The sequence below is a fragment of the Centroberyx gerrardi genome, chromosome 15, assembly GCF_048128805.1.
Source record: "Centroberyx gerrardi isolate f3 chromosome 15, fCenGer3.hap1.cur.20231027, whole genome shotgun sequence".
NCBI lineage: Eukaryota > Metazoa > Chordata > Actinopteri > Beryciformes > Berycidae > Centroberyx > Centroberyx gerrardi.
The window spans coordinates 13799045-13868244 of record NC_136011.1 but is presented as its reverse complement, the minus strand read 5'-3'; the positions used below and the strand labels follow the sequence as shown (position 1 = coordinate 13868244).

The 69200-nt window shown below is 41.7% G+C and overlaps 7 protein-coding genes across 9 annotated transcripts; 4 read left to right on the top strand and 3 right to left on the bottom strand.

Annotated features, from left to right (window-relative positions):
* Positions 1 to 8533: 8533 nt before the first annotated feature.
* On the top strand, positions 8534 to 11621 carry msx3 (muscle segment homeobox 3). The gene is made up of 2 exons (XM_071913534.2): positions 8534 to 8976; positions 9542 to 11621. The coding sequence occupies exons 1-2, from the start codon at positions 8592 to 8594 to the stop codon at positions 9949 to 9951; spliced, it is 795 nt and encodes a 264-aa protein (XP_071769635.1). The 5' UTR covers positions 8534 to 8591; the 3' UTR covers positions 9952 to 11621.
* A 660-nt stretch (positions 11622 to 12281) lies between these two features.
* On the bottom strand, positions 12282 to 15137 carry znf511 (zinc finger protein 511). Its single transcript, XM_071913661.2, has 6 exons — positions 14915 to 15137; positions 14628 to 14701; positions 14016 to 14217; positions 13671 to 13795; positions 12862 to 13131; positions 12282 to 12471 (listed from the first exon to the last, which is right to left on the bottom strand). The coding sequence occupies exons 1-6, from the start codon at positions 15101 to 15103 to the stop codon at positions 12402 to 12404; spliced, it is 930 nt and encodes a 309-aa protein (XP_071769762.2). The 5' UTR covers positions 15104 to 15137; the 3' UTR covers positions 12282 to 12401.
* A 1015-nt stretch (positions 15138 to 16152) lies between these two features.
* adam8a (ADAM metallopeptidase domain 8a) lies at positions 16153 to 27021 on the top strand. The gene is made up of 25 exons (XM_071913326.2): positions 16153 to 16210; positions 16399 to 16505; positions 16620 to 16693; positions 17221 to 17299; positions 18420 to 18496; positions 19151 to 19382; positions 19634 to 19711; positions 19881 to 19949; positions 20443 to 20612; positions 20713 to 20794; positions 20931 to 21073; positions 21202 to 21379; positions 21541 to 21630; positions 22102 to 22297; positions 22420 to 22501; positions 22606 to 22786; positions 22877 to 22963; positions 23050 to 23134; positions 23532 to 23643; positions 23795 to 23993; positions 24404 to 24451; positions 24569 to 24631; positions 24843 to 24893; positions 25090 to 25164; positions 26063 to 27021. Exons 1-25 carry the CDS (start codon positions 16165 to 16167, stop codon positions 26105 to 26107), a joined length of 2649 nt encoding a protein of 882 aa, XP_071769427.2. The 5' UTR covers positions 16153 to 16164; the 3' UTR covers positions 26108 to 27021.
* Positions 27022 to 27237: 216 nt separating this feature from the next.
* On the top strand, positions 27238 to 31010 carry spef1 (sperm flagellar 1). The gene is made up of 7 exons (XM_078288886.1): positions 27238 to 27355; positions 27606 to 27717; positions 28416 to 28563; positions 28764 to 28814; positions 30075 to 30139; positions 30218 to 30323; positions 30897 to 31010. Exons 1-7 carry the CDS (start codon positions 27247 to 27249, stop codon positions 31008 to 31010), a joined length of 705 nt encoding a protein of 234 aa, XP_078145012.1. The 5' UTR covers positions 27238 to 27246.
* A 5596-nt stretch (positions 31011 to 36606) lies between these two features.
* Positions 36607 to 43402, bottom strand: erlin1 (ER lipid raft associated 1). 3 transcript variants are annotated; one of them, XM_071913114.2, is made up of 12 exons: positions 43309 to 43402; positions 42387 to 42515; positions 41788 to 41869; positions 40900 to 40946; positions 40735 to 40796; positions 40449 to 40574; positions 40224 to 40297; positions 39827 to 39885; positions 39593 to 39684; positions 39339 to 39428; positions 39106 to 39185; positions 36607 to 39008 (listed from the first exon to the last, which is right to left on the bottom strand). In XM_071913114.2, the coding sequence occupies exons 2-12, from the start codon at positions 42497 to 42499 to the stop codon at positions 38823 to 38825; spliced, it is 1011 nt and encodes a 336-aa protein (XP_071769215.1). In that variant the 5' UTR covers positions 42500 to 42515; positions 43309 to 43402; the 3' UTR covers positions 36607 to 38822. The 3 variants fall into 3 exon arrangements, with proteins under 3 accessions (XP_071769215.1, XP_071769209.1, XP_071769221.1); XM_071913108.2 differs by having other exon boundaries at positions 43316 to 43398; XM_071913120.2 differs by lacking the exon at positions 43309 to 43402 and adding an exon at positions 43158 to 43257.
* A 1012-nt stretch (positions 43403 to 44414) lies between these two features.
* LOC139922267 (inhibitor of nuclear factor kappa-B kinase subunit alpha-like) lies at positions 44415 to 54277 on the bottom strand. Its single transcript, XM_071912740.2, has 22 exons — positions 54042 to 54277; positions 53057 to 53203; positions 52864 to 52958; positions 52616 to 52733; positions 52413 to 52482; positions 52209 to 52297; positions 52006 to 52095; positions 51773 to 51897; positions 51067 to 51174; positions 50834 to 50969; positions 50498 to 50698; positions 49115 to 49217; positions 48469 to 48592; positions 48227 to 48378; positions 48069 to 48130; positions 47833 to 47942; positions 47692 to 47741; positions 47475 to 47583; positions 47205 to 47352; positions 47007 to 47056; positions 46218 to 46317; positions 44415 to 45780 (listed from the first exon to the last, which is right to left on the bottom strand). Exons 2-22 carry the CDS (start codon positions 53159 to 53161, stop codon positions 45721 to 45723), a joined length of 2205 nt encoding a protein of 734 aa, XP_071768841.1. The 5' UTR covers positions 53162 to 53203; positions 54042 to 54277; the 3' UTR covers positions 44415 to 45720.
* A 5434-nt stretch (positions 54278 to 59711) lies between these two features.
* LOC139922914 (urokinase-type plasminogen activator-like) lies at positions 59712 to 63992 on the top strand. The gene is made up of 11 exons (XM_071913560.2): positions 59712 to 59894; positions 60615 to 60721; positions 60847 to 60892; positions 60977 to 61133; positions 61243 to 61325; positions 61448 to 61495; positions 61595 to 61775; positions 62054 to 62205; positions 62339 to 62479; positions 62605 to 62753; positions 63356 to 63992. The coding sequence occupies exons 2-11, from the start codon at positions 60674 to 60676 to the stop codon at positions 63548 to 63550; spliced, it is 1200 nt and encodes a 399-aa protein (XP_071769661.2). The 5' UTR covers positions 59712 to 59894; positions 60615 to 60673; the 3' UTR covers positions 63551 to 63992.
* Positions 63993 to 69200: the final 5208 nt, after the last annotated feature.

Genomic DNA, 69200 nt, shown 5'->3' with positions numbered 1-69200 from the left:
GATGCCCAGTGCCCACTGTGTCCTGTCAAAATAAGACAACACAAGATAAATCTCACTAAAGGGGGTTACTGTTACATTATTGGTTTACATAGTCCTCTGAACTTATCCCTGAGGAGAGACGTTTGCCAGAATGGGATTTTAATAATGTCACTAAATCACTCCCAGCTGCCCCGACTGCAGGAAATGCTTCCTTCTTCTCAAAACCTCAGAGCAAATAATACACGGAGCATGGTGTATTCATGAGCATGTCTGTCCTCAGAACTCTTGTTCGTTTGTCTGTTCAGGATTTCATAGCAGTTATTGTCCTGCAGTGTTGTGGTCGGAGCCGGTCTCATCAGTCTGCTCCGCTCTCTCTGCTGCTGCTGCCATGAGAGCTTCTATTCACCACTTAACCTTTCAAAACTGGTTGACTAGCTTTAAAGGGAAAACCTGATTCCTGGCTTAAGAAAGTGTAAGGAGTGCCAGATCAGCTAGCAATGATTCTTTAATGCTTGCAACAACTTCCAAAAGGTCAGCCCCCAGTCAGGCACACAGGGACTGTGGCTCTGAGTGGGTATTTAGAGGCTCTAATAGTCATTTGAGTCTTTGGTCTCATGCTTGTGAAAGCAGTTTAGCAAAGAGGTAAACACCCTGGGGCCAGCAATAACAGAGTGGAACTGATTAGAGAGGGAGAGGGAAAGAGAGAGAGAGAGAGAAACAGAGAGGAAAAATAAGACAGGGACTGATAGCATCTTCTTACCCAACTTAATTAGATCAGACAGCTAAAGGCTCCATAATCTGTGTGTGTGTGTGTGTGTGTGTGTGTGTGCACCTTAAACTGTTATGTGAAATGTGAACATAACAAAGAAAACCAATATGCTATAATAATACTCCTGTAATTTTGAGTCAGGGATAAATCAGAGATTGTCAAATTGTTTCTTGCTGCCCTTTCAGATTAGGGGAAAGAGTGAAATGATTCAATATCTGTTGTTTTGGCTTCTATTTTTGCCCGACGGGGATATGCTGGAATTATCGGCGAAGATATAGAGGATAACCCACATTCCCTTTTCCGTATCACTAGTCACTATCCCCTCTCTGCACACTTCCAAACCCTCTCTCTCTCCATCTCTCATCCCCTCCCTCACCCCATCTTTCCGTCGCCAACTCTTGATATGTCAGTGAAAGCTGTTGCTAATAAAAGTTAAAAAGCAAAGTATGAAAAGGAGGTGAGAGGGAGCAGAGGGAGGTGCATTCTTCCCTCCCTGCATGGGAAGGGTTCTGCCGGGGTGAGAGGGAGTTCCAGCGGTCTGGGGGGGGGGGGGGGGGGGGGGGGGGGGGGTGGAAAGAGGGGAGGTGCGGATAGGGAGCCGAGTGTCACCCCCGTCGCCCCAGGACATGGAAAAAACATTTGGTTTTGTCAGGTTTCAAAAGGCACAGCAATTACATCGGAGACGCAGGGTGACAGGACATCCCTGCATGGCAACGGCAAAAACTAAAAACGCTACGGGGAAAAGAGCCACGCCTTCAAAACTTAACAGGAGGAACTCATCCTCTCCTCTCCTCTCTTCTCTCATCACCTCTCCTCGACATGGCTATAAGCAACACTAAAGCAGCACCCCAATAGCTCATCTCCATCTTCTCTATGTCCAGAGAAGGCGGCCATTGTGTGCCCGTTCCTCTCTCCCCAAGTCAGTTTCCTATTGAGGCTCTGAAAGGGCCATTGAGGGGCCCTGTTTTGGCTGTGCAGCTCACCTGCAGAGGGGAAACTATGGGCCTATTCTAAAGCCCAGCAGCTGCCAGGGCAGAGAGGCTGGCACCCAGTGGGAGAGAGAATAGCAGCCGCGGAGCCTTTCAATATGAAGCCACTTAGTAACAGAAGGCATGTGCCAAGCCTGCAAAGCCAGAATGAAGAGTCACCCTTTGGTGTTCACTAAATATCAGGGAAGAGTTAGACTCGTCTCCTCTTCCCTGCCTTTCTCCCTCATCCCCTCGCTCCTAATTCTGCTCTCTCTCTCTCTCTCTCTCTCTTTGTCTGTCTCTGTCTCTCTGTTCTTTCTCTGGCATCCCAGTTTATAGAGCAATAACCCAGAGGTAGAATAGGGCACGGAGAAAGAATGGGTCCGAAAGTGTGGAGAGGTCTAGTGCAGCGGGATGGAGGTAACAGTGAAAGCTAAGATTAGAAAAGTAAGGTACAGTTCATTGGAAGACTTTGCTTCTCAGGTGGGATGGAAGAGATCTCGAGGAAGAGTAGTGAAGGAAGATGACAAAAGGGTCAGAGGGGTATCAGACTTAAACTTAAACCCTGTCAAACTTTTCCTCCACATTACAGAATGAGTGCTGAACTCCTTTACGTCGGACAGATCTGGCTCTGACGCTGTCTGTTCTCATCACTGGGCGGCTGTAAGGCTCTCTGTGGACCGCAGGCCTGTGAAGAAGCCTTCCCACACAAAGCCCCTTTCTGTCAGCGGGCTAGCTCCCACACTGACGCTAATTTACGATGCCCTCACAGCAATTTCCACAGTCAGAGAAGTTCAATTGTGTTTTCCAGCTCATTAAGCATCAGCACAACAAAGCTTTCATCTTCTCCTCCGTCCTCTTCATCCCCCTCTTCTCTCCGTCCACCCATCTTCCTTCCTTTATCCTTCTGTCGGCTACTCCGCATCCCTTCGAGCATCCAATCTAAAGAGATTAAGTGTTAAATGTAAATGTGCCTCCTTATTCTGACAAATATCTTTCCTTCTCCCTATATATAATTCTGTTTCTGTCTGGCTCTGTGGTTCGGTTTGTTTCAAACATGGCCGAAAAATCTGAAGGGTCCCCTCAGACAGGCATAGGGAGAATTTAATGGTTGTTTATTCAGGGGCCTCTGCTCTCCCCTCCCATCTCTTTCAGAGCTTCATGAGAGGACGTGGAATATTGTAATCTCAGAATAATCAACTCAGCATATTTGTTCAGGCTGTCACTGTGTTGAGATCACAGGCGCGCGCACACACACACACACACACACACACGCGCACACACACACACACACACACACACACACACACACACACACACACACAGGTTAGTGTCCCAAATATTTTTTTTAATTAAACAATATTTGTATGCAGCATTTGTTTTCACATTTGAGATGCGTAAGACAGTTTAAGGACAGCGTTTGCCTGGAGGTTAGAAAAGTGGGCGTGTGACCAGAACGTCACATTGGCTCAAATCCACAGACGGGCCGGGTGGGGGAAGTGGAGGCGAAGGGCTCTTCCCACCATCAAGAGCTACCGCCAAAATGCCCCTGAGCAAGGCATGTAACCCCAAATTGTTCCAGTTTCAGCTTCTCAATTGCCAACATTGTAAGAGCCTGCGGGAGACGATGATACCATAATTGATTTACATAATGGATATACTTAACAGAAAACATCTTTTAAGGTCAATTTGAGTCACAAGCTCTGAGGAAATTTGCATCAGAGATGTGGCCATGTCCTTCTGAGACCCAGACCAACACTACTAGTGCTAGCTCCAAGCAAGTCATCTTCTCGTTATGGAATCATTTGCTGAAAAATAAAATTTGTGCACTGTAGGGACACAGAGAAACACAAGAAAAGCAGCCGCAACCTAGTTGTGGACTAGTGTGTGAGGGGGAAAATGGATATAAATTAAATCACAAGAGTGTTTATACACTAAATATGATTTAAAACACACAGCAGTTCCTCTGAAATGTCAAACTGAATGTTGCTCTTGGTACACATTTTTGCTGTTGTGGTTCAGTGGATAAACAAACCGCTATTAAATATCTTGAATGCTGATTTTTTGTGTTGCAACAGAAGAGGTTGGCTAATCCATTTCTGGCTTTTTTCGGTTCACCTCAAAGAAAGGTCATTAAGGCTGCAGCACATATGTTGAGATTTTAAAAAAGACAGTATCAAACACTAAAAGAAGGTGCATTTAGCTGTCCTCCATAAAATCAAATTAATCTCTGTATCTTAAATTAGACTTATTTTGGACACATGAAAGAGGCATGACTTGTAGTAAGAAAGGGGCACAATGAAGTGGCTGTTTTATCTGGTTATTTTCTCACCAACAGGTGCTTTCAGTCCCTCTGTGAGGTTTGTCACAGCTCACTTTGTCGCAGCTCAGTTGCCATCGCTTTGGGGGTTTCAGAATATTGTTGGGAAACGTTTCACCTAATTTCCAAATACTTGATGGAGAACAACTGTTTGACATAAATCAGTGCGTCATTTACAGCTGCCATTGTTCAAGTGGTTTGTGTTATGTTGCCCAGTACACTCACAAAAAGTTAATATCACCATAGTCCTTGGCTGTAGTGTGAATGTACACCAAACTGTGCTCACTACTGTCACATAATGTGCTGATTTTGTGGTCTGACCTCATTCTGCATCAAGTTAAGACACCGAGGGGGAAATTGACGTTGTGGCAGAAACTTTTGTGAAAACTAATTCACTGTAAATCTAGCCTCTGGGGAAAGAGAGGGGGAGCGAAGCAGATAAGAAACAGAACGAGAGTGCAAGAGCATATTTTATAGTGTGGTAACATTCTCCAGTCATTCACTTGACCACAAAATGGCTACACTCTAGTCATTACTGTTAAGCCATGTCAGTCCTCTCTGTCCCACTGTGAGCCACTGGAATGCTGCTCTCATTACACTCTCAGGAAATTTCTCGATAGTTTAAAGTTGAACCTCTCCATATTGCAGACTCCTTATAGCCAAAGACTGCATGGTGAGAGCTGTCCGTTTCTGTATGTGTGCGTTTATGTGTGTGTGTGTGTGTGTGTGTGTGTGTGTGTGTCAGGTTTCCCTAGCTGCATTAGTCCTGTGATGTCCCCTGCTCTTCTGCTGTCAACACCCTCATACCAAACGTTGCCTACATCTGCTATCAGGGCCAGACAATAAAAGAGCCTATGATAATTTTACATCGCTACCCTCTGTTAGCGGGGCGCTCTCTAACATTATCATCATCATCATTATCCTCACAGAGTGCAGGTCACCATCTGAGTTCCCCTCTGCTGTCAGCGCTGTCACTGAGCTCACCCTAACCCCTGGCTCGCTCCGGGTCCAGAGAGGGTGTCCGGTTCCCTTTGTCCCCCTCCGTCCCTCCCGAACCGCAACAATACGCCAACAATATCTCTGTGTTCACCTGTTAGCACCTGCCGCTGCGGGCAAGACTCACCGCCGAGTCTCCGTCAGCCAAACACTGCGCTCGTCTCTGTTAGACGCCATGTGGAACGCGCCTCCCTGTCACCAAACCCAATATCCTACATCCAAACACACAGAGGCATAATAACCCGCTCGCTGCTTGCCTGTCAACACTTTCCCCTGGCCGCCGACTCATGCTAACATATAGAGGATAAATGAAAGCACTTAACCAATCAGCAACCCATCAGGTAATTACAAAGCTTTCAAACATCATCTGCCCTGTCCCCAGTATGTCCCCCTCAAAAAGAAATGGAGATATCATCCTCACAGGGCATGATTATAACAGATAACCACTTAACTCCATGTTAATTATGCTCAGCTTAGTATGCAAATGAGTGTTCGAGTTAAAGGGTAATTCAGGCTGTAGCGCGTGCATTTTGATTTTCACTTTTCCCCAATTTGCTTGAAGCTGCGTCCTGCGGTCCCCCTGGTGGCTGGAGGGAGTAACTGCTCCTCTAAATGAAACCTAGAGGGCTGCAGGGCCTGCTGTCAGCTTCAGCAACGCCTCCTGTCATGTTTTAACCTGTGACACGCTGGGACAGAAATGTTCTCTGGAGTCACATGGGATATAGCTTAAGCTTTGCACCACAAGAGGCAGGTTAATGAAAAGAGAGAAAGAGAATGGCTTATTTCACGCCTAGGTATGTAATACGGGGCGGCGGGTCAGATCAGTGAGCTTCTTCATAGCTGGAGGTCAACAGGTTAGACTTGGGGCCGGCTGATTCTGAGCATGCTCGGAGAGAACAACAGCTCATATGACACGATGTGCGCTGCAGTGCTGATGGTGAGACAGATGAAACGACTGACATAATCAGGGCTGACGTGCTGTTGCAATTCCCTGCAAGCTCCATCAGATAAAGGGGAACGTCAGTGGTAAGACCTCAGGCCCTCTGCATCGCTGCAGTGGGCCAAGCGCGCTTCTCACAATTCATCCACTGACAGGGCACTGTATGTTTGACTCAGTAATTATTTCCGTAATTAATCTAACACCCGTATGCCAAAATAACAATCAGGCTATTTTACAGTGTCTGTTGCATACATGGGGCCATGCACGAGCATTGTTTAAAGTGGATAATTGAGGCATTGTTAATTAAATAAATCGAATAGCCTCTGAAAATCAGTTACTCCAACATAACTATTGGATGCTGTTAAGGTGGAATTGGCTTTAGTTCTGCTCTATATTAGAGTCCTCACTCCTCACACTGTCCCCCCCTGATTCTGCCATGTTCTTCAACAGCAGAGTAACGATAAACAAACCAGGTCAGGTTATGGTTGTAAATTGGACTGCATTGTAAATGTGATACTGTGTTAGTGTTGTATACCATTCAACACTTCATTCTGGCTATAAAGATGAAGAGAATTCGTATAGAGTGTGATGCACTGTAAATGGCAGGATGGAAAGGTTTGCGCTCTTACTTCCATTGACATTTTGACATACCCAGTGTTGGCAGGTCCACTCAGACACAGGATTATGTTCTGTTATGCTTCACCAAGCAGGCCTCCCTTCCTTTTAAAGATGATACACTTTTACCACAGAGTTCCCCGCTGTGCGTTTCATAAATGTTTATCCCACACGACTCCGGCCCCCTCCCCAAAGTTTGCTTAGGATAGCTGTAAGCGCTGCCAACTCTCATGAAAGAGAAAGATAAAAAATGAAATATATAAAGCCTGCTTCGACATGTTTGGTTCGAAAGGAAAACTTTTTTTGAAAACCACAATTACCTCCTTAAACAATCCTCCGCTGTGGCAAGCCAGCAGGGTTCAGAGAAGTGTGGGGGCAAATGGACGTGCACACACACACACACACACACACACACAGATTTGAGGATGGGGGAGGAATGAGTGGGGGAGCAGACAGACAGACAAACAGACGTATAGATTGAAAGAGAGTGAAAGAGATGGAACACAAACAATGAAAAGATACTGGATCAAATTCAGCTCCCTACTTTCTCAAACCAAAATACTCATTGTTGACTTTTCTGGCAAGTATATACTCAAAGAGAAGCAGGAAATATCAATTATTCATTCATTACAAAACAATGGAACAGAAACAAAACAATGGAAGCATTCCTATATCCCTTCAGATATCCTTTAGAGAGTGGTAATATTCATAAGTAGAGGAGAATTGCAATGTTGTAGGGAACTAAATTACAGTCATTTGAAGCTTGTATGGTTGCCCAGCTATCTATCACTGTCACAGGAGAGAGAGAGAGAGAGAGAGAGAGAGAGAGAGAGAGAGAGAGAGAGAGAGAGAGGAGAGAGAGAGAGAGAGAGAGAGAGAGAGAGAGAGAGAGAGAGAGAGAGAGAGAGAGAGAGAGAGCAGACAGGCGCCAGTCGCGGCAGGATCAAAGCAGAAAGTACCTCGGGGAAAGAAACAGTTAACTCCACTTAACCAATTGTCCTTATAGTCAGTATGCTGCTGCAGGGCCAACAACTGTTCCCACATCTTGGGTTTCGTTGAAAATGATTTTGACTTGATTTGACTTGATTTGAGGCGCTCCATATCAAGATAGGCCTACATTTGGATAGGCCGCTTCCACTATTTGTTTGGGGTTTTACTGTCTCTCAAAGGACCTGAACACAATAGGATGCAATATGGCCAAAACACAGCCGCAGTTCAAACACAGTTTAATTAACCACGAGATGGTGGTTCACAGTGACTTTGTGTAAAACCCTTTTAACTGCTCTAAAATCATTGTAAATCACGGCGTGGAGTGGCTTATTGCTGTAATAAGACACGGTAACACACCATTGCATTTAAAGAGAGAACACAAATGTTCCAGAAATCTTGTATTTTTTTTATCAATAACAATTAAATGTTATTACTCCGCCAGGTAATATAGTTCTTGAACAGTAATTAAACAATGTGATGAATAAGCGACACATAATTAGCCTACCGGTATGTGTGGTGATTTTCGGTTAGTGCATTAACATATGCAATTAGCTGTCACAGGTGTGCGTTTATCAGGTATGCTATTTTACCACTGTAACGTGACTCAGCCAATCAGAAGTGAGGATTAAACGTATCCGTGTTATAACGGTGTAACGTGGAGAATAGATAAAGTAGCATACAGCGTGCACTAACCATCCATCCTGCACGGAGGTTTACATCTGTCAAGGCTGGACATCTACAGGCGCATAAACCGGACCGCTTGTCTCTCGGGAAAAGCCTGACCTATCAAAAACTGTTTGGGTTGAGTCACGTGGACAAGTCGACAGGCTGATAGGCAGGCGGCAAGATGAGAGAGAAACTTGTGGCACTTCACTGAGGGAGAGGCACGTCCGTGCGTAAAACTGAATTTACCACGTAGCTGCAGAGCATCGCCAGGAGCCTCGACAGAAGACATTTCCTAGAGTGAAGCACGAAACAAACAGCGAGGGAGTGATCGGCCGGCAAATTAGTTGTATGGCACCTCAGTCGTGCGTAATGAATCCTGCACAGGGATCCCCACCCGCGGCCGCTGCGGGGGAGACCTTACCAGAGGAGCGGACCAGTAGTGTGGGAACTGATGAGCTTCAGAAGCTCGACCAGTCGCCTGTCAGAAGATGTAAAACCAAAAGTTTAGATCTGCCTTTCAGTGTGGAATCCCTAATATCGGACCGGACGCCGGCCAGAAGCCTCCACTCAGCCTCCCCAGAGTCTGGTGTAGGCTGCGTCCGGCCGGAGGAGGCCGAGTGTCAGTCACCGAGGGGACTTTACGCGCTGTCCGACCGCTCCAAACCAGAGGTGGTGGAGCTCAGCGACAAGGAGCCGAGCCCCTGGTTCCAGCCTCCATACACCTCCCCTCCAAGTGAGTTCACTCTCTTTCTCTCTCATTTTTTTTAGAGAAACATTGACAGATAGGACAACTGTCTAAAACTGTTTTGGAACTCGTGGAAAGCCTCTTAGGCCCTTGCGTGTGGTGTCCGATAACAATATTACACTGAATGTACAAAATATTAGGAACACTCTTCATGAAGTACACTGATGAAATTAGTCCAGGTTATGATTATCCCTTATTGATTTCCCTTGTTAAATCTATACCAATAACAGATGACGAGATGTAGAAAAAGAGAAGCAGACGAGTTAGAGAAGAAGTTTTAAGCTTTGAGACTGTCTCAAAGCTTAAAACTTCTTCTCTAACTCTGCTTCTCTCTTCTGAGATGTGGATTGTGCAACTCAGTATCAGGAGGATGTCCCTAATGTGTTGTACATCCAGTGTAGGCCTACATGACATTTCCCTGCGCAGGCATTACCTTTATCGCTGCATAATGTCAAAATCAAACTTGTGAAGTTGCTTGAAGCTATATGAAGTCACACCCAATTCATTTGTTATTGTATATTCCAATGATTTGACTCTCCAAATGAACTTGCAGGACTCCCCAGCCCAACAGCGTGCACTCTGAGGAAACACAAGAACAACAGAAAGCCCAGAACTCCCTTCACAACCTCCCAGCTGCTGTCTCTGGAGAGGAAGTTCCGTCAGAAACAATACCTCTCCATCGCGGAGAGAGCGGAGTTCTCCAGCTCCCTCAGCCTCACAGAGACCCAGGTCAAGATTTGGTTTCAGAACCGCAGGGCCAAGGCCAAGAGATTACAGGAGGCCGAGCTGGAGAAACTCAAGCTGGCCGCAAAGCCGCTCCTCCCGGCCTTCGCCTTTCCCTTCCCTGCCCTGGGCGCACCCATGGGCGCACCGTCCCTCTACGGTGCCCTAAACGGACCGCGGCCTGCCTTACCCGTACCAGGACTATACAGTGGACCATATGGGATGTACTACTTGTCTTAACGCTCACTAACTCACTTGAACTGCATTTTTTTGGGAAAGCTGCCTTGAAAAAATATGCCTTTAACAGCTGCAGAAAGTCTCCGTCTTAGCAAGTCGTTCAGTCTAATATTGAATCAAAAATCTTATTTTTCTTAAACAACTGAAAACAATATGTCAATGGGGTGAGAATTTTTTCCAATGTATATCAACTGTCTTTTTAAAGTGTCACTAAGTGATTCAGTCATTTTTTCCAAGAAACGGGTGAAACTGCACTGGAAAAAAAGTTAAATATTTTCACTCCATTGGCATTTTTCAAATGTTTTAAGGAAAACAACATTTTAAGTCTCAATACACTAAATGACTTTTTAAAATGGGCTTTTTTTTTGCAGCGTATTCAGACAATATATCATTTCCTTGGTTTCCTTAAGGACTCTTATTGCGCTCATTTTGCGTATGAAAAATCATTTCATGTGTATAGTGAGCTTTATATCTCGATAGAGGTATTTAGTCCAAACGAATTGATGTCACAGAGAAGACGACATGAATATCATTATCTGAAGGCACACAGCCTCTCACTGCAGCTCAGAGCGGTTTGATGCTAAAGTGACCGGATGAATGTTGTATTTCCAGGCTTAAAACTGTTATAGCTTATTCCTGAGGCCTTTGAAAAATTCGGACTTTATAATGGACATGCTTTTCAAATTGTGGGGAAAAGAATAACACTAAAGTATCGACATTTATTCATCCACATTTCATTTATAACTGGGTAGTCTAGGTCTACCTTAGTTTGTTGGCTACTGGTAAAAAAGTAGCCTACCAAGCATAATTTATTTGGCGGATCATATGAACTTGCTTACTATTATTAAACATATTAGTGACTTTGGCGATATGTAGCCCACAGTAAAACGTTTCTCTATAGGTCTATAGAGCAAAAAAAGTTATCAAAGAAGTTTCTATAGGACTAAAATGTTCCCTGAACTTCTGAAGAACCACTTGGACCGCAACATAACCAACCTGATGCTTTTGAATCAAAATCCATTCAACAAAAACAAACACACTTTAATTAAGACAAAGCATTATACAGATATTCATAATTATAGTGCATGTGTCTACACTTACATATTAGCTCATAATACCCCATATGAATAACAACTAAATAAGAGCCATGATGGAATAGATTTTAATTTGCTTCATTGATGGATACAGTATATGTCCATTATAAGAGCTTCACACTTTTTTTTAACACATTATAGCCAAATCAGTTATTGATATGCCATCAAGTGTTACCAGAAAGTTTGTTTTTCCAATTGCCGTCTTCACAAATATGTTTAACTTAGACATTTTACCACTGGGCTATTAAATATAGTCTCAAATGACTTGATGCTACCTAAGGTTACTATGAGCCATAAATAAACCATTACACTAATAACTGTACTAAACCAGTTGTGTGTTTCTAACTTGTTTTGACTTCCCCAGATTAAATATAAGAATCTATTGCAAAATAAATCTGCATCTTTACTATTGTCATTTAAAAGTTTTAAATTGTATATTTTACCTCAAAGGGAAACTTCAAAAATTGCACAAATGATATTCAAAGCTCTTATAAGACCACAGTAGGCATTGTCAGTTTCATTATTGCTAGACATGTAAATAAAAGTCTTCAACTATTTTTGCAAATGCTCAAAATGATAAACATGACTGATATATTGACAGTATCAGTCATCAGTGTACAGTGTATTCTTATTTGATGGGTGGAAAAGTGTTTTGTACAACTATTAAAATATATGATGTAAATTCCGCAGTTCATTTTCATTTTCTCATCAACGGACTTAAAATGTACTTGTAAAGCTGGTCTACAATTTACATATTTATTAAAACTGTTCAGGCTGTGCTTGGAAGTTGCCTCAAGCTACACATTGCATTATTCTTTTAAAGTGCAATGCATGCATTAAACATTTTATTTTGTCAAACTGTCAACAATACAAGAACTCCCAACTATGTACAGCAGCTCGCATAAAGACACAGAAACATGTTGGAGCCAGATGAGGCCACTTCACCAGCACACAGATAAAAGACTGTATTCACCAACGGATAATCTCCATCGGAAAACACTTTGCTGCTCGGAAGCGCTGTTGGTCCAGTCTGTTAACAGCCTGGACGCCACCACCGGGAGGAAAGGTGAAATGGGAGCCTTGTAGGAGACAATAAATTATACACAACAAAAGGTGTTCTGTGATCGGCTGCACAGGTCTACACACCCATGTCATGAACCGCTTCCCACTAAACATCTGACATCTACGGGTACTGATGACTTGAGAAAAATCATGTTTTCATGTCAAAACTTGCTCATCAAAAAAACAGTTTATTTACAGTTAAGGACAAATCCGACAGGAAATGTTCTCCATTACAAGACAACGATACAAAGTTATTCATCTTTAGAGACGAGCGACGGAAGGCTTACTGCCGCTGCTTCATTTCCTCCTTCCTCGCCCTCTAAACCCTCGGACTGAGCCTTGACCGAAGCACACAGTTGCCGGGACCCTGAAACAGGAAAACATGGCCGCTGAAATTTGTATCTCAGAAGGCTTTTCATTTAAAGAAGGAAAGCTGTCAGTAAGGAGAATTCACCAGATATCACATTACATACATTTCTAATTAAACAATGTTGTCAGCTGTTTCAATTCTTCCTGATATCAACTAATACAAACTGCCTAAACAGACACATTAATGAGCCCTTCCTATACTTTACTTAAAGGGTGAATTGCATTCTGGACTGTTTTTAACCTTGAGAAAACTGGATCCCTCAACTAAAGAGAGTTAACATTAGAAGTGTAGAGCTTATTGCCTTGTGAAAATGGCTAACTTAGCTCTAGGCCCAACCTGAGTAAGTCCAGTGTGAAAATCACCCAGTCGACTTTCCTGAAGACTAACCTGTAGGAGTAGCGCGGCTTCGGTTGCTCTGCGCTCAGTGCTGAATGCGTCTCATTGGAGGCAGAGTTGGCCATGTGAGCAGCCTCCACTCTCCCCGCTGCCTCACACACACCGGGCTCCATGGCTTCCCCTTCCTCTGGTTGGTCGGACACCGCGCCGCACATCACCTCACACACACCCTCAGACTCACACACACCCTCAGACTCACACACACCCTCCATCACCTCCACGGCTGCGTCTTTCTGCCGCTGGCTCTTCGTCTCTTGGGTTCTGTTCGTAAAGATATCAACATATTAAAAATATACACACAAACATAAAAAACTTTGAGGAAAAATAAACTGATTAAACAGTTTTTCAAGCCATTTCATTGTTTGTCAGGTCAGACAAAACTATGATATAAACATTTGCACTTTAGCTATTTACACTGAAGCTGGGTTTTAAAGGTTCCTTGCCTACAGTAGCCTATAACAGCAAATCTACACATTGGTTTCATTGGTAGAACAGCAAAGACAACCTCACTCTTTAAAATGTCTTAACTCTCTTAACTTAAATGTCATAACTTGCCTTGATGATAAAAAAAAAAGTCTAATTACAAGTCTATTACAAACTTGTAACTTGTAGTCTATTACAAACCAGATACATAGCTCCGGCTCTGCTAGATTTTTGTCAATGAAATTCAATTTTGAAACATGAAGCCTGTTTACTAATGGACCTGGGCTCTCCAAGATCAAAATGCTCCATTGAGTCCCATCTCTAATGATGATTGTTGCTGCCATCTAGTGGACAAAATGGAGGCAGGGACGTCTTACCCTTTGTCTTTCTTGGTCTTGTCAAATCTGAAGTCCGGAGGATACTTGTGAATTCTTATTAGATGATCTTTCCTCTGTTTACTTGTCCTGAACTTCTGTCCACAGCCCTCCACCAAACACTGGTACTGGAAAATAAAAGGGAAGAGTCAGGAATAATGAAAAAGCATTAGTCTTAAATGCTTGTTAAACTTAATTGTTTGTAGTTTATTTACCGAGTGAGTGACAAATTTAATACAACCAACATGAGGTTGCTCAAAGCTAAGAATCAAACTATCTTTGAAAATGGCATGGGTATGAAAATAATCTCAGAACTCTTATTTTCGTTGTAGGGTTTGTTTACTTTACCATGTCTTGCCTTTGGGCGAGGATGGCAAAGAGAGAGTCATGCCACTCCTGAATGTGAATGTCCAGGAGGCGGGCGGAGGGCAGGGAGCGGCGGCAGGAGCAGCACACGTGTCTGTGCAGGGAGTTGTAGTGATGCTCGTACTCCTCCACACTGCTGAACACCTGACTGCAGCCAGAGATGTGACAGGCAAACTCAGACACACTGTGGGTTGGGGAAAGGGCAAGAGGAGGAGGAAGGTGAGAAAGATACAGAGGGTGACAACCTGAACAACACTACCTGATGAGCAGAGACTTTTATGCTTCATGTGAATTGCTCAGAAGAGATGGCAAAGGGCTACAGTTAAAGGAAAAATCCACCTTACAACACTTTCATACTGTTAAACAACAGCTATTGGTGATGGACCATTTTTTAGTTTGGTGGTGTATTTTTGTTATTCCCACAGATAATTGGCCAAACGTAGACGACAGGACGTCATGTTGAGGTATTTCCAGTGTAGCTATGATGGAGTTTAATAGCAGCAAAAAGTCATGATAATAATATATCATGACAACAAAACGCAGACTCCACACCCCAAGGTTCAGTCATGCCTGGTGATGTTCTTACTTTTATACCTGAGCTTTGGCTTGTCGTCTGTCTCTGAGGTTGAGAGGTTTTGCAAATACAGGTGTCTGTGAATGTCCCCATCCTGAAAGACATATTCCAATACACATTCAGTGGGTAACCATGATACTATTTAAGTCATCATTGGTTAGAAAAGCAACACACTCCATTAGCGTTAGGTCAATGTTCCCAAACTGGGTCCTTGAGGGGGATTTCCCAGCAAAATGAGGGCAGTTCAGTCAGTTCACTTCATTGCTATTTTATTCTAAAAAAAAAAGTTATCACAATGCGGTGTTACCTCAAACAGCTCGTGGTCCTTGTGTAGATGTATCCGTTGTGGGGTGAAGTTGAACGGTGTCGATGTGTTGTCCTCTTCACTCTGCCTCGGCTCCGTCGGGTGTGAGTCGGCCGTCTGGAAGCCTTCACTTAAAGTTTTTACTAAATAATCGCTCTCTGTTAAAACTCGGATCAACTCTGGCTGGAACATCGTTTCTAACGGTTCTCATGCTCTCTGGCTGGACGAGCAGCAGCAGCAGCAGTGCTTTGGTTGTTGGGTTGTTGTTCACGACGCGGAGAGACGACGTCATCACATACGCCCGTGCGCTGGCAAAGATCTTATATGTTTAAGAAGACACATCACTCCATGGTGACAAAATGCCCATCTTCTGGTCTGCAAAGGTGTGGGCGTTAACCTTACCACTGAGACAAATTATTCTGAGTCGATGACGTTTTTGGTACCCAGAAATAGTGGCAGAGTGAGATCTCATTCATTCTTCCACCTCTCAGGTGCTACCAAGTCCTTTATTTACAGATTTCTATTTCTAAACGCAATCCTTCTCGGTATCAGACAGATGCGCACAAAGCAGACATTATTGACTTCAGGATTCTCACAAATCTTGTCTGAATCTGTGCCAGTCTGACCATTCAACCATTCAGCCAGTAGATGGCGACAAATGTCACTAAGGGGATCTGAGATACTCTCGTGATATTGGATATTAGACAAGTTAATTGCATGTAACGAAATTACAATAATATGATTACAAAATATATTTAATTACTATATTATTATGTATTAACTGTAGTCCTGAAAATACCCAAGTTGATCAGATTAGAGTTGTGTTTGAAATATTAGATAATGCATGTTTCTAATTGTTATAAATAACTCATGATTGGGTGGGGGCAAAAAGATTAGGCCTACTGTGTCAAAAAACATCATTTGGCTGTAAGCTCTTCGGTTAAATTGCGAAATTACCTTAACATTGTACACATTTCGGAGGCAAACTTCAAAAGTAAGGGAAATGTTTTTTTGTTGCAGCAGAAGTCGTCTAAGGGCAAAGTTGGACTCGGATACTGACTCATGTGGTTTGTCAGCCCCAAATGCTAATTTTCAGGATATTACACGGCAGAGAGAGAGAGAGAGAGAGAGAGAGAGGGGGGGGGGGGGGGGGGGGGGGACAGAGAGAGAGGGCGGAGGAGAAGAGCTGAAGGTCTTTGGGGTTTCTCTGAGACTGCGAGGCATTCAATGACGGTCCGGTCCGTTACAGCAACATGCGATACTCTGGATATTTCATATGTGTCTGCATCTCCTCTTGGGGTACGGCTGTTCTATTTTGTTTCTTTTCTTTTCTTTTCTGTTCTTTTCTTTTCTTTTCTTTTCTTTTCTTTTCTTTTCTTCTTGTTTGTTTGTTTCTGTGTTTCTTTGTTTATTTCTTTGTTTATTTCTTTGTTCTTTCTTTCTTTCTATCTTTCTTTCTTTGTCTGATAAAATATCCCTACTTGCAGGACTAATTGCGGGCAGTCAGAGGAGTCTACCTCATGTGATGGAATATGAAACAGTGATACCTCGGAAACTTCAGGATGCATCTCACATTACTTTTTCTACACAGCAGGTAACGTAAATTTATATTGTGTCATTCAGTCAGTTTCATGGCCATTTATTTGCTGCGAAAGAATGCACTTAAGTCTCATCTTTTGTGTGTGTGTGTGTGTGTGTGTGTGTGTAGACATACCCAGATGTGATCGAGTACTCTCTGACAATAGCGGGGCAGAATTGCACTTTACACCTGGAGAAGAACAGGTGAGATGACTTTAATGTCATAATAAGCAGGAACTGATTGAACTGAAGTTTCTTTGTCTTTTTTTTAAATACACTACACCAGTCAAGTTTGGACACACTTGACTGAATGTATTATGTTTTTCATTCTCTTAAAGCTATTTTGATCTAAAGGTTTTATGCTTAAATGCTTGAAATTTGTTTTTTAGACAAATATATAGTAAATAGTAAATAAATAGTTAAGTTGATGCCTATGAATAAATTTCTTTCCAAAGCATTTGCCTTTCCATCAAGGCAAAGGGTGGCTACTTTAAAGAATCTAAAATATAAGATAGTTTTGATTCGTTTAACACTTTTTTGGTCACTGCATTATTCCATTTGTGTTATTTCATAGTTTTGATGTCTTTACTATTATTTTAAAATGTGGAAAATAGTAAAAATTACAAAAAATGTGGTGTGTCCAAACTTTTGACTGTGAGTACAGTCCACACACACTTTCTCCCTTGATCTTTTCCTCAACTTATTGACAGAACAAAATGTTTTAATTCCAGAAATCTTGTCGGGAAAAACTATTCTGTGACACACTATTCTGAGCATGGCACCCACGTGACAACTACTCCAGATCATGAGGTAGTTTGGTATTCATTCACTAACATTAACATTAACACTATCCTTTTATTCAGAATCAGGTTGGGAATATACAACTCTGCATAATAATGTGTTCTATCTTTGCTATATTATTTGAGTGAAACAAGCTATGACTGCCTAAATTTCTAAATGTATAACTTTAAATAGGACAAAATGCAGCAACACGGATGCTTTCTTACACATTGCAAATACCCCTAAATACGTTTATCAAATTAATTACAATTCTAGAGGCAAGAAATGTATTTATCTATTTTTTGTCACTGCACACTGTGATGTTTTTCAGGTTTGTACACTTCCAAAGCGTTATCTTGTGATTCAGGACATACAGCTAAATGATTAAAGTAGGCTGCATATTCCTTGTGCGGGATATCCTGTACCATCTACCCACCCAGTTTCACTGTTTGCCACATTTGTCTTCCTGTCCTTGCCCTTATTGTGGTTTTGCTGTATGGTGTGATTTCATCTTCAGCCTAAGTCACCGTCACAGCTCTGAGCTGTCCAATAGGGGAAATAGGTTTTGTAAAACGCAGGGTTTTTCCATTGAGGAGTCTGACATCTGTGAAAGTCTGCTGTCACAAGTCTTCTTACAGTTTATGTGTCAGTTTTTCAGACCTGGCTGTCAAACACAAATAATAGAATACACAAAAGTAATTAGACACACATTTTACTAGTGATTGTTACTAATTGGTACAGATCTCTGCCTTGACATTTTATGTAATCTAAATACCAATGTTTTGTATTCTATTTTTGGTGAAATTTAAAATGTCATAAAATACATCATGATAGGCGATGATTAAGGTTTGCAATTACAAACTTCCTCTTTTTGAGAAGTGACACCTCATATAGCGTTCTTAGAGTTCTGTGTCAAACAGGATGGGAAGTGTAAAGGTTCAAGTAGAAATTGCACATTACATCACCACCTATGGACTAATCGCTGTCATTCTCTCTGACCATGTTACAAATATCTTTACCAATATCACCAAACTCAAAAACAAAATTACTGCACTATGTTTGAGATATTTGGCAGTTTAAGTAAAAAAAAAAAAACACAACAAGTGAAATCTGTCCATTGATTCCCTGATAATGATTTCTGCCTGTTCAGGATCACTGCTACTACCACGGACACATTGTGGAAGTGGAGGACTCCTCTGCCAGCATGGGACTGTGTTCAGGAATAAAGTGAGTAAAGCTGGATGTATTTCCTTCATGCTAGATGTCTAATTACTGGAAGATCATCAGCTTTCTAAACTGAGTGCCAAATTCAATTAAACCCATGAAGGCTTGGTTTGGCAACTATGTCTGCTGCTCTGAGGCTCTCGCAGAAAGAGGACGGGTCCGCCAGTGTTTCAGGTCCAAAGATTCACCAGGTTCCATCCCTGCACATCCATTAAGACCATTAAATCTGTGTTAGACTGCATGTAGCTCAGACTCTGAAAACCTTTAGCCCAATCGACTCCTTAAGTTACAAAGGCCAGGCTGATAAGACCAGGCTTCTCTGATAAAAAAAAAAAAAAAAAAAAAAAAAAAAAAAACTGCTGTACTGTCCGCTGTCTGCAGAAAAACAAATTTCTATGTGGCTGTTAATAGCTGTGGAAAGTAAACAGCATGAGCAACAAAGAGAAGTTTGTTGTGACCAATTATATTGAGATCCACATGAGAATTGGATGATGCTTTAATGGTTTGTCATTGCTGAAAAGATCAGAAAAATATAGTTGTTTGCATTTTTTCTTTGCTTCAGCTCCTCAGAACTGTCACTTCCTGGTTTAAAGGTTGGGCGCACCACTCTTGCACTTTTCTATGTCCACTCTGAAGTATTCCTGTTTTGCACTACAGGGGGTTTGTGCACATCCAGGAGCAGGTCTACCTGATCGAACCTCTAGCCGGTGCTGAGACAGAGGAGCAGGCCGGCAGACGGAGCTCTGAAGCCGACGAGGAGGAGGGTCTTCATGCTGTTTACAACTACAGACACCTGAGGAGGAAGAGGAGCACCTGTTCCCATGGAAACACAACCACTTTCTATGACCATGGGTCCCGGCCCTCTGGACTGTTCCAGCTCAGCAGCCTGGTAAAGACAATATATACCAATATTTAAGCTGTCGATAGCAGAAATTTTGTGATTATATTTTATGCCGTATACTTAAAGCAGTGTAAAGCATAAAATCACATCCACCACCTCTGATATTTTTATTGAAAAGGCCAATATCAGCTCAATATATCTTCAAAGCAATATATCAGTCTAACCCTAATAGACACACACACACACATATGCATGCACACTCAGTATCAATGATATCTAACACGTTTTTTATTATTCAGAAAAGCAGAGGCCAGACCAAAAGCCGCAATGGAAAGCCCAGGATAGTGGAGATGGTTGTGGTGGTCGACAACAGAGAGGTATGATTTCTTCATTTTCCTAACTCAGTCTGACTACTGGTATTACAGTTGTATCCAATTGATAGTTACTATCTTATTCAGTAATACTGTCTTCCCTCTATATGTAGAAAGGCTGTCTTTCTGCATATGTTGATGCTCTTACTAAGTAAATTCCATCCTTTCTTTCCAGTATAAGAAGTTTGGCAGTAAGAAGACGGTAGAGGCCAGAGTGCTTGAAGTAACAAACCATGTGGACAAGGTACCTTGCTCTTATACAGTAGTCTATCAGTTAGAATGATAGAAGTTTTTTGCTTAGAAAGGGAAAATCAAAATAAAATCGAATTTCCATATTATTCTACTGATCTTGGACAGATGTGCAAACATGATGAACAAGTCTCTCCGAAAGCCAAAACCAACACAGCCAAGACATTTTGAATCATAACTGTTACTGCTACAACAAAATATAGTTCCTTTGAAGTCAAAGCTCAAACATTTTAGGAATTCAATATATTTTCATTGACAGTAGAAAAGCTCCAGGTTCTACGCACCGTGGGACTGCATAGAATCCAAACTCATTTCTTCTGACGACATTATAGATGAGAGTCTTAGTTCTGTGGTATCTAGGTGTTTGAAAGAGTCGCTCATGTTCATAAATATTGATTGAACTGTCTAAGACCATAAGAGTAGCATATTAAATCTGTTTTAGGGTGGATTTGTGTGTGCTAACACTGCTCTGTGCTGCTCTGTTTCAGCTGTATCGTCCTGTGGGTCTCCGTGTGATGCTGGTCGGTCTGGATATCTGGTCATATAGAGACCAGATAGAGGTCAGCAGTAATCCTGAGCACACCCTTGTTCGCTTCCTTGATTGGCGTCATAGCAGCCTGCTGCAGAGAATCAAACACGACAACGCACAGCTCATCACGTAAGACGCAGCTCTCTCCAACCTCCTGGCAATAAGATGACAAAGGTGTATTAAGCTGTTATTGCTGATGTCTAAACATTTTTCCCTGTTATTCATTCAGTGGTATGGATTTTGAGGGCTCAACTGTTGGCTTGGCAAACACCAATGCCATGTGCACCTCCAACTCTGGAGCTGTCAATGAGGTAGGCGAGGTTTTTCCTGTGTAGAAATTTGTAATTTCAAAGGAAATGTCAGAAGAAAATAGGATTGTCTCATGTTCCATTCAGTTACAGTCTGGCTCAACTCCACTTTCATCCACTCTGCCTTTCATATACCCAGGACCATAACACTAACCCAATAGGAGTGGCCTCTACCATTGCCCATGAGATGGGCCACAACCTGGGCTTGTCCCATGATACTGAAAACTGTATCTGTGGCTCCTCAATGTCAAAAAAAGGCTGCATCATGGCTGAGAGTGTTGGGTAAGCTCCGTTTCTCACTTACACCAAAACTACACCAATTCTAGAAGCTGCTATGTTAAAATCCAACAAAGTACAGCCAATATTTCCTCTTTCTCACTCTCTCACTCTCTCTCTCACTTTCTCTCCAGGCTGGTGTATCCAGAGATGTTCAGCAGCTGCAGTCAGCAGCAGCTCAGCAGCTTCCTGGAGGAGGTCGACCCCGCTTGTCTGCTGGATACTCCCTCTACTGATCGCATCTATGGAGGACCGGTGTGTGGAAACGCCTTCCTGGAGCCTGGAGAAGAATGTGACTGTGGCACTGTAAAGGTACACACACGTACACACATACACACACACATACACACACACGCACATACTCAGGCACATATAGAAACACACATGTACTATTTTGACCCGCTCTCTCTCTCTCTCTCTCTCTCCCTCTCTCTCTCTCTCTCTCTCTCTCTCTTTCTCTCTCTCTCTCTCAGGAATGCAAGAATCCCTGCTGTAATGCCACTACCTGCAGATTCAATGCAGGATCCCAGTGTGCAGAGGGAGAATGCTGCCACAACTGCCAGGTAGGTAACACACACACACACACACATACACACACACACACACACACACACACACGCTTATCATACACTGTGTAGATGTGTAAAAGCAGAGTGTAAAAATTGTTGGCAGGGTATTAGTGGAACAATCACTGACATCACTGAACATAAAAAATGTCTTTTTAAGTATTTCTTCTTCCAGGGATACACACGTCATTATCAGTGACAGAACTGATAGTGGCAATTGTATTGAATTCAATTATTTCCCTTTCAATGGTCATCATTGGTTACTGCTTTCTAAGAAAGATTAGAACACTTAAGCAAGTTTTAACGTGGCACCAACACAAACATTTTTGACTCTATTTTATTCTTGAACTTGCCAGAGGAGGTAAACATCATCTCCACTCTTTAGCTGTGTGTATGTGTGTGTGTGTGTGTGTGTGTGTGTGTGTGTATTTGTGTATAACTCCATGTCTTTTCCTCTCCATTCTGCAGCTGAAGGCGACAGGCAGCATGTGTAGACCGAGTGCAGGGGACTGTGACCTGGCAGAGCATTGCACTGGTTTCTCTGCCTTCTGTCCTACAGACGCCTTCACCCAAAATGGCCGGTCCTGCAACCGTGGAAGAGGACACTGCTACAACGGACAGTGTCCTTCACAGGACCAGCACTGCAAGAGACTATGGGGACCAGGTAAAGCAGAAACATCAGTTCACTTTGGTTTTGATATGCTGCTGACTCATCACTTTGATTCTGATACTTCAACAATCCTAAGACTGAAGCCATCTTGTGTTTCCCGTGGTTCTCTGGTTTAGACGCTGAAGTAGCTGCAGATGCTTGTTTCGACAAGGACAGGAATTGCAGAAAGACCCTGTTTGGCCAGAGATGTTCAGGCCAGTATGTAATCATTTCCAAATCCCAATACACCTCAATAATAGCGCATAGTAACAGTGTGGTATTGTTGCTTATTGGGATCATAAGCCTGTGGTTTTTGGTTGCAGGGAAGTGACATGTGGGAAGCTTTACTGCTCAGGAGGCTGGGAGTTCCCGGTGACATCCAGAAAGTCCTTCATCACACTAGCAAATGGAGTGACGTGCAATGAGGCAACCATGAACCCTAAAGACAACTACCCAGCAGATCTGGTAATGGTACCTACTGGTACCAAGTGTGGCAACAACATGGTAAGGAAACTTCTGTTGTTCATATTTATCAGCAACTGAACCCCATGCATCCCGAATTGCATGAATACGAACTGTGCGTCTGTGCCTCAGGTGTGTTATGATCATCGGTGTCAAGACATCAAAAACATCAAGGTGTATGGAACGGATGACTGCTCTAACAAATGCAACAACCGTGGGGTGAGACAGATATTTACCCTTCAACACTTTGAAGCACTATAGCAGGGCCAATGACAACATAGCTGACTGTGACTGGTCTCTGGCAGGTGTGTAACCATGAGCGGCAGTGTCACTGCCACCCCGGCTGGGCCCCGCCCTTCTGTGATGTGGAGCTGACAGAGCTGCCTAAAGGTACTGCACAGTATTGTCTGTATGTGTGTGCTTGTGTGAGTGTGTGCACACTCTGCTGGTCAGCGTCTGTGTGTCTACCTCTTTATATGCATGAACTTTTGTGTGCATTCTTACGCAGGACTGTATCTTCTCCTCTGTGCTCTGTGCTGTGTTGTTCACCAAGAGTTAAACTTCGGAAGAGGCTGTCTCATGGCCTCAAACAATTGTGCACTGTTCTGACGAGCACAAATAGATATTGATTTAATGGAATTTCCCTGTCTGTCCGTACAAATGCAGTAATGATATTACAGTGAATTCTGTTTCCTGGCTTGTTGATGTATGCTGTGACGTTCAACCTTGAGCAATAGAGGATATTGTCACAATCGGTGTGTGTGTGTGTGTGTGTGCGTGTTTGCAGGGACAGATATGGTTGTTACTGCTGTGTCATTGGCGATGGGCGTACTTCTGCTGCTAGTCCTGGTTATTGGAGGTTTGATGTGCTGCAGGGGAAAGAGACGCCCTGCAAAGAGGTACAGAAAGACGGTGCTCCTTTCTTTCTTCTTTGCTCCCTGTTCAATCATTGTGCACACATTCAAAAATGACAAAGCCACGAAGAGTTATAGTCAAAGCTCCTTCTCCTGTCCATCTTTGATTTGAGCCTCTGTGTGTGTTTCTTTGCAGATATCCCTACTCCACCTCCGGACAGTCCAACCCAGTATTTCAGTCAGGCAGTTCTCGGGGCAGCCCTCGCACCAGGCCCTCGCATATCAGCCGGCCTAAGTTTGTGGAGTCGTCGGCTACTCAAGCCTGTAAACCTCTGTTCTTTGCTACTCCCCAGACACTCACTGGAGCCATATACCCCAGCAGAGCGCCTCCAGAGGTGAGACTCCCTTTTGATCTATCATTGATCTAACAGTTTAGGCACCAGGATGGTGTGGTGATTATAATTGGGGAGACAGAAATGAGCTATGAGGAAGTAACACTGACACTGTATGTGTTGGAGTAGCGTTTTTATTTCTTCTGCTAATAAGACATGTTATTTTCAGTTGCAGCAGCTGCAGTTAGCATTTGATATCACGTTATTAATTTTGGGCAGCAGAGTCGTGTAGTGAGAAGGGAGATCATCTTTTAACCAGAAGGCCAGGGTTCAAGCCCCAGTGTCATTATTGTAAATATGAATTTGTTCTTAATTAACCTGCCAGATTAAATAAGGCTTAAAAAAGTCCAAGCAAGCTATTTGACAAATACAGTTTAACTCATCAACTCATGTCTGTCCCTGTCCCTTACCAGCCTCCCAAGATGGTGCCAGTTGTGCCTCAGCCATCAAAGACCGAACAGGTAAGCTGGTCTACTATTTTGTCCTTAACTTAACGTAACATCACAAACCTCTGTGTTTATGTCTCTTTTTTTATATCTCTAAACTAGTTAATGTTTTGTATAAATGTTTTCCTTCAGGCTGTAAGGCCATCCATGCTGCCGCCTGTTGTCCCAATCAAGCCCAAGCCAGCCTTTTTTGAGGTAAGGAGGCATACAACTGTTTTAGAACTCAGGTGTTTCAAAAAATATCAGTATTTTTGGATTGTTAGCACACACTTTATGCTAAATTCTTGGTTAATTCGTCTCCTAATATTGATAAATCCGCAGTATTTTTGTAGCATTTCTTATCTTTTCTGTTTAAGGATAATTAGGTATTTATTAATTGTTTGTTTTATTTATTTTATTTTGATAGGCCAAGCCACTTCCTCCGTCCAAACCTCTACCGCCACTTGGAACTAAGCTGGTAAGAGAAATTGTCATAAGACCTTCCCTCTGCTGCACTGTGTATACTCATCTTCATGCAAACACAAATATGCATGCACACTCAAAGAGTCAAACACACTCACACACACACAAACACACACACACACACACACACACACAGATAAAACATTTTTTGCAATACCACATGATTGAGATGTGATCATCTGTTTTCTCAGAACACGAAGCCAAAGCCTCCAATGCCTCCAGCGAAGCCTTCTGGAGCCTCTTCTGCACTGAAACAGACTCAGCTGGTGTGTATTGATAATTTCTTCTGTTGTTTCCAAGACAGAACCATGAAATTATGAAGTAGTTATATAGAAAATTAGATGTTAACTAAAATGAATTAAGAATTCAACAAATAACTATATTATATATGAATAATGACTTCTGATAATTGACCTCTGCCTATTATTTTTCCAATAAATAGTTAATAGTTTTGCAGCCCTTTCACTCTTTTAGAAATTGACAGTATCTTATTGACTCCACCAGACTGCTTACATTTTCTGTAGAACTACTACATCATTTCATGGTTATTTCCAGGAAACTTCCTAAGAAATGAACAGTTCCTTTCTAGGCAATTATTAGGAAATTGTGGACCCGGAAAATAAAGCGTTAGTAAATTATGATATGTTATAAATAATAATCTAAAAACTTGATGTACTGCGGTATAGCCTCAACTAATGTGGAATTAATTTGTGCTCTTCTTTACTAAACTGAATTGCAGAGGGCACAGTGAGACTCGCAGCTGGCATTCAGACATGCTTAATGTTATTCCAGTCATTCAGATATATAAAGGTCTCTGTGGTTTTGGACATTGTCCCAACATTCAACAGTGAAATGAGCAAGGAGTGGCTCAGTGTTAGGGAGTTAGTCAGCACATAACTCTTCTCTGGCCACCATTGAATAGCTTTGAATAGTATTACTATGTTTTACACAGTGTGATTGGAGAGAGATAGGAAGAAAAAAGAATTTATGTATATGAGAGAAGTTAGAAAGGGGAAATTGGAATTGCATTGTGACGGTGACTCATCCATAGCGTGTGTGTGTGTGTGTGTGTGTGTGCGTGTGTGTGTGTGTGTGTGTGTGTGTGTGTGTGTGTGTGTATGTGTATGTGTGTGTATGTGTTTGTTTGTTTGTTTGTTTTTACAGTCTGCAGGGAAAGCGGCCCTGATGCCCCCCAGCAGGCCCAGATGACGGAGGGAACAGTTCCAGCCTGGTGTAAACACTGAGATCCTGCTTTAGATCCACTGAGGGTGGATCGATTGAGAGAGCCACTGGGTCTTCATGATCCTCTCAGGAGATGTTAGTCTGCTCTGACGTGGAAAGTAGAGCCACTGAAGGGACAGCAACAATAAGTGACAGAGTCTTTCTGTCCAGTCTCTCTGGGACTGGCCACCGTCTGTGCCTTGTTTTTGTATCTCAATGGAAACCTGAATCTGTGATTGGCAGACTCAACTTTCTTGCTATATAAATGACAACTGGCTATTCTGCCATGAAACCGATGATATGATTTGTCTTTCAAGGGAAAATTCTCTCTGCCTTTGTCGTGGGATGCAAGGATACCTTATTAAGCAATTGCACTGACCACTTATGCTGTGAATGTTTTACTAACTGTTACCATTTTCTTTTAATTCTCCCACATGATTTTGGTACTGCTTTCTAAGACAGAATAGAGTTGTTAAGGGATTTTTTTTTTCAATCTGCCACCAACATGGGCACTTTACAGTGAATAGGGTATGGTGCACGGCTTATGGATATATTTGCCATGAACTTTTAGGAGTAACCTATGCTTGACTTCAATGGGATTGCATTGCATGCAGCTATTTTCTACTGAGTGTTGCCATGATGTGATTAATTGTAATTCTTCAAGGGATTTTATATAGCAGGCCTATTCTATGCAGTGGACCTGAGGCCATGTCACATGATCATACTGTCATTCACTTATGCCAATAATTGTGGTCTTTCTCCACAGTGATTCTGCCTTGATTAATCATGCATACTTTGAGCTGAAAATAAACTTGATAGAAAGTTAGTTATTTATTGAAATGTTATTTTTGTCTGTGAAATGGAAACTATAAATAATAATAAAAAAATCTAAAAAAAATTCACCACAATGAGTGTTTCAGTTGTTTTTTTCCTTATTTTTTCTACTGAAGAGACTACCTTGTCGGAAGCGTATATATCTGGTGGAGACGGTATGTGTTGCCGTAGTTAAACGTGGTCGCATAGCAACGCCTTAAACAACCTGTTGTCGAGGGAAGGCAGCAAGCTAGTACGGTGAAACAGTTTGGATCTGAACAAACTGTAAAGTGTCCGATGTAGCTCTTTGAATAATGGATCGGGAACTGACTGAAGAGGAACTGCAGGATTTGTACGCATGGATAGACAAAATCCCTCTGTCCCGGCCGAAAAGACACATCACAAGAGACTTCAGCGATGGAGGTAGTTCGCATTTGGCTTGGCTAGCAATCAGAGAGGAGTGGAGGAGGAGAGGCAGCAGTAGTAATATGACCCAGTTATGAGCTCTGTAATAATAACTAGTCATATTGTCAAGTATCACCAGCTACAATCATCTAGTTTTGGCTCTTTTCGTGGTTGGCCATCTCAATACTGTGCGTTTAAAACTACACCATAGAGTATTAATGATGTTTTTCTTCTGAACTGACCCTGCTCTCTACTGAACCCTCTCTAGTGATGGCTGCAGAAGTTGTGAAATATTTCTTCCCCAAGCTGGTTGAGCTGCACAACTACAGCCCTGCAAACTCTACACAGCAAAAGCTCAGTAACTGGAACATCCTCAACAGGCAAGACATCTGTCACTGATCAAACTGCATGCACGGCTATGGCTGCATCCATGGACTGAGGTTTAATACTGACTGTAGACGAGGGTGGATACGTGTTTGCACTCATCTTTCCCTGGTGAAAAGTCCGCCCACAGCTAGAAACATTTAAATTCATATCATCTGGCCTTGTTATTCAGTCCACCGCCCCATACACACCCCTCACTCCCTCCAACACACACACACACACACACACACACACACACGCTGCATGATTGTCCATACATCATATACATTTCCAAATAAAGGATATCCAACTCTCCAACTCCCACTGGAACTGATCTGGAATGGGCCCAGGACCAAACCTGGATCTCAGAACCAACATTATCCCGATCCTTCACATTTCCAAGGGAATTCTGCAGGAAACACTGAGGCGGATAGGGAATGTAGGCTAAACTTTAGTCTACTGACTTAGCTCTCTGAGCGGCACCATGGGCCGCTGCAGTGGGCCGTGAGAACCAATCCAAACACACCCACTCATCGTCTCCCTGGCCACTCATATGGAACACAGCCAGCAATAGATTTATGGTTTGAGTCTTCACTGTAAACAATCTGACCTCCATACGTTTAACACCACTACCATCAATCAATTCACCTTGAAATTGAAATTGCCATTTCTGTTTTCCATTTGCAAACAACTCTACGTTTTGTTCTGTGGACAGGAAGGTGTTTTCCAAGCTGAACTTCCACGTGGCTGAGGAGACAGTGAAGAGGATTGTGCTGAGCAGCGCCGGAGTGATAGAGCCTGTACTGTGCGCCCTCCGGGAGAAGATAGACAAGAAGCTGGAGCGTGCTGCAGACAATATGCTGGTATGTGTGTGTGTATGTGTGTGTTTGCACCCGTACGTGAGTGTGTTTTTGTCTGTTTGAATGCTATTGTTAATTACAGAATATTAAATACTTAAGCCCTCTTTCTCCCACATGGATCATAAAGGCTTCCCCTGTATTTCTGAGCATTGTAGGGTGAAATAAAACCACTAGCAAAACAGATTTTTCCCTTTTGTTCTCAGGACTTGGAGTACTATGACACCAAGAACCAGGAGACACTTCATACAGGTACAGTAAAGTAGCATTTCTACTGTCATTACTCTTACATTATTCCTAAGCTAAATTTTTATTGTTTAACCAACAACTACAAACCACACATTTGTCATCTTAGCGACTTGGTCCACAAGGTGATTTTTATGGTGTCATATTTGACGTTACATCACATCGCAGCGCGGTGGCGAAACATTCCCCAGAAGTTAGAGAACTGTGGTGAAATCAACAAAATAGGGAAATCGGCCTGATTACTTAAAATCGGACTGCTGATTTAACAATAACAGGATGACTGTGATATGACCCTACTCCTTCTACTGCTTATGTCGTTGTTGTTAGTGCCATTTGTGGAATATATTAGCTGACACATGTAGTGTCAGTAACCCTGACCGAGGCTGCTGAGTCCAAAATCTGCTTTTATTTCCACAGGGAGGGAAGTGGGAGTCATTTTTAGACTTTTAATGGTGCTGCAGCTACTGGTCAGCTGACACACATCAAATCAGCATATTCCAGACTAAAGGCACTGAGGTGGCTGGGTTTTGTGTCAGAGGGGAACCATTTAGGCAACAAGAAGTCCTGCTCTGCTAACCCACTGATTCTGCCTCTGAAATGAAGCTTTTTCATTCTTTCCTCCGTTTCCTGCCTTCTCTGCTCAGCCTGATGCCCCCAGCTTTGTGTTCAGCAGTTGTGTCCGGCTACCATGCTGTTATACCCCTCGGTTAATGCTAATCAGTCCCAGAGATTGCAGTGACCACACACAGGCATAAACACACACTCACGCAATCATACCTACGGCACTGAACAGGAGAGGAGATTAGACAGCTGCCAGGACCTTTAGGGAGGGAACCGGTGACGTGTCTCTCTTCCGTTTCCCACACCTCATCTGTCCCTCAGGCCAGCGCCTCCTCCCTCTGCTCTTTCCTCTTCCCATCTACACCCCATTCACTATCAGACTCACCGCTCAGGCCCTCCTATCAGCTCCCAGCATCACCAGATGGCCTTTATCACCGGCCCGAGCTCAGCAGACTTCAAGGCCTCTTGATTTCCCCTCTTTCTCCTTCTTATAATCTTACTTCTCCATTTCTCCCTCGCTCCTCTATCTGCCCCCTCCCTCCCTTGACCCTCTGTTGTGTTCATAAATCTTAATGGGATGAATCCCTGCAGACATCAAGTTATGGGCAAAAGGCTAAAAATTAAGAACATCATGGAGAATTCTGTCCACATTATAGTTATTGAAATGACATAGTTTCCTTTTATCCTCATCAGAAACCCTTCAGACTGAGGCCCGACTTCAGGCTCAGCCGAAAGCAGGAGAAGGGATGAAAAAAGATGAAAAGATGAAAAACAGGTAACAACATTCTTCTTAATCCCAGCTCTGAGAGGCCTTAGCTCTGTTCATTATACTTCTTGTGTTTTTACTGTACAGCAAACCCCAGCTCCCAGTGTACTTTGCCTCAGAGATGGACCCTGCTGTCCGTCTGATCCTGCAGGAAAAAGAGAAGGCTCTAATGGCTTTACAGGAGACTGTGGAGGTACACACACACACACACACACACACACACACACTACAAAATCCGGGAAAATCACACTGCTGACTGTCAGACCGTCATCTGCAAACAAAATCGTCTTCCGTTTCGGTGTTCTGTAGGGGAAGAGCAATGCCAAACTGCCTGTAATGCTGTTGCAGGTGTGTGTGTGTGTGTGTGTGAGAGAGAGAGAGAGAGAGAGAGAGAGAGAGTTGGGTGTGTGTGATACAGCATGTGTCATGGGCTGTGTCAGCAGTGGTCAGTGAGTCAGTGAAGGCTCAGCGGACATGACTGTTTTTTTTTTTCTTCTTTTCTTTTCTCTGGCTACAGGCCACAGTTTCTTATCGTCCGAGTGTTAAAAGAGATACGGCATGATGACATGTACAAATGTGTAACACCTCTCTTCTACAGAACAACTTTAAGGAACCTTCAGCAATGAGATAATTTACTGTTTTTTCAGGCTTGAATGGTGTTTTAGGAAGACATCCCTCGTCATTTTTATCACTTCCTTTTGCTCTTTTAAGATCTCACAGCTGTTTTTATTGTGTGGTGTGTGTGTGTGTGTGTGTGTGTGGCTAGATCCTGCAGATGAAGGTGAACAGGCTCGAGCACCTGGTGCACTTGAAGGATATGCGCATCGATGACCTGACAAGACATCTGGAGACATACAAAGCCAAAGCCAAAATGCCCTGATACAAACATGTAAACCAACAACAATACCCCCCCCACACACACACACACACACACTCACACAATTACTATATTTCATAGTGGCTCTGAGACATAACTCCATAACTCCCGCTGCAATAAACTCTATTTTATGAAAAGGACTTGAGTCTACCAGGGCAAAGGAAGATTGTCATGAAAAATACTGAGAACATTGTACTCTCTGCTAAAAGGAATCACACCTGTTTAAACACACCAGCAGAATTACATGGCTCTTTAATCCAATTGCAACATTGTCTTGTTTTCTAAGCGTGTTTATGTGATGGTACAGCAGGACTTTGCTAATCTGAATCCCTGTTAGAAATGGAGACCATCATTCACAGCGGTGAAATGTTGATATGAATGAAATACATGGAGATTCCAGTGAATAACATTTTCAAAATATGAATTGCACACATATTCCAAGAGGCCATGTACTGCATAATCTCATTTGTAGTTGAAATGTTTTTAATATCATGAATAAACAAGGGCATTGCAACAATTGTGTACTGTATAATAAAATATATTTTTGCATTACTGCAGATTTAGCATATTATGTCCTTTAGTTTAACCAGTCTGTTTGGATATCTGATGTTCTGATTCTTCTGTAATTTGTTTAATTAGCCTGTTTTGTGAGAATTTGACTCATCAGTTTAATATATAGTTTATTTTTGTAGATTATAGTAGATTCTGTATGGAGACTTAGCATGTATGTTGTATTGTGTTTTGTGCATCTGCAGTGTTCTTCAACTCCTGTGCCTTTACACAGCCTATGACCTCTAACCTCCAAGTGCTCAATAAATAAACTAACCACTCTGACTTGTCTGTGAATATGAGGCGAGAACAGCAGCTAAAAGGAGCAAAGAGATTAAAAAGTTAACCAGCCATATATTTTCTCTCCAATTTGTGTTCCTGTTTACTAAGTGTGAACACAGAAATAGAAACCAGTCACTCATGACCTCATTTGGGTTTCATTTTCCATAGTCATAAGCTTTGGTACAGAATTAATGTCTCATATAGCTGACGGTTGACTGACTGAATACGTTGAAGCACTGCTGACACAGCAGAGTCCGTCTTCTGTCTACAGAAATGTATCGTTTGCCATGACTTCTCATAGAAACACATTCTCAGGTTATGTCTCAGGTCATATTTTCTGCCCTGTTTTCCAACACCAGTCTTCTCGGTGTGCTCCCCCCTGCAGTCTGCCTGTGTTGTCTCTGCTCATATCAAATGCTCAAACCAAATTACCCTAGATAAGACCCAGTACTGTATGTCTGTCAGTCTCCATCTGTCTGTGTGTTGTCTTTGATCTTGCCCCCTCTGTTTGTATAGAGTAACAGGAGATAGATGACCTGCTGGTCTGTATCAGGGGCGCCTGATATCCACCAGTTGGGTGTTGGTGTGTGTGAGTCCTGATGTGCTGATTACCTTCACACCACCCGATCACCATCACCAAGCTTAAAGCAATATAACTCTGCTGTACAACATTTTCATTTTTTAGTATTTCTACCTGGTGTGACTTCGTTAGTGTGCCACTTGATGGTCTACACACAGTACACACTACATACAGAGGCTTTTCCACCCAGACAAGAATAAAATTCCGGGAAAAACATTGAATCCTGTTTTTTTTTTTTTATTGCACGAAAATAGTTATACGTAAAGATACCAAATATTGGCACAAAATAACTCTTGGCACATTCAACACAATAATATCAGCATCGGCTTTCAAAAACCCTAATCAGTCAAACCCTAACATTTATACTATAAAATTATCCTATATACTGTTAAATATATTGTTTTGGTCAATCTTTTTAATTTTTTAAATTTTTTTATTTTTAATTTATAATTTTTCCTTTTATTTTACAGACTGGACATTAAACACATACATTACATACATAGACAATGCATACACAAATGACATACAAAAAACGCAGAACAACATATGTGCACAAAAGCAAACAAAGGAATATGAGGAAAGGGGGCAGGGGCATCAATAAATACTTAATGTAGCTGTTTTGTTTTGTATTTTAACAAAAGATCCTTGAAAATCTTCTTGTTGTAGCATTACACATAATCCGGTAAGGAGTTCAAATATGACCTTACTGTATCCCACAATCCCTCTAGGCACAGATCAAGGTGCCTTAGTGTGGCGGCAGCTCTTTCCATCCCTATTAAGTCTATAAACTCTTCCAACCAACTGCTCAAGCTAAAACAGGTTGGAGTTCTTATCTTCCAATTCATAACAATTTTCCGTTTAGCAGCAAGACAACCCAATATTACAAATCTAATTTTCCTTACAGATAACCCATCTATTTTGTCTCCTAGTATACACAGTATAGGACATTTAGGAACATCAACCTGGAGGATCTCTGTGAGGGCATTTGTTACCACTGACCAGAGAGAGTTCACTGCAGGGCATTCCCACAGACAGTGCATCAGGGTGCCTCTTTTACCGCAGCCATGCCAGCATTTGTCTGAGACCGTGGCATTCATTTTATTACATTTTACTGGGGTAATATACGCCCTATGCAAAATTTTAATTTGAATGATTCTATATCAGACACATTTTGATATTATTGAAGTATTCCATATTCTTTGCCAATTGGCTGCGGAAAGGGGACCCCTTATGTCCTTCTCCCAGCAAAGTTGTGTTGGTGATTTGGTCAATCTGCTTTAGTTACTAAAATCCTTCAGACACCCATGAGTAAAACAAAAGTTAGCAAACAACATCATGACTGATTACCAGGACATATAATGTTGGTGTCTTCACTGGGATCTGTTCTATTAATCACCACTAAAATGGCTTTAAAACACACTCCACTATGTTGCCAAATTTGGAAAAAAAAGTTTTCCAAGGGTAAAGAATAAAATCAGAATGAAGAATCTGAATCTCTTTAATACACTAAGTACAATGGGCACACAAGGCATTTGATCTAGTTAATTGGTACTGTATGACAGCAGACTAAACAAAAACACATGACAAGTATGGAAAGTATAATTGGGTTGATCAAAACATAGAACTAGATAGATCGCCTGAACCATACAACTCACTTGAGGTGGAGAAACAGTAATCACTATAAAATGCTTTTGTCAGAAGAGAGGAGGAATCCTATTGGCCATCCTCAGGATCTCCAGAGAGGATTCATACAGAGGAGTGAGCTGCTGAGAAACAGCCAAGATAATGCTTTCTTTAAGAGTGTATCGCGCGCACACACACACACACACACACACACACACACACACACACACACACACACACACACACACACACACAGGATTGGAATGTGAGGGTAAACTGTGGAACAGAGCAGCTATTGATGAATGCTGTGACTGCTGTTGAATCATTCAGTATCACACTGCTGTTTGGGGGACTGGACAGACACCCCTACACCCTTCTCTCCCCCACAGCTTCTACCCTCGCCCCCTCCAGCACCGACAGGACGGACAGCTGAAGGATGAGGAGCCATGCCTTGCTGCTGTGGGGCAGGATGGAGGCAGGGCGGTGAAAATGTGGGATCATGCAGGATCAGACAGATAGGAAGGAAGGAGGAGCGCTGGACCATCCAGGAAGCAGCGAACCTCACCTTGACCTCACGTCCCGGGAGGGAGGGCTTTAAACTCGCTGACGAGTTTGTTCCCCCTACAGGTTTTCCCCCATCCAAGTGAGACCACCCATTTAAATGTGCAAAGGCCACGCTAATGTTGACCACCAGACACAAAAAACAACAATTTCCTCTTCAATAAAGTAAACAAGATGAGGAAGACTGAAGCTAAGCAGCCGACACTCAAAAAACATGTTCTGTGATCCCATTCCTCACAAAACCTGAAACCAGGAAAAGCCAAAACCAGGGTCAGACTCAAGCTAAACATGTAACTCATTCTGGCAGCGGGACCTCTGCATTATTCTGCGGCGCCAGTGAAGAAGAGAGACTGATGGTTTAGCTGTGAAAGGATGCCACAGATCTCCGTATGGGCTAAGAGGTCATAAGAGGAGGCTATCCCTCACATACACACTCGAGCAGTGATCACACACACACACACACACACACACACACTTTGACTGACTGCTTCCTTCCTCTGTGAACAGCTGACTGGCCATGCCGAGGGCCAGACTTCAGGCTTGGGAGTCAGTCTCTTGGGATATTTGTTACACACACACACACGCACACCAGGAAACAAACAGAACTTTTGTCTAGAGTGTTTATAGCACAATATGTGGGTCAGAACAACAGGGACTGTGTGAACGTTTGTGTGTATATTCATTGAGTATTCACTAAGTCATCCTCATGCAGCCACAACCGCCCAGCACTGCACTAGACAATGGCATATCAATAATTTAACAGTATTGTCCAAGACTGCCACAGTGATTCGTCCTTATCTGTTCTTGCTCTTATCTTATCTTTTATCATTAGATCTCTTCTTGGCAAAAGCCTATTATAAGTTTTAGCTCACTGCCACAGGGATTGAGTGTGTAAACCGGAGAATTTATTTAACATGGTATTAGTTCTCCTCCTGTTGGCGCCCATGTGTACTACATTAACTTCACATTAATTCACACACAGAGAAAAGAGAGGTATCAAAATAGGTTTTATTTTACATAAGAACATTGTCAAAACTTGAAAACATCTTGCATATAAACCTTTTAAAACAAGGAGACAATGTTTAAATTTCACAGATTGTACAAAATATCGACAAAAAGATTAATTATTTTCATGAGTAAGTGATTCATACCCCTCTTTTGCATCTTTAATTGAACCCAACACCAAAGCAAAAGGAGAGTGCAGTCTTCAGCTGTGATTCTGAGGTCAAGTAAACATCAGGACATCTTCCATACACTAGTAGTGTCCACTGTTAGTTGTGTCTTTCTCAGCTAGAGTCTGTGGTGAGGCCATGTATGTCTATGCAAGCTCTTCAGTAGTCTCACATGTCAAATGCAACTGGAGCCTGTATCACTGGTAGAGCTCCTCTTTAATGAATTTTTCCTGCTGTCAGTGCAGACAACATGAATCACTGAAGCTTTAAGTCTTGGGGATAAGTTCAAATGATTTAAGGCTTGAATTCTCAATGTTTGAGGCCATTTCTATTGATCTAAAATGCAGGGAGCTGCAAAAAAAAATCCATTATCCAACAGCCTCAACACATTAAACTGGCACAAATGTGCATCTGGCTTTTGCCCAATCTCTTGACATTATCAACTTTCATATTCAAATGGGTATTTTTCATAGAGATACTATGTCATTGTGTTATTGTGATAATTAGGAGCCATGTTTTACTTGTGTTTTGCCTTGAAAGTCCTTTAAATTCTTTCCCATTCAGAAAAGATTGAAAGCATTGCAGTCCAGAACTTAGTGAATAATAATGTCAACCTTTTAAAGTGGAAAGGAGTTTTTGTGTGTAGAATTTGTATTTTGACAAATATTAACAGACCAGTGCAGTCGCTCACACTGTCACTTAAATCAGTGGTTGTCAACCTGGGGGTTGGGACCGTCTAGGGGGTCACAAGATAATTTTGTGGGTTGCAAGATTTATGGGATAGGGAAAAAAAAAAACATTTCTACAACACAAATGTATTCAATTTTTCTGATTTTTGCTTTTTTCTTGTGAAACACTGAATAGTTTTCAGTCTCTAGGCCTCTGATAATGAATCAAATGAAACAACCTGAAAATAGAGAAAGTAATTATTTGGTTGAACTGTTTACCTCTCTGTATATGCAGCCTGTGACGGGTTCGCAAGTAACGCATCGCTTCCTTTTAAGGGGTGACGAGCCAAAAAGGTTGACAACCACTGACCTAAACAGACTGGTACAATATCAATGTTGCCTTTAAGGCTTGCAGGTGTAGACATTGATTATAATTCCACAACTGAAAGTGGCGTTTCTGACATTTTTAGTGACATTAAATCACAGCCTCACAGCCTCATAAATCAAACTTTTAAAATTTAACATATATAGGGTAAAGTTGAGTATTTTTGTAGTTGTGGATTTTAGCTTATAAAGTGTGTGAGCTCTAAGTGTAACACTGAGCAGATGGCAAAATGCTAAAAAACAAAATGTCAAATTCAGTGGGGGAGTCTCTTTCCTGAGATTTAACAATTAACCATGTATCATGACTTTGTTTAATAGAAAGTTACAGGCACCACTAGTCATCTGAATCAAGTCACTACGAATTTCCACATGCACAGCCCTGATGTGATCCCTTTAATCAAAACCAGATGGATGAGAGAAAAGATGAACTGAATGCTCGACAGGGAATACAAATCACAACTCCCACCAGTGGAAAGACCAACTGTTATTAAACCATGTTATTGTTATGTTCCTCATATTCATTTGTCAACTTGTTTAATACACTTTTAAGACAAAATTAGCTCTCCTTTTAGCAGCACTAGATTCCTTCTCCCTGGCTGGTTTCACAGTAGATGCCACAGCAGGCCTTAGTGCAGCGTCTCAGTGTTTCTGTGGAGGGTGCCCTTTAATCCAAAACTAAATATTATCCAACACCAGTCTAACATAAAAGTAAACTACAGCACTACAACTTTGACACTACACAGTGCATATGTATATGAACTACAGAATGCGTCAGCCCTCCAGCTTTAAAAACGCAAGTACACATAGAAGAATATCTCACTCATGCAGGTTGTGGTGCAAATTCTAAGGAGTGTCATAACAAAGATCTTTCTCCTTTAAGTGTCAAGTCGGACAGAGAGTTATTTCATAATGACAAGCACCTATGACTGCTTATCAGGCAGCAACTTGTTTATAGAAAACCCTCATATAAAAATCCTTTCACCAGCTTAATTTTCATATCCATTCAACTTGAGCCAACTAGCAATATAGGCAGGTAGCTAAAGGCATGCACTGACAGCAGCCAATAGCAGGTGAAGCCTCCAGGAGCACAAGTGATGCGCCTGATTTCCCCACAGGGATCATTTCATCTTGTTATTGCTTAATGGAAGACCCTGCAATCTCTCCCACCCGCCTTCCTTCCCTGTCACTAGATTTTTCGCAACTATTCCGCATGAGCAAAGAGTGAATGTTTCTCTTGCAATCCCCACATGTTTTAAAACGTTGCAACTCTTTTCACCTGTCAAAACCATTTCAAGTTCAACTACAACCAGCCTCTGCTATTAAGCGTGGTTAAGCAGAGCGCAAACAGAATCAGTGTCATAACGCTAACTCTTGTTGAGAGAGAATAGCCAACTAGTGAATCAGTGTAAGAGAAGATGGCACAGAGATGACCTACCCACATCACAGACACTTGCACATACCTTCCCGATTAGAATTAGTGTCACCTGTCAGATTCCAGTTCAGCTAAATCATAGACAGTAATTCTCAAAGTCAAAATCATACTTAATTTCATCACAGATCAATCATCTTGCATACAACAAACAAAATGAATGCAGCTCCAAAAGCAAAGTAAAACGTTGCATTGAATGCAAGCACATACTATATAGAAGGGCGACTACTTGCTGTCGCCTTCCCAGGCATAAGCATTTATTATGCTTTCAATTTTAAATTATGGCATCATTCTCATTCCTAAAACTTGTCTTTTTCCAAGGACCAGAAGGTAATAAGAATACCTGTCCTTTCCATCTTGTCCTTCCTACCTCTTACTTCCTCTTTTTCTTCCCTTCATCTTCCCCAATCATTCTCAGCCACTTAGAATTAAGACTAAAGCATGTTGTTCTCCAAACTAGCTGCAAAGCTATCCCACCCACAATCCATCAGTGCTCTCTCCCTCATAGATGAGACAAGCCTCTAACAGGTTCTCCTGCCCTATGCAGAGAGGCAGAGCTGTGGGCCATCACTGCCCCTGGGCTTTAGTGAAGTCTGGGTCAGCAGTGGGCAGGGTGGGGGAGCGCCCAGACTTTGGGGGGCTGTTGTTCCCCTCAACAAACATGTTCGGGATGTCCTGGCCAAAGTAGATCTTACTGTTAGTCGCTATGGCCTGGTACTTCATCAGCTCCAGATACTCAGGGGTTAACTTCAACTGTAAAGAGAGAGCAGGAAGGCAAGGGTGTGTGAGGATTAGATGTACTATGTGGCAGTGTGTGTATGCACGAAATTGTGTCAACATCATCTTTTACCGTGTTGGCTTCAGCAGACTTGGCAGCAGTGTAATACTCTGCATCGGCCTTAGCCTTTTCCCTCGCCAGGAAGGCAGCATCTGAAACAAAGAGGCGGTATTCATCAAACAGAGAGAGACAGACACACGACAAAGCAGCTCACCAGAGCCCACCGCATACAGGAACACACAAATCAGAGGCTAGCCATCCATCTCACAGATAGGCACAGAAACAATTGAACCAATGAGGCTGACCTTCTATTCCAGAGATCCTCTTCTCTGTCTCTTTCTCCATCACCTTCTGCTGGAAATGGATCTCTGCTACCTGGGCCATCTTCTGAGCCTCTGTGGGAGACACAAAAATAAGAGCTTTAACAACCATCCTGAGGTCGAGGTTGCTGCTAGGGTTACAAATTAATGAATGGACAGAGGGAAATTCCTAAAACACAAATGACAATCATGCAAATGAAAGCATAGCAGGCTGCATTACAGTAAAACGGCGCATTTACCAATGATGGCCTTCTTCCTTTCAGTTTCTGCTTCCTTTTCCACCACCTTCTGAGTCTGAGCTGTTATTAATAGACGAGTCTTCTCTGCTTCCCTGTATACAAAGAGAGATAAGAAACTCACAAATGTTTGCCTCTCTGCCTGCTCTTACACAGACTGAGTGGGTGGGACACAAACGTGAGGATACACAATATGCATAGACACCGAGCTAGTTAAGTACAGATGCACAAACTCACATGAGTTCAAAGTTCCTCCTGATAGCCTCAGGGATCTTTGGCTTGGTAACACGGACCGCCTTAATTAGGACATTTAAAAAGGAGAATAAGAAAAAAAGAGAGAGAAAGCAATTGAGACTTTGCTCACAATCAAGCCGATTGATAGATTGATTGGTTATGGAGGTTAGGAATGGTTTTCAAGTTAGAATTGGTCCACTGGCATTCGATGCAGAATTTGAGTGGAAGGTCAATTACACATGTGATTCTTTTGGTGACGATGTATTGGACCCTGAAGGACACTTAAGCTAGGCAGATGCTTCTTGCTGTCACGAGGACTTGAACCCCGGCCTTCTGGTTGAAGGACGGTCTCCCTACTCACTATTACACTCTACTACCCAAGATAATTGTGTGTGGATACCTGTATTGTAAGTCCAGGGGCCATAACATTGAGGTCTTTCTGCAGGGCAATCTTCAGATTCTCATCTATGATGTCTACGAGGCAAAAAAAGCACATGTATACACAACAAACTGTTTGATGAAGTGCATTCTAGGAATAAACAAGACACAGCACAAGTCACTTATCTAGTATTGAGATTGGATGATACAAAACTACCGGCTTTATCACTAATGCATGTCTACTCACCAAACAACTCAATGTAGACTTCCTGTAGAGTGTGTACACTGCAGAACTGGTTGAGCTCATGGTGAATCTTGTTGAAGATGAGAGTTTTATCATAATCGGCAGTGTAGTTCTTCACTATGTCAACCACTGCAGAGAAAGAACAAAATCAGGTATAGTGGAAGGCGTTGAGACCCAAACAAATATTTGACTGCTGTGAATGCTCATTTGGATTCCAAAGTAATATTGTGGTAATGCCAAGGGACAAACAGGGTTTTCGAGTCATACAAATGAGGAACTCATTTTGTACCTGCCAAAGGGACCAGCATGTTGACAACCTCTATCCTGTCAAAGTAGATCATCACACCACCACTGTGGAGAGAAAAAGCTGTTAAAAACACAGTTACATGTTCTTCTAGGAATAGATCAGTATCTCTACAGCTACACAAGCCAATGCATAAGCTCACACTTTTACCTAGTTCCACAAGGTACATTCTTGATCTCATCAGTTTGAAGTGTAGTCTGAAACACAAAGATTCAAAATATGATTTGAGGGTGATCAAGATAATCCCTCTGCTACATGGCTGCTCTGCTCTGATCTGGGGCCTCATGTATAAAAATATTCTTGGATTTAATCTTTAACATGATGTTATCATTTTTCAAGTTGTGCTTATGCCCAATTTATAAAAACATCTGAGACTGGATTAAGCGGTGCGTGCTTGTTTACAGTTAACCCGTGTCTGTAATACATAAATCGCATATTAACTTCAATATGAACACATGTGAATGTGCTTTGTAGTTTGAATACAGCCCAACAGCTGTTGTCCTATAAATGAAGCCACTGCAGCCATGGTTGAGTGACAATTGTTTGCATATTGTAGCAGACTATTTATAGGACATCTCATCCTGTCTTTAATATAAAACACTGTGTAGTTGATAATGACTCTTGCATTCTCACACATCAATTTACAAGGTTCTGCACACTACCAATAATTGTACTTTCAATATGAAGTTGTGTACACTTAAAATTCAATCACATACCTATCAATTTTCTTTTAAAATTAAACTAATTTTGAAGATTGAGAAACACCATTAATATTTGTAGGCCACTAAAGCCACCATAGGGGTGCCTGCAAAAGCATGGTATAATCAGCAGGTAATGCGCATACGTCAAACGTAAAGCTACAACCATTTCTACATCAAATTGAGGTTTTAAAACATAACTACTTTGTCAAGTTATTCTGCACAAGATGCAGGAAAGATCAAATATGATCGTAAGACCTTTCTATAAATGAGGCTCCTGCTCTGTTGTCTGAAGGTACCAAATCTTTCTGCTAAAAGCCCAGGTTTAAGGCGAGGATACCTGCACTGATCTGTAGGTGGTGATGAAAGGTAGCATGATGTGATATCCAGGACCGTTGGGGATCGTCAACAATGCTCCACCCCTGAAACAAATACATACAAATGACTTAGTCTGAGTTCTAATCAGCAGAATATCTATTGACTACATTTACATGCCAACAGTGTTCGAGATAATGTTTAGTTCATATCCCAGTTAAGGTCTTATTCAGCATGCACTGTTTATATGCCCCTTTATATACCAATCCCAAACATCCCTGCAGACATGAATAAACAAAATATTTTGAATATGACCATGTTAACCAAGCTTGCACTCACTGCCTAAAACAATAGTGAACAGGGGACGTGCATACATGCCTCAGTATCCCAGATATTTCCATATCTGAGCTATCACGTTTACGTTTGTCATTACCAGGATATGAGCTTCTTGCAAATGGGATATGGCGTCTACTTGTGCCAGTTCAAAAGATATACTATGCAGAATACTTGAGTAGCCTAACTGTTAAAAGAATACTAGCAATACATGCAATTATAGCAACTAATATTGGGCAAAAAGAACATGAAGAGAGGATTCACATTGTTAGTCTACATCTTATGTCATACCTGTAATATACAGCAAGGTGTCCTTCCTCTATCTTGTGAATTGAGGAGTGTAACAGGATGGCCATCAATCCTGCTATTGCTGCAAATACTGCCCCTACATGCGCCATCGTCATCCTCGCCAGCACTTACCTGCAGACAGAGAAGCAGAAACGTATTAAGTTATTTATAGTGTATATATAGTACATTATACATAGTACACAGCTTAGCATATTCTAAAATTAGGTGAGTGTGTCAGTTATCCTTACCAGACCGATGGTCAGCTGGCTAATGTAATTCTGGTATACCTTCATAACAATCAACAAGGTAGCCACTGAGAATAATTTAGACACATAATTTGTGCACAAGTCACAAATTACGTGAACACAACTGTCAGACAATCTGACTAGCTAAAAACACCTATGCGATTCTATGGCGAGTTAATGTCTGTGACTTGCAAGGTTGTCCTATACCTCAACGTTACTCCGAGCACCGAGCAATAAGTTGTAGTTGCTTCACAATTAATGAAGTAAAACAGCTAACGTTAGCTACCTAGATTAGCATGCAAAATGAACTGTAACAGACAACTTGGCAGGCAACTCCTCTCCCGACAACATATAAAGCAGCAACATGTTTGAACCATACGTCTTCTTAAATACAACATTAAGTGGACAAGCAAACTGTGAAGGGCCGTTTGGTTGTACATGCTACAGGCTGTCCATATTAAACATAGTAACGTTAACCTAGCTAGCTGGGGTTAGGTAGCTATATCGGGTGGACTGGAGATTCACTCACTCAGTGAATTCCTTGTAACGTTAGCTCGATGCTAAGTTAGCTCGCTGGTTGGCTAGCTAGCGTTCAGTTAACGCGTTAACTTACCTAACATTGTGCAGAAATACAATTAGCAACAGTTAGGCTTTTTGGATAAATGGTTGATATATCATACAATTTACCACTGTATTGAACCGTCACTCCTTCTCTTCTTATCATTCAGTGCACAACGACCCATCCCCCTCACACCGCCGCCCACAGGTTCTCTCTCGCTTTTACTTCTGGTACACATGCTGCCTTCACGTGCTACCGGAAATATTGAAGATGTAATCAGTGATAAATATGACTGGGAAAGAGTAATTTGATACCCGAGTTGCCCAGGCGTGAGGCTTGGGGCTGGAGAGCATGGATGCGTTGTAAACAATTGATGGTAAAAGTGGTGTATTTTATTATTGTATTATCGTTTGATATTCTATGTAAATAGAGCAGTTTAGTTTGTCACACGTTTTTGTGCACCCTTTAATAATAAATGAAAACGTAAATTGCATGCCTGAAGCAAAATTTTGCTGCCACTGCAGCACAAATTAGCGACGTGCTACAAACAGCAGCCAAGAAAGACAACTGTTATTACAGGGGCCATGTTGTTATCATTTCTGACCAAAAGCACTTGAATGAGACTTCCAACCTTAAAAGTACGATTTCACGAGGAGCACTTGAAGGCAACAAAGCAGGTAGCACAGGGTTTCCCAACCTTGGGTTTGGGACCCCAGATATGGTCCTTGATATGAAAATGGGGTCCACTGAAAAACTCCTAATCAAGCAAAAAATATGATAGCATCTGTTTATGTTCAAATGAAAAAGCATCACCAAAAGCTATGCAGTGTGCTTACTTTGCCATTTATACCTCCGATGAATGAGAGATGGTAGAGAAGTGAACAATTTTGGAGTGAGGTAGCCTGGTTTACACAGAGAGGTCAAGACTGATAATCCTACACAGCTATAGTGATCCTAAAATACATTTTAGAAGGATACTGAACAAATATGACAGCAAAACTATAAACTATAAATAATATGCAATTGGAATGTTATAGGAATATTATAGTGATACCATAGGAGATAAAAATAACAGGTCTATAATGTATTCAGAAAGAATCAGAGCACCATCCAGATGACTGAGGCTGAAATTATGTCTAATGAATTAATCAAATAATCAATTTCAAAGTACAAAAATAAACAATTTAATACAACTTTTATGTATTTGTTCTTGTGAATAAAAAATTACCCAGATTGGGGAAATTGCTCGATAACTCTAAGGATTTGTCTTCATCTGAGAAATCATGAATTAATACAAGAATAAAATATTTTAGGCAATAATAAATATCCCAAAAAGGAAGTAAAAAAAAAAACCCACATTCATTTTTTAGAAAGCTTATTATAGATTCCTGTTTCAGAGCGTATTTTCATTTTCCCAAGACTGTGAATTCACTTAACAGATCTTTACATGGATGTACAGTATTTTGTGCCAGGTTTTACACTTTCGTGCTAGATCTTAAATGTTTTACTCGTATTTGAAAAGCAAAATTTCTGTCATAGTCAATCATCTGAAAACCTGAAACCTGGAAAAACAAGACAAGTGGAGGTATTGCTTTGCATACTATGTTAAATCTGCAAAAGGGAAGTTGTTAGTTTCTGAGAAATCTTCATAGCTATGTGACAGAACGTTTCATTCTTTGGTGAATAATTCAGGCAAGCAAAGATAACAAAATATATTATTTTCGAGTCATACAGCAAGTTCAGATTTATATTTAACTTCAATACCTCTCAGCCTCTTCCTATCTACAAACAGTTGTGAGTTTTATTGTGTTTTTCTGCTGCAGTTACACTAGGTGGTGATACTACTACTACTACTGATTATTATTCATATTCTTCATTTTCATTATTAGAAGTGTTGAAGGACAGTTGACGGGGAATCCCTCTAACCACCATGCAACCCTCCACTGTGTGTGTGTTACTTCAGTCTGCTCTGTTTCCATATTGTTTGGATTACAACATGCTCCCAAAAGAATTTTGAACCCAGGGTTCTATAAACAACCAATTTCCTGTATGTGAAGAGACAGTTGTCTGGTCCACTGTGTGAATGTAAACAACCAAATACTGACTACCATCAACACTTTAACACATGCACAGACTAGACAAACTGAAACTGGTTCTCTGAAAATCAACAGACTGACAAATATCTAAAAAACATGGCATAGAAGTGTCATACCTTTATAAAAATGAATACACATTCCATCATGCATGATTTATCAGCAACAATCTCTTACTCTACTCACTATTACCAATAAAATAAATAAGTCTTGGTTACTGCCAGATATAGCTTTTTCAATTTTAAACTATACATTTAAGTTAAAAACACAAATAGCTTCCGAGATCATGCTGTTTCACACCTTATTATGTAGTAGAGTAAATGCATGATCTGTCGTACAGTATTAAGTAAGCTAACATGTGGAAACAAAGAGCTAGTGTAACTCTGGTGAGGCACTTGCTCACATCTCCGGCTCATAACATCGAGTCCTTTGGTCAGTTTCTACAGCTTCTGAGGTTGGGCTTCCACTGATCCATACTGAGTCCAGCTCCAGTCCTGATCCTAAGAATGAACAGACACCATGTCAGTGTAATTATAATGACAAAATCATTTATACTGTATTCTGTAAAAGCCATCCTCCATCTACTATCTACTGAACATTCTCTCCATCACTCGTGAAAGATCAAAGTGCTGAATCTACGTAATGGAGCGCAGACTCAATGCATGTGTCAGGACAGAAAAAAGTCAATACATAATGAACCACACATTATGTATAAACATTTGTAAAGTGCCAGTGCATATGTGTCGGTGACTAATAAACGGGTTCATTCCCCAAAATTTACAATCATCTCCCATCTTCTCTCTACCAGTCGCCCTGTGGCAAGTCAGTTCATCAATAGTGAACAGGCGAGAGGATACCAACAGTCAACCATTTGTTTATGTACAGTATTACCCAAGCGATCTGCATTCACACACTCCCTCACACACATTTGCCATACCATGACACTGTGCTCCATCTCCTGGGTGGTGTTTTGCAGCAGAGAAGTCAGCTGACTCAGATATCGCTGATTCTCCTCCAGTAATAGATGAACAGACTCACTGAAAGACCAATAGACAGAGAATTCAAAGGAAAAATCCACCCCCAGATACTCTTACACTGTTATATATCATCATTCTGTGATGTTCAGTGCATTCCAGGAATTTGTTGTTGTTGTTCCCATTTTCCCTCAACCTACTTCTACTTCAGTTAGTGATTTCCTACATTTTCCAGAATAACTTTCTACAACCCCAAGAGAAGGAGGTTCTCTGTGCTGTTTGTGTGTAGGTGGAGAGAGCAATATCGATAGTGATAGTGTAGTAAGCTTTTCTAGTCAAGACAAAGTGAGAGAGGAGAGAGAACAATGCTGTGATGTGTCATGCCTGGTGGCTCAAATGACAAAAAAGCTGTTGAAGAAGGCGTTATTTCGCACGCTATCAGTGACAGATCTGCAAAGACACAAGCAGTGGCTGCATCGCATTCTTGTCTATTGAGGCCACTGTCAGTCAAGAAATTGGTGTCTCCTCTTCTACGATGGATTTCTCCCTGTGCAATTGTTGAACGTCGGTGCAAAATGGTGAGTCTAGAAAGAAGCCCTTTACCGTTGATGTGTTAGATAGCTGGAAATGTTTTCTGCTGTCAAACTCCATTGTAGCTGTGTTAAAAGCATCTTAACATGATGTCACATTGTCTACATTTGGCCAGTTATCCATGGAATAAAGAAAATGAAAATGTCTTGTGTGGATCTTACCTATCAGTGGGCTTTTGCAGCAGTGACTGTGATGGAGAATTGCTCTGGGCCTAAAGACAAAGCCAAACACAACATTGGCTACAGGATCCTACTTCATGCTTACACATTTCCTATACGAGTGCCTCGTGGACTGTCTAGGTCCTAAAAGGTCACTGATGGCTAAGCATATTTTTGTAGTGCCATTTGTTATATACTCACACAGGCAATCTTGAGAAGGTACCAGAACTCTCTCTGTCTCTTCATTTGCATCTGCATCACTGCTGCCTCTGCAGCTTTTATGTTCTCTACTGCCCTCTCCAACTTGGGGAACAAATCGACGATGCGTCGCTTGCACACCAGAATCGTACTACAGAAGGAGAGAGGGGAAAAGCAGAAAACGTCAGTGTCTCTAACACAGAGAATTGTGAATCGATAATTCTGTTGTGCTTGTGTTTGTATCTGTGTGGACTGGACTTGTGGGTAAAGTACCTTAGATGAGTGTACAAGTCTTTTAACACTCTGTCCTGGTTCTGAACTGTTTGGAGTATGGCCTTCACCATGTCCGAGCTATCACTGTAACCATGTGGAGGGTCCGGACCTGCACAAACACATATTGCAATGACAATCCACATACTATCATTTCACGTACACATGTGAACACACACGTCAGTCATTCCTCAGTCATTCTAAGTGTTTCTATACTAACTTTTGCACTTAGCTTTCAGTTGCTTGTAGAGTTCAATGGCCTTTTCCTCCCTGAAAACAGAGACATAGACATATCATCTGTGATTCAAAGTCATTTTTAAAGGAATGATTACGGTACAAACACTTCATCAGAGATACTGACAGCTGCTCCATAACGTCTCCTTGTTTCCTTGCAAATGGACTTCTCTGCAGCTCCACAATCTCTGAATGTAGAGACACAATCTCTTCATCCAGATACCCCACCTCTGCAACCTACGGCAGAAAACACAGAAACATAGTACAGCACAACATGAATCAATGTGAAGTAAATTACTTACCTTACCATGCATTGTTTGTATATATGGTTGTGTAGCATAACTAATAATGAAAGTGTCCTACCTGTGCAAACCCAGACGCCTTCTCTTCATTTTCCTGCCAGGTCTTCAGCATTTTTTCTGAAGCTACACAGCCATACACAACAATAAGAGATAATACAGTTAAGGCTTCAGTAATGACTTCCGATAATACATTACAGCAGCACAGGAAGATCTACTCACAGATGCCTGTGTGCCTCTGCTCTGTGTACTGGTCAAGGTCATGCTGGATGCTGGTCTTGAAGAAAGCCAGTTTGGCTCGGAGCTGCTGAGACTGGGAGAACAGCAGGTTCTTGTACCGCGTTAAGTTGGTGTTGTAACGCAGCAGACTCAGCCTGCACACACACAAAAATGGGAGGAATATCTTAGAACGGTGTGTGTGTATATATGTGTGTGTGTGTGTGTGTGTGTGTGTGTGTGCTTACATGGCAGCCCTCTGTCCCTGGTACAGGCGTATGTAGTCCTCTTTCAGTCCACAGATGTAGCTGACTGCCTCGCCCCACACCTTCCTCAGTGCAGCCAGTGGCAGCTGGGTCTTCGTCTCCCTGACTGAGACGCCACATACACAACAGAGACAGGGTTCCCTCACTCACTTGGACATCAAATTCAAGGACTTTTCGGTGACTTTAAAGGTCTTGTTTGGTGAAATTCAAGGACTCAAAATTTGGCAAGTTTTGGGGTCAAAATTAGACATCACTGAGGCCTTTTTTATTCATGATCTTGTCAAGAAATCATGGTGAAATCATTAATTTTAATACTACATCAACGCAAATATCTATCATAGGGGTTTCCTCACGATGTAATCCTAAGAAGGAGAGGGCCACAGCCGAGGCCTATTGATGAATTTAAGTGTTATATATTAATAAAAAAAATCAAGTGCTTTCAAAGCCATCCGTTCATTTTCAAAAACCTTTTAGGTCTTATTCAACTTTTTCTCAAATCTACAAACTTTCAAGGATTTTCAAGGTACCTGAGAGTCATCCAGAGATCAGCATCAGGGAGAGACAGAGACAGTAGGGGAGTAACTTCAGGAAGTGGTTTTACAGCACAGTGAATGGTTGTATATCTCACCTATGAAGTTGACACTGTCAGGCAGAGGTCTGGCAGTCAGCGGTCCGGAGTATTTGGTCAGGCTCTTATCGAAGAGGTAGACTATGGAGCTGTCCCATCCTCGCTGAGGCAACAGGGAGCAGAGAACAAATTCTGTAAATCACTGTGCATAGTACAGTGTTTGTTAGTGGTGGGCGATACACCTGTAGAAATCTGTGCTGAGGCATAGATTTGCCCAAACTGTTTCTACCAGATGAGTCAGAAAGGCTGGAGTGGGACAATCTTTGTGTATTTAGATTCTACAGACATAACGTCAAGCGGTTGGTCACAGCTGTCATTGCTGAGGGTGGAAACCCCAACAACCTATTTTACCAGATGAAAGGTATGAAGATGAAACATACGCAGTTTGAAATTTTTTTTTTTTTTTTAGTTTATCCAATAGTGGAACTGCACTGTTGAAACCATAGGAAAACTAGAAATAACCGCCTCGCGAATGTATGCCTCCGCCAATAAACTTTGTTTTATCATTGCAAGGACAGTCTTTATTTATTGAACATATATAATTAATGTGATTATTAGGTCAACTTAAAGGATTTTGGTGTCTGCAAAAGTAAGTGACCGCACTTCCACCATTTTTGTAGAATGACCCAAGATCGTTTTCTCAGCTACAGTGGTAAGCAAAACATTATGATGTCACAGTGAAGTTGACCTTTGAACTTTTGGATATAAAATGTCATCACTTCATCATTTTATCCTATTAGACATTTGTGTGAAATTTTGTCATAATTCTTGAGTTATGGCCAAAAACGTCTTTTGTGAGGTCACAGTGACCTTGACCTTTGACCTTTGACCACCAAATTCTAATCAGTTCATCCTTGAGTCCAAGTGGACATTTGTGCCAAATTTGAAGAAATTCTCTCAAGGCGTTCCTGAGATATCGTGTTCATGAGAATGGGACGGACGTGAGGTCACAGTGACCTTGACCTTTGACCTTTGACCACCAAAATCTAATCAGTTCATCCTTGAGTCCAAGTGGACATTTGTGCCAAATTTGAAGAAATTCCCTCAAGGCGTTCCTGAGATATCGCATTCACGAGAATGGGACGGACGTACGTACGTATGGACGGACAACCCAAAAACATAATGCCTCCGGCCACGGCTGTCGCCGGCGCTGAGGCATAAAAAAAACATTCCCCCAGGTTTCAAGTTACCAGGAAAACAACTACACTGTCACATATACTGTTACTGTCCAAAATGTTAAAAATATTGTGAAAAAGAAAATTGGGACATAAAATTCAGGCCATATCGCCCACCACTAGTGTTTGTGTTTGCACTTGTGGTAGAGCCTGTTTGACGTGGGATATTTCTGTGTGTGTGTGTGTACACGAGTGTGACTGTACATACCAATCCATCTGGGAGGCAGTGCGCAGGCGGCCTGCGTGGGTCGAGGGAGATTCCCGTCTCCAACAGCAGCTCTTGGCTAAGCGGGGGGATGTGTGTGTGTGTGTGTGTTTCCAGACGCTGCTGCAGAGAGTGCAAGCCCTCTTCAGGACCCAAAACCAAGGAGTGCAGCTGGGCCGACGTCATGTCCAGCACATGAATCACCTGGGAGAAAGGAAGGTGGAGAGCGAGCGGTTTACTTTGCATGCTATCCTCAAGTAGGATACGTAAAACCATAAAAGTGCTTAATAAAATCTGGTTAATGTGAGTGGAAGGAGAGCCAAGGATCAGGTCATTTACCTTCATGTTGAGAATATTCTGCAGAGCAGTGTAGCAGCAGGGCTGGTTTGCGTCGGGGTCCAGTCCTCCACCGCGAGTCACAGGGTCCCACAGTAACAGCATCTGCAGAAGGGACTCCACTGGCTCCAGCAGCGGCCTACACACACACACACACACACACAGGTTAGAATGAGGGATGCTTGATGTTGGTAGGTGTAGGAATAGACAGACAAGTTAGTTTTTTTTTGGTGAACCTGCTGAGATTGTTGGGGTATGGAAGATGTGTCGAGAATCGGACTTCTCCATTCATGTCTTCTACTGCCATGATGTCTTTGGGACCTTTGTTCTTCACCTTAGTTGTCCTACAAGAATAGGCAAAAAAAAGTCTTTAGCATGATGAACTCTACACTCAACCAGAGAAAGATTGACGATAGGATTTTACACACATTGGGGACTAGATGTATAAAACTTCGGGACTAAAATTCTGTATACTCAAAGATAGAGACGTTACTGCACAGTTACTTTGCAGATTTTCAATAAATGTCCTAATGAAAAATGACTATAATATTCCCCTAATCTTCCCATAGGGACTTATAGTGTGTCTGTGGTACTCTATAGTGACTTTATAGTAGCCAATCATAATTTAAGGTATGTTTTATATCCTATGGTATCGCTATAAATAAGATAACTGATACTTGTATACTATCATTCTGAAATGTATTATAGGTTTACTAGTTATTTTCATTGGGGTATGCATATTTTTCAGTATAATAACAATAACAAACATTGCATAATTGTGGATTGTTAAAACCTCAAAAACAGCATTCATAAATGTGTGTTATATATGTGTTTATGTGTTTGTGCACCATTTCTACATACAGTATATCCCCAAGTCTATCTTCAACTTTCTCCCACATCAGAGTATAGAGGGGAAAAAATATCGCAGCTATGATGACTCACCACTGTACTGGCTGCATGTGGTGTAGGAAGGGGCGAAAGCCACAAGTGCATTCAAAGAGCATCGTCCCAAAACTCCAGTAGTCGACAGTTACAGTGTAGGGTTTGCTCTCAAAAAGCTCCGGAGCCTGCCACACGTACACACAGATATAACAAACAGGGCTTAATACATGGAGGACTTATCTAATGTGAAGGCTTAATATCTATTAGAAATGTAACATTGCCACAACACTTACCAGATACTGCAGAGTTCCAACAAAGGATGTACAGAGACTGCCCTGGTCTAGGTCTTTGGCATAACCCAGATCTATGATTTTATGGACAAGCTGGAGGAAAAAGTATTTGCAGAATGAGGAAGGGGCAGCAAAAAAAAACATAATGGAGGAAGAAGCAGATGAAAGAAACTGCATATATGTAAGATAAGAGGGAATGAGTTCACCTTCCCACTGATGTCCTGTAGTACTATGTTCTCTGGCTTCAGGTCTCTGTGGATAATCTTATTTTCATGGAGATACTGGATACCAGAACCTGTGTATATGTTCAGATATTTATAATTACATTACAACATTACATTACACTATGCATCAACATGTGTCTACACAGTGGCTTTTACTACAAGTGAAAGCAAACAGAGAAACATTACCGATGTCACTGAGCAGCGAGAGGACTTCACTCTCCTTTAGCCCGCAGCAGTTTTCTGGTTTATTCAACATCTAAATGAGATATAGAGAAAGACGGTGATGCTGTAGTGTATGAAACAATGAAAAATTATTTTATGTCATTAAGAGTCCTATTCAACCTACTGTATTGACCCATCCCTACAGCTGTGAGCTAGCCAGCCTGTACCTTGCGTAGGTCTCCTCTGGAGCAGTACTCCATGGCCAGCAGAGGAAGGTCGTTTAAAGCGATGGAGCTAATCTCCTCTGGAACTTCTCTGGCTTCAACTACGTTCACATGGCTCAGCCTGTAAGAAAGACAATGACACTATGATGATTCGACAGGGAATAAGGTGGCTAGTTATTCACGTCAGTGATCACAGAATTGGGCTTGTTAGCGGGCAACTTAGCGAATGCGAGCTGATTGTCTACACTCACTTCTTCATGATCTGGATCTCTCTGCTCCAGCGGTCTTTGTTCTTGGAGTTCAGCTCCAGGCGGCACAGTTTCACAGCGATCTTCTCTCCCATCTCCTGCTCCAAACACAGATGAGGAATAAAACAGAGCCAAAGGCAGGTCCAGGGTCTTGAGGTCATGTTCTCCCTAGTATCTGGACGAGGGTAGAACTTACCAGGTGTTGGTACAGGTAGACGTGCCCAAAGCCCCCTATCCCAAGCCTCTCCTTCATCTCCCATGAGCCACACAGCTGGCTCTGTCTGAGCGGAGCCCTCTCCATGACGTCTGGTCGTCTGGGCAGTGACCTGTTAGTGACTTAAGCCTACAGCAGATCAGGAATGGGTTACTTATATATATATATATATGTGTATGTATATATATATATATATATATACTAGAGGTTAGCACTAGGAGAGAATGTGTAAGGATGACTGCCTCTACCGTTACCTCCCCAACTACAGCATATAAAGCTTTATCTAACAACAAAAACCTTCTCAGATGGGGTTCCTCAGAAAAAACAGGGTATCTGCAGGTTTCAGAAAGCCAATTTTAAGACTTTTTAAAGAGCCTAATGCTACTGGAATTGAATTTAAGACCATTTTAAACCAAAATAAAACAAAGCTGGCAAAACCAACTTATTTCTGATTGAACATAGCTAATGAAAGTCATGAAACTACACATGGGCAGCATAAGAAAAAGGACAAGGGGAAATTAACTGTGAAGGGAGATATGAAAACTGTTTTGCATACTACTAACCCTGTTCTGTATTAATCCAAGGGTGGACATCCAGCACAAATAAACCTGTTGTTGGTGAACAAATAAGACCTCTGGATTGAAGACATTTTAATACTTTATAAGACCTTAATTTGAGATAATTTATTTAAGGCGTTTTCAGACTTTTTAAAGACCCGTGGATAGCGGACAAAATTATATCAAATGACTGTCTGTAGTCTAATGTGGATCTATTTGGGCTTCCTTGACATGTCAAAGTTTGGGAACCTTTGCCCCAGGACATTTTAGTGACTTGTTGGCTTTATGCCACGAAACGGCGAGCCTTTGAGTGTGCACATGACGCAGACTGAAGCACTTGTGAAGTACTTGCACAACAAGCCTATTAAAAGCAACATCCCAGTCCCGAAACATGATTTCTGTCAACTCACCTGTACAGGATACGGAGGTCAGAGTCGCTGGAGGACACGGCTCGTATTTGTCAGAGAGATATCCATGTTGTTTATACTCCGTTTTCTTTTTGGCTTGTGTTTACACTCCCAATACGAAGAGGCGAACAGGCGAAACAAACCTTCCAACCTTCCCAAACGCGGCTTTATTATATTCTCTTTATGTTCTCGTAACAGATGGAAATGTCCTGGGTACAAAGAGCGCCAGCAAAACCACTCTACTGTACAAAGTGAAAGTATAAACTACTGACAGACAGGCGTTGCTTCAGCGCATGCGCATGCCCACAGCTGCCTAGTATACTATTCGGATGGGCAACCAATAGAAAAGTCGATAGATCTTAACCAGGCCACATGGTATGAAAGGTAGCGGCTTTTCTGCACCAATAATTTCTGTACTGGGGGATTTCCCATTGTACCCACGCTAAACTGGCCGATAAAATATTGAGTCAACGTGTAAGTAACGATTTAGTTTCCACAGTAGTGCAATATACTCTCAATTTTTACCAAAGGCATCCTTCAGATAGAACAGTTACATTTCCAAGCCCTCCCTCTATGGAAAAAAGTCTTAGTATGTTCACTAGATGGCGCACTATGCAAAGCTTCAGTCATGTCATGAGCCATACCTACTGAAAAGTCAATACGCAGTCTGTTGATGTAGCAGTGGTGTGCACAGACTCTGGGAGAAATTGTCTAAAAGGGCAGTTTCTGGACCGTCCTGGAGGCTCAGTTGGCTAAGGTGCCGACCAGGTCAGATACATGCAACATCTTGGGTTAAAATCTAGCCTGGAACATGTTGCTAGTCATCCCCTCCTTCTTTCTCATCCTTTCTGTCTGTTTTCACTGCCTGATAAAGAAGAAATGCAATAAAATAGTCTTTAAAATGGCACTTCCCCACAGAAGCTAAGGGGGTCCCAGGTGGGGCATGTTGAAAATTTACTTTTAAAAACTCATTTTGTACAGTGGTATGTACAGACCATTTCAAGGGAGAAAATGCAATACACTTGCATTTTTGACCTCTCAACAAGATTATTATGTAATCCACTCCAGGTTTAAAATGAAATGTAACAGGACATGAAACAACTTTGAAATATCAAACAGCACACTGGATAAATAGTTTCATTGTTTAGCAAGATAGTTTCCATTTCCCTTTTCCAGAAATTAAGAACAAATATGTTTCCATACAAGATAAGAAAGCACTCAATCAGTATGAATATTTATACTAGACTGTAGTATCTAGCGTTGGTGTTCAGTAATCGAAATTTCCACTTCCACCCACAAGTTGCACTGTTCTACCAATAAGAGTCAATGATCAACTCTTTTTGGAGTCTGCATTGACAGTGTGGCTATTTTAAACATATGGCCAATATTGAGATCAAAAGTAATCATTCAGTTACAGTAATGGTGTCAAAATTAGACTAGCTAAATATATGCAGGCCTAAGCTGTGTAGTGCAATTTGTCATTTCTCACAATTTTGACAGTTTTTTCATCCAAAGGAGCTTGACATTTTATCTGCACACACTGGACAAGAGAAGGAGGCAAGTGTCTTATGATTTTATGGAGAGGATGAAAGCAATGTGGCCTTATTCTCACTGCCGACAGAATGTATAAAGAGAGGTAAGGCATGTGTGCCAGGTTTGAATAGCCTACATAGAGTATAATGGAAATACTGCAGGATAAATGCCCTCCACACTGGTTATATTCCCCTTTTAACTTATAGCTGCTCAGGTGATCAGTGTTAGCAATTTGCCCCTTTAGAAACTCTGTCTGAAAAGAGGGGCAATGAGTCTCTAAAGGGGAGGGAGGGTCTGACAGATGTTTTGCACCGGGCCTCAAGCTCTGATGGTCCGTCTGAATTAGAGACTTAGAGACTAAGAATTGAGAGTAGAATAGAGACTAGAATTAGCCCTAGTGCTGGTTATCAACAGCTCAGCTCCTGAAGCAGCTGCCGTGCCATTTGTAGGTGATGCTGATGTTTAGATGAGATATGTTGCCGGAAGCAGAGGTTTGGCTGCCCACACAACTTAATATAGTAATATATATCAAAATAGCACACAGTCTGAAGGAAATTCTATTTTTATATCAAACACTCAAATAAAATATGAATCATAACGTCCTGTGGTAGGCTGTCTCTCAGTTCCTTCCTCATTGTTCTCTTTATTGATGTCAGCGTTTCCTACGTGCAAACTCCCACTGCCTATAGAAATGCAGAAGCTGTTTTTAACCCTGTGTGTTGTGTGGTCGATGTCTTAGGGGAATCACATGATGCCACTGAAACTATGGTAAAAAAACATCACATACTTCCAATTTAAATGTGTGTATTTGTGTGCATCGGTGTGTATGTGTATTTGTGTGTTTGTGTGTATCTGTTTGTGTACTTGTTTGTGTGTGTGTGTGTGTGGGTGTGTGTGTGTGTGTGTGTACTGACACATAGGATGCCTAGAACTTGCACTGCGGCAAGTTTTACTGGTTACCAGATAAACAACCAAAGATATCATATCACACTCCTCCAACACACTTACCACAGAAAATAATATTTTGAGGGTGTGAGGGAGTGGGAGGTGTGAGGTCAAAACATTTTACATTTACATTTTAAGCGTTTAGCCGATGCTCTTAGCAGAACAAACTTTAGTTCATGAAAGCAGCCAATAGTAAAGACTGTGATGGTCAGATCTATACTGCTGTGAAAATATTCCTGTCACCCTCAAATCAGCATGTAAGAGACTGTTAGAAAAAGCAATAAAGAAAGAATTACCAGCAAGGACAGAGTTAGTAGGGATTTGCTCATGTTAGAGCAAGTAGAGGAGGAACATATGAGAGCGGGAATAATGATTCAGGGGGGAGAAGGGAAGGCGGTGTGAGGTACGCTGCAACTTGTACAGATGAGTTTTCAGCCTAGGGCAGAAGATGTGGGGCGACTGGTGTCCTGACTGGACTGGAGTGGTCCTTCCACCATTAGGGAGCCAGGAGGGAGAAGAGTTGAGTCAAGACGAAACAATGAAAATCAAAACTGGGGACTTTATGTCTAATGCACTCCAGCTCTCAGTTGACTTAAACCACAAATAGTCTGGGTTTCATTTGATCTTTTTTTGTAATTTTTCATACAGTTGTGTTCTTGTTCAACTTGTAAAATTTCTGTTATTTTGTGTCATGCTACATACATGAATAACAAAACTGAAGTTTTTATCTCAGCAAAGACTTCTCCATTCCCAAGGCCGTGCACAGCAAGTCTGGTTATTCTCCCTTCAGACAGGAGGAAGTGTTAGTAACACAGCTTTCTCAAGGTGTTAATGATGAGGTCACATTTATGGTTATGATTTCAGGCCAGAAATCCCCTTGATGTTACTCACAGCATTGTTTTGACACAATGCTTACTGTTGTCATACTCAGTGTTTACATTATGTTCAGCCTGTTCAATCTACAGTTATCAAAGTCACATTTCAAGATTCATTTGCAATTCATTTTCGCCTGAATGAGATCTGCTCCAGTGTCTCTATCTGATTCAGGTGTAATGTAGTCAAAGAAGTTGGTTAAACTCACTTATCTGGTAACATTACTATCTTTTCATCTTTCAGGAATGTGCTTTTAAATTATCCTGATTGATTGCGCTGCCATGCTAACAGGCACAGGACTCATGGTTTCAAGACTGAGCAGACTCACCCCAAAGGAAGTTTCAACTCGTAATATGTATGTATGTATGTATGTGTAGATAGATAGATAGATAGATAGATAGATATTGTATACATATATATATACACACACACACACACACTCCCTCTTGTCTGCAAATTGTGTGTTTGAGTGAAGAGAGAAGAATACAGGTAAAAGCCATTTTACAAGACACAGATAAAATACTGCACATTTCATCATGAAATAATGTTCTTTCATTTAAGTTTGAGTTGCAATATTTCCTGTATTGCGATGTGTCTGAGACAATGACGTTTTATATTCGTTTTATTTGAAAACCAACAGTGACTAAGCTCAGGGATTCAGCAACTGGTGTAAATTATGTCATGTTACAAACACATTGTCAGCCAGACACTCATACTTCCTGGGAAGAAAAAAACAATTACATTAGACAAAGAGGTTTTTTTTAATGTAATTGAGACTACATAGAATTTCTGGGAAGAAAAAAACAATTACATTAAAAAAAGAGGGGAAAAATAAGAGATATCGTACATCACAAACAAGATGTGACTTCTAACTACACTATATATACACTCTCTATATATATAAATGTATACAGTAGTGTATAGTGTAGTTATACGTATATATATATATATATATAGTGTATAAATAGTGTAGTTGGAAGTGAGATTTTGTTGTTTGTGATGTACAATATCTCTTCAAAGAGACAGATGCAATGGCCTTATTTTCCCCCTCTTTTTTTAATGTAATTGTTTCTTCTTTGCAGTTATTATGAGTGTCTGGCTGACTATGTGTTTGTAACATGTCATAATTAACACCAGTTGCTGAAGCCTTGGGCTTAGTCATTGTTGGTTTTCAAAGCGTCATTGTACTTAACCCAGAAAAGTACCTAGAATGACTGCAATTCAGGAAATATTTCAACTCAGACTTAAACGAAAGCATGAATGCATTATTTCATGATGAAATGTCTGATGAAATGTATCTGTCTTGTAAAATGGCCTTTACTTACGTATTCTTCTCTCTTCACTCAAACACACAATGCAGACAAAGAGGGAGAGAGAGACAGAGAGGGAAAATATCATATACATCCAAGCAATTAAACAGTAAAAACAAACTAATAATGTAATGAAATTATCCAGTAAGGTGACTGTAAGGTGACAACTAACTGTTATCACTTGGTAAGGAAGGCCATGGCCTTTGTTGACTGTCCTGGTTTTAGTAGTTTAAGTCGATGCCTTCTGGGCCGCTTTAGAGTGCTTAAACTAAAGAGATTAATTTATTCCCACTGCAGTTAGACTTAATTTGCACATAAAATGATGGATCCTTTATTCCTGTATAAGAACTTGGAATATTTTGCATTCATGGGCGACTTTTTATTGCACTATATCAAGCTAATGATTCCCTGTTTGGTCTTAAAAACTGACATTGGTCCATATGGTAGATGTTGTGGTGACCTGCATTTATATTGTTTTTTAATATGCATCTTTATTGTGTGTTTTTACTGCAAACCATGTCTGCAAACCAAATTTCCCTTATGGGTATGCCCTGAAGATGGTCTACTCCACCGAAAGCTTCATTCAATATAGAAACTTACATGGATCTAAGCGTGCAGACGTTTTGCTCTACCGCTTTGTTGTTTTATGACCTCTAGCACCTTAGCATAAGACAGTAGTCGAGTGTGCGGTGATCCTCCTATAGACTCTTATGGGACAATTAAATTGAATTGAGTTGAATTATTCAATATATGAACCTCTAACAGCCCTTCCAGCTTTGGATCATGTTTTGGATTACCATATTTGGATTATTTCTTGCATGCATTGTATGTGGGTGGGAGTGTTATGTATGGGTGTATGTGTCACAAGACATATTCGTCGGTCAAGGATTTGCTGATCACTTATTCAATATGACTGATGTTCTGACACATTTTGTCTTAAACCCCTCCCACCAACTGCCCCTGTGTTTTTATAAGGGAGGCAACACAGGACGACCAGACAGAGACAATCAGCAACTGTAAAGCAAGAACTACTCACAGTTAAGGAGATCAGTGACAGAGAAGGCTAAAATCCTCCCACAGGATTAATCAGCTTGAGCCACAATACAGGCAAATTCCAGAGGATTGCAAGAGCAGATACCAGTCACCTCGACAGGAAGAATAACACCTCCATCAGGACCTCGGTTTGGACTGTCAGGTAAGCAGATTTCACAAAGCTTCACTGTGGGATTGTGTTGCACTCTGACAGATGAAACCTTTCAAGTTGTGACATAATATAAGGGATCTTAAAGATGTTATTTTAAATCTGTTTTGTGAGTGACAATGAGTGAATGTGAATGAAATATGAGACGATAAAAAACACATTTAGTAAATTGGATACGGAAGTATTTGGTTCCAGAGGAAATAAAGTTCATGTAACCATTTTCTTCTGATGCCACTACTCTACTGATACTGTATCCTACTGAGATAACAGTTAGAAGTGTAAATAATTTGAAGTGTACATAATACAGAGCAAATATGATACAGTGATGTGCAAATGCTATGCAGCAATCAACAAGCCTCCGTTGATACTGCACTCACTGTACAGATAATGTTTGAAGAGTGTTTACGGTACAGTACGCACAGAGTGAGCATGCTCTATCTGTTTTCAATTACTGCATGCATACAATGAATGCAAATGTAACACCGTGGAGATGGTCACACTTAAACCCAGACAAAAGGAACCACGTGCTTCTCAATAGTCACACAACATGTTTCTATTCCTGCATGTAAATGTGTGTGTGTGTGTGTGTGTGTGTGTCAGTATGCCTGTGTGAAGATTAACTCCATATAAGGGAAGGGGATGTTTTCAATGTGTTCGCTGAGCCATACAGAATTGTTATTTTCCATTTCTGTAAATTGATTTCCTTTTTTTTAGGTCCATCTACAGACGGACAGAAGAATCCCCTACAAGGAGAAGAGGAACCAGAAGTGACGATGAAGCTGTTAGTCATTCTAGCACTCGCAGCCATCTGTATTCACACGGTAAGCAACAATCAGAGGAAACAACTTTGGATTTCAATAGCCGGATTCTTACTTCACATCCCATTGGGTTAGAGACTGTACTGTTGACAAATCTGTCTGACCAAGTGTGTCTGCGTTCCTCTCAGGTTTTTACAAGGAGCTCCAGGAGAAAATTCAAGGACACTCATAGAAGTAAGGCGACCGTCTAATCATGCCGTAACTGATTTACTCCATATTGCACACACATTCTGTATGTAAGTATGTTTGTCTTTGCAGTGCGGTCATCAGAGACGTGTCTGTCTGGGGACGGCAGCAGCTACAGGGGGTCTGTCTCTGTGTCGGCACGCGGCCGCCGGTGTCTCTACTGGCGCAGGTCCGAATACATGGGAGGACAAGCGGCCGCAGTGGGACTGGGCCCTCACAATTACTGCAGGTATACTGTCACAGCTACACGCCCACAGCCACCTACCTGGCACCTTGTAACAATTGGTGAAAGGTGTCATGTGTGTTGTGAATGTTAATTGATTGAATTTGATTGCCAGGAATCCTGACCAGAGCTTGATGCCATGGTGCCGTGTCCGGAGAGGGAATAGGTTTTTAAGAGAGCTGTGTGACATTCCTAAATGTAAGACTGACACTGGTGATTTAAAAATGATTGACATATGCCTGATTTGATATTTAAACATTTCAGTGTTACTCTTCTTCTGCACTGTTGGATTAACTCCATCTGTTTTTGCTTCATTACAGGCCCCATTTCAACAGTAAAACCTCCTGTTACAACAGTAGTGGATACAGGTAGGTTCTTTGTTCTTAATTATATTTCAGATGCATCATCTTCTTAATAATGACTGGCCTTGATCAGCTCTCATTGACTTGACCTGTGTGTCCCTGTAGAGCTGACATGTGGTGAGAGGCCACAGCTGAGACAGAATAAGATAGTGGGTGGCTCTACCACACCCATAGAGTCCCAGCCATGGGTGGCGGCCATCCTCCATCAGCGTCCCGGTTACCGGTGTGGAGGCTCTCTCATCGCACCTTGTTGGGTCCTCACTGCTGCACACTGCTTCCCTGATGGGTGAGACCCACACACAAGCCTTACACACACATACATGCACACATACACACACACACACACACACACACTCACACACACACACACACACACACACACACACACACACACACACACACACCGCAAATACAAGACACTTTAATTTCCCCCACTGCATTTTAGATGCTATACTGGCAATAGGTCTCTTAAGAGTAGGTTTTGTTTTGATGCATACAGTATGTTTGCATGTTTATGAAGTCCTGTGTGTGTATTAAATATGTGTGTGTTTCCTTTTCGCTCAGTGAGCACACCGAGACCCAGCGTCTGTCTGTATACCTGGGGAAGAGCTCCATCATTGATACTGACATTGACAGGGAGCAGAAGTTCACTGTGGAGCAACTGATCATCCACCAAGAATACAACGATTCCCTCGGCAACTACCTCAATGACATAGGTGAGCACATGCATGAGTGTGTATGTATATGTGTGTGTGAGAGAGAGACAGTTACGTGGGTACTGTATGTGCATGTATAAGGTTAGATCACAGAGGAGCAGGACTCATAACTGTGTTTGTTTCTGTATTTCAGCACTGTTGAGGATCAAGAACAGTGATGGTGAATGTGCGGTGCGGACAGCGTCTGTGCGGACCGTTTGCCTTCCTCCACCTCTCACTATGCTTCCTCCAGGATTCGAATGCAGCATCGCAGGATTTGGCAGGGAGAGATTTAGTACGTATGGTAGAACCTCTAACCTTTAACCAATCTCTCTATTCAGCCCCAACCGTTCATTAGACTAATGATTGATGTCTCAGCCATTCTCATGATGCTCACAACTGATCCTGTGTCCCCTGCAGACGCATGGCAGTTCTCACAGCAACTGAAGGAGGCAAAGGTGTCACTGCTGTCCCAGAGCGTCTGTGAAAGCGAACCTTACTATGGAAATCGCATCACCAAGAACATGTTCTGTGCCGGGAGCCCCGACTGGAGCACTGATGCCTGCCAGGTGAGCAGATAAGGGAATGTGTGACTATGTGTGTGTGTGTACATGTGTGAATATGGGTTAGAGCGATATATCAGTCATTTCGTCTCCTGCAAATTGTAAATGCCCAGAGTTTCCCCCTAACACTGAATAGGTGCGGTGGGTTACTCTGCCATAAGGAGCTGCAACCCACCTTAAAGAATTTCATTAGTCTTGGTTTCCATGGAGAGTTTTAATGCCCAATGATGGTCTAAATGCTGTTTCAGAGGCTTTTCCGCCCTGCCAAGAAAAAAAATATGGGGGAAAATAGCATGAAAATAGTCAAACTGAAAGATATTGGAGTGTACTGGTGGCTCAATTGGCACCAATCCGCAACATCCTGGGTTCAAATTTGGCATGGGACTCAGCTTTGTTGCATGTGACTCCCCTTTCCTGTCTCTCATCGCTGTGAACTATCAAACAAAGGCAAAATGCCAAAAAGTAATCTTTAAAAAAATGTAAAGATATTGAATATCGTCACAAAATATCGGCTATCAGCAGGTTCAATATGGGTACACATATCGGTCTTCAAACACCAAGCCTGACTTTGTACTGTGAGTGTTGACAGGTGTGTCCTCTCCTCACAGGGTGACTCCGGCGGCCCCTTGGTGTGTGAGGTTTCGGGCCGGATGTTCGTGTTCGGGGTGGTGAGCTGGGGCGAGGGCTGCGCCTGGGAGAACAAACCGGGGGTTTACACACGCATCACCAACTACAACAACTGGATCTCAGAGAAAACGGGGCTCCCTGCCTACACAGCGGGAGTCATGTATCCCACAAAGTGATTCTGTGGGAGAAATCAGCGGTCAGACAGGCTGAAAATGTTTTTTAAAGGCATATTTGGCAGCTATTATCTATATGTATGCAAGTATGTGCAGTGGATTGTGGCCACTGGCTTCAAAGTGCACAGAGTAGCAGCTGACAGGCATCGCTATTAAACTATAATGAAAATACTTTTGCACAGTGCCTAGCATAGAGTGTGTGTTGGTTGAGACGTGGTTTGTAATGTGTGTTTTGAATGTGTAAAACTGCATTTCAAAATGCCGATTTACTGTAACATGCCAAAGTGTACGGTGTTTTAAACATCTATTGTTTGTCAAATGTATATAATATTGAATATATTTTTGATTTACTTTTTAATTTTTGTGTGCTAAGATTGCTAAGGGACATGAAATTTGAATATAAGTTATTAAACAGTTTATTTTTATTTTATTTACTTCTTGTAGAGGGCTGGCCCTACTGTTGAACATTACTTTGTAATAAATAATAATATTGGTATTACATATTCATTTGTTTTAATTCCACCTCCAAAAACACCCATTCTCTTTCTATGTGTCTCTCTCTCTCTCTCTCTCTCTCTCTCTCTCTCTCTCTCTCTCACTCTCGCACACACACACACACACACACACACACACACACTCATGCACGCATACTGGCATGCACGCAGACACTTGTAGTCCATATTCCTGTTTCTGATTTTTCTTTTCCTGTGGTCTTTATGTTAGAAGTCTATAGCAGCAAATATGTAGCAGCTGTCAGAGGACATAACTGTGTCTACAGGTGACAAATCATTTCTATTTATTGAAATGTGCGTGTGAAAAAAAAGAGAAAAACTAATATGATCTGACTACTCCTGAATTTCCCCAAGGGGATCAATATAGTGCTATCTTATCTTATCTTATCTTAACTTTTGTACTGATCTGCAGCTGTCGAGTTTTGTCCCCCCCCAACATCAGAAAAAAACATAAGAAAGCCAGTAAAATCCTGCTGGAACAACAGATGTTTGGTCTATTTACTCCAAACAGCCTGAATGGAGATTTATAGTTAACTGATTAATGATGGTTTGGATTCTTTGTGTGTAATGAGTGCGAATCAGTGGCTCTCTACTCATGCTGCAGGTATGGCAGGAATCAGTTAAGTGTAAACTTTGGTAAAGAAGTGTCTGCAGTGATGGGAAAACTAGTAATGACAGTAAAACCTCACCCTGCGGGACACACTGGGTTTCCCCCTAAGAGTTTGTGTACCATGGGTTGTATTCATTAAAACATGTTTGTCATCGTCCTTCAGTGAAAGTGTCCCTCTGTCAAACAGTAGAGGACGCTGTTGTGTAAAATTCATTTACCTGCTGCTCAGTAGCCTCTAACACACCGCAGGGCACAGAAAGTGTTCCCGTAAGCAGTCAAATAGAGATGGAGCCAGTAGCTTTAGAACTGAAGATGGTTGTAGGTTCAAATCCTTAACACAGGCTAAAATAGAATAGAATAGAATAGAATAGAATAGAATAGTCTTTTATGTCTTTTTTTTATTATCCCAGTGTGTAACCCTGTCTTATATTCTTATTTTATTTTATCTTATATTTACTTCACATCTGGTTTCATTTTTAATCTCTTGTCTTCTGTTCTCGCTTAGTGTACTTATTTATCTTGTTTTAAAAAGTGCTATATAAATAATGTATATTATTATTAGAATTGAATAGAATAGAATAGAATTTCACGTCAAAATGTGTTTAAATATGAGGTAAAAGTACAGATTTTGACATGACATTCTAACATTTGATTAGGCCTTGTGTTCATCTTCTTATGTGAAATCAAAATTAGATTAAATTACACTAAACAAGATCAACTTCATGCCACTATCCCAATACTTTTGACTACATGTCTGTATTCCCAACCTGAGATAAGAGGTTTGGGATATTTAAGTGACAGCGGGGTGTTAAGGAGGGCCCTCTCCTGTTACTGACCGGGAGACACAGACCACCCACTGAGGCCACAGACACACCCACACACCAAGTAACTAAGGAACTGAGTAACTAAAAAACAAACAAACTGACTGATGAACTAACCAACTATCTGTCAGGAATACAAGAATCCCCACTGCAATGCCACATGCCAAAAGTGAACCAGCAGGAAGTAGCACATGAATAGAATGATTAAGCAAAACCTGGCATCAACACGGACATGTTAACTCACCTTGTCTATCTATCTATCTATCTATCTATCTATCTATCTATCTACCTATCTATTGATCCATCCACCCATCCATCCTTCCACAGTATGACTCCACACATTCTCTCACTGTCTCATTTGGCATAATAAAAATCAAGCGTGTATACAAGTGTGCCCATGTGTGTATTTTGGGGATGCAGAGCTTTCTAATAGTCACTGAATGTCATCTCTGAGTAAAATTAGAAATACTGACTATAGAATGTGCGATGAGATATGTACAATAATCTGTCACTGTTGTTTAATTCCCCCTTTTGTTCCCACCAAGGCATTTAGCTGTAAAAAGCTGGACTACTGCATGACTGTATCTGTCCTGTCCACCTGAAGCTAGAACTAATGACATGGTAGCTGAGTTTACAGGTCTACTGGTTCTGGCTGTTTCTGTCTAAAAGGCACATAAGCAGGCAATCTGGCTTTTCCTACCAACGTGGCTGTCAGCCTATTTTTGCATTTTATGAGCGAATTGATTAATTGTCTGACCCTCACACTCGTATAACACCTGCAGAGGCCAAAAAGCAGTCAGAGCAGCCCTGCAGTCAGAAAGAAGTATAGATGATGAGGTAGGAGGAAAATATAATAGCCTATACAGTCTTGTCACGGACAGACAGTGAGAAAGTCCAAGGATCTGGTTTTGTTTATTTCATTCCCAGAGGGTAAAACAAGCAGACGAGATACTGTAAGCTACTGCACATTATGTCTTCCCCTAGTTCTGCCTATGATAATATCGCCTCCTGCAGCATTTTCTTTTCAGACGCTTGAGGGAAGAGACAGAGACAGAGAGTGAGGTCAGGTCAGGTCATCAATAAACTACATTCTTTGTTCATCAGTGCGGTAGAGATGAGGTTTAATGTGGTTTGGGGAAGGCTAGGCGAGGCAAATAGGTTTGTCAGATTCATTGCTGATTTACTGTTTTCTCACGGTGGATAGGCTACATTTTCTCTTAATATAGCCCATTACCGTTCAACGTGATCATTGGCTTTGGCTGTACAAACACCAGCTGTTTGCACACCGAGACATAATTGAAAGCTATAGAACAGTGTTTCCCCTTTCATTTTTAATAGCAGTGGTGTTTGAGAGTCATTTTAGCTTCTGTCCCAGTATCAGCTAAAGTGCAGGCTGTACCACTATAAAAATTCTATACTTTGTGATAAAAACATCAGTTATACCCATTGGCTAAATGTTTGTGTGCGTGTGTGTGTGTGTGTGTGTGTGTGTATGTGTGTGTGTGTGTGTGTGTGTGTGTGTGTTTGTTTGTTTGTTTGTTTGTTTGTGGGGTTGGATGACCATAATTTCTTAAATCTCACATCTTATCCTGCAGTGGTGGCAGTTTTCTTGCTGTGGTGCCCCTCACTCCTGACTGAATATAGAGGAAACTGCTACGGAATACCAGAGCACATGTGCAGTGACAGTCTTTGGTCAATGCATGCACCTGTCCATCTTAACACTAATGCAGTCTCATATTCAGTCTCTTATTTTTTAATAAGTGAATAATTCCGCCACTACCATGAGATAATTCCACTTGTTTCCAATGCAGTTTCACTTGCTTCAGTAATTTTCTAGAAACAATATCTCAGTGGCTAATAAGTTAGATCACTTCATGAGAAAATGACACTTGATTCAAGATTATTTTGAAGCAAGCTGATCTGCATTGGAAACAATTGAAATTACTCTAATTATCTTAACCCACAGGCAGGAAACTTGAGTTTAAGACTCAATAATGGATTAAATGTCTTTTTAAGAGCTGTATTTTTGCAGTGTACAAATGGAAGTATGCATTTTGGCAAGGGACGGCCTCTTCTACTAAACATGGTTCTGCTGCAGTGAGCTGGAGAGAGCGGGGAAGGCCCAGTGTCACATCTTGTCAGAGGGCTTGTATTTCCAAGCAGAGGCTCGGTGTGCAGCAGCGGGTGTTTATGTTTTCATGTGTCCAGCGACTGACTCACACCTCTTTGTCTAATACCCCATACCTCTCCCAACTCCCACGCCCCTCTTAAAAAAAGAAACATGTCAAAGCAGCGTTATTGCACCAGAGCTCCAATCACAGCAAACAATCAATCAGCACAAAAACATACAACGTTAGCAGGAACGCAGATCCGAGAAATCATGGCCTAAACTCACTCCGTCCAGCTAAAAACCAACGATATACAATCCAGCCAGCTAGCACGTCATTATTGAAAGCATACTTCAAAACCACTCTAAACAAGCCGCTGCTATGGCTTCTATCAAAGTCTGTTTAGACAAGTCCAGATATACAGACAGTTCACAGCGGTGCTACTGGACTCTTGTCACAGTTCATCCTACTCACCGCAATTACTCATACAGAGGCCAGTTTACTTTATTGCTCCTCTACTCTGCCTCAATCCATATAGGGGTTTCAGACGCACTGACACTGAGTCTTACTCCTCTTTATGGACAATTCCTGAGATGAAGCTGGTAAAACACTGTGTCCAATCCATCGCTGGTGTTAGAGAGAGAGAAGAGAGAGAGAGAGAGAAAAGGGAGAGAGAGAGAGAGAGAGAGAGAGAGAGAAAGTTGGGTGGGTGACAGTGAAGGGTCACACTGATGGAGTTTTCTAATGGAGTTTTCTGTGTTATCCCATGGTAACAGCATTTAGATATTAGTGCAAGTAGAAACCTGAGGAGGAGAGGAGAGGAGAGGAGAGGAGAGGAGAGGAGAGGAGAGGAGAGGAGAGGAGAGGAGTTTTACAGACTCATTGTAAAATTATATGATTTCTGTTTATTACAGGTGTCTGGGTGCACTGGTTGGGTCTTTATGCTGCTCAATCCTCTCTGTGCAGTTTGACAGTGGCTTTTTGAACTGGGCAGACCAGAGAGTCCAGTCCCTCTGGTTTGAGACAGCAGCCTCTTGTCCACACCCACACTAAGACTAACACACACACACACACACACACACACACACACACACACACACAGACACGCACACATACAGAGGTCTCTGAGTTCCGGGCCATTTGGTAGACGCTGGGGCTCTGGAATATAAATACCGCTGTTTTATTTTGCTGCTGGGGTCTCCGGTTTCCCCAACATAGATTCAGACCTGAGCAGCAAGGAGAACCCCTCCGCCAGCCACACACACACACACAGAGAGAGAGAGAGAGAGAGAGAGGGGGAGAGAGAGAGAGAGGGAGAAAGAGAGACAGAGAGAGAGAGAGGACCAGACCATTGCCAATACACCTGCAAAAATTGCCAATACACCTGCTAAATGAGAACTTGCAATCAATGTTTACAATGGAATTTCCCTCTAACGCATTTGTTCAGAAGAAGATTGTTTTCACACACTTTAGAATATCAAGTGCGGCCTGTCAGGTGAATGTAAAACCAGGATCTTCAGCTCTTCACTGTCAGTTCCAGCAAACGGAGGAAGCAGGGGGCAGAAGCAGGCCGTGGGCGCGGTCCTGGAGCCGTGCGCCTCT

Bases quoted from the DNA above. Each gene is read 5' to 3' on its own strand.
- msx3 (XM_071913534.2), top strand. From the start codon at position 8,592: ATGGCACCTCAGTCGTGCGTAATGAATCCTGCACAGGGATCCCCACCC. The intron at 8,977-9,541 runs GTGAGTTCACTC...ATGAACTTGCAG, and splicing joins TCCATACACCTCCCCTCCAA to GACTCCCCAGCCCAACAGCG.
- znf511 (XM_071913661.2), bottom strand. From the start codon at position 15,103: ATGTTCCAGCCAGAGTTGATCCGAGTTTTAACAGAGAGCGATTATTTA. The intron at 14,702-14,914 runs GTAACACCGCAT...TATGTCTTTCAG, and splicing joins AGGACCACGAGCTGTTTGAG to GATGGGGACATTCACAGACA. The intron at 13,796-14,015 runs GTAAAGTAAACA...TTTATTTTCCAG, and splicing joins TCGCCCAAAGGCAAGACATG to TACCAGTGTTTGGTGGAGGG.
- adam8a (XM_071913326.2), top strand. From the start codon at position 16,165: ATGCGATACTCTGGATATTTCATATGTGTCTGCATCTCCTCTTGGG. The intron at 22,787-22,876 runs GTAAGGAAACTT...TCTGTGCCTCAG, and splicing joins CCAAGTGTGGCAACAACATG to GTGTGTTATGATCATCGGTG. The intron at 23,135-23,531 runs GTACTGCACAGT...GCGTGTTTGCAG, and splicing joins GCTGACAGAGCTGCCTAAAG to GGACAGATATGGTTGTTACT.
- spef1 (XM_078288886.1), top strand. From the start codon at position 27,247: ATGGATCGGGAACTGACTGAAGAGGAACTGCAGGATTTGTACGCATGG. The intron at 28,564-28,763 runs GTATGTGTGTGT...TTTTGTTCTCAG, and splicing joins GTGCTGCAGACAATATGCTG to GACTTGGAGTACTATGACAC. The intron at 28,815-30,074 runs GTAAAGTAGCAT...CTTCAGACTGAG, and splicing joins AGACACTTCATACAGGTACA to GCCCGACTTCAGGCTCAGCC.
- erlin1 (XM_071913114.2), bottom strand. From the start codon at position 42,499: ATGACGATGGCGCATGTAGGGGCAGTATTTGCAGCAATAGCAGGATTG. The intron at 40,797-40,899 runs GTAAAAGTGTGA...TTCTCTCCACAG, and splicing joins AATGTACCTTGTGGAACTAG to TGGTGGTGTGATGATCTACT. The intron at 39,886-40,223 runs GTATCCACACAC...GTCCTAATTAAG, and splicing joins CCCCTGGACTTACAATACAG to GCGGTCCGTGTTACCAAGCC.
- LOC139922267 (XM_071912740.2), bottom strand. From the start codon at position 53,161: ATGGAGAGGGCTCCGCTCAGACAGAGCCAGCTGTGTGGCTCATGGGAG. The intron at 49,218-50,497 runs GTATGTACAGTC...CTGTTGCCTCAG, and splicing joins ACTGCCTCCCAGATGGATTG to CGAGGATGGGACAGCTCCAT. The intron at 48,131-48,226 runs GTGAGTAGATCT...ATGGCTGTGTAG, and splicing joins GCAGAGGCACACAGGCATCT to CTTCAGAAAAAATGCTGAAG.
- LOC139922914 (XM_071913560.2), top strand. From the start codon at position 60,674: ATGAAGCTGTTAGTCATTCTAGCACTCGCAGCCATCTGTATTCACACG. The intron at 62,480-62,604 runs GTACGTATGGTA...TGTCCCCTGCAG, and splicing joins ATTTGGCAGGGAGAGATTTA to ACGCATGGCAGTTCTCACAG. The intron at 62,754-63,355 runs GTGAGCAGATAA...CTCTCCTCACAG, and splicing joins GGAGCACTGATGCCTGCCAG to GGTGACTCCGGCGGCCCCTT.